The sequence below is a fragment of the Ictalurus furcatus genome, chromosome 6 (genome assembly GCF_023375685.1).
Source record: "Ictalurus furcatus strain D&B chromosome 6, Billie_1.0, whole genome shotgun sequence".
Taxonomy (NCBI): Eukaryota; Metazoa; Chordata; class Actinopteri; order Siluriformes; family Ictaluridae; genus Ictalurus; species Ictalurus furcatus.
The window spans coordinates 6,285,531-6,357,619 of NC_071260.1; the positions used below are offsets into that span (position 1 = coordinate 6,285,531).

Here is a 72,089-nt window from a genome sequence, read left to right on the forward strand (position 1 = left end):
TCAACTAATATTTCTGCTTATTAGTTTTATAAATGTGAATTTAAGATTATAAAGCCTATGTCTACATTTTTATGAAAACTTATTTCAAGCTTTTAAAATGTTTATTCTATTGGCAGATAATTTGCTTATTTCATATACAGTCCCCTCTGAAATTATTGAAATGGCCAGGCCAATTCTTTTTGCTTTGAAGATATATTGGTTTGAGATCAGAAGATGAATATGAGACAATATATCATAAATATTGATTAAAAAAATATTGGAACATGTGACTGACAGGTTTTTCTTGTTGCCCAGGTATGCCCTGTAAGAGATTTTTTTTTTTGTACACTTAATAGCTCCGAAGGTATACGCTTGGTTTGAGCCTTGGGTTGTGCCTGTGAATACAACATTTGTTGTTAAAAAGGATAAACCAACATGAAGACCAGAGAGCTGTCTATGGAATAAAAGCAAGCCATTTTGAACATAGCAAATACAACAATTTGGAATGTCCTGAAAAATAAAGAAACCACTGGTGTACTAACAACCAGACATCAAACAGGTCGGCCAATGACAACAACAGCAGTTGATGACAGGAACAATATGAGAACTGTGAAAAAAAATTCCAAAACAACAGTCCACAGAGCAGGGATGTAGGTCTCACAATCCACTGCTCAAAGTAGGCTTATAATATAGAGGCCATACCACAAGATGCAAACCACTCGTCAGCAGTAAGAATTAGAAGGACCACTCATCAGATTGGAATTTGCAAATAAATACAGAGATGAGCCACAAATGTTCTGGAACCAAGATTAACCTTTACCAAGGTGATGGAAAGGCCACAGTGTGGAGAAAGAAAGGATCTGTTTATGATCAAAAACATATGAGCTCATCGGTCAAGCACGTTGCAGGTAGTGTCATGGTTTGGGCTTGCATGGCTGCTTCTGGAACAGGCTCACTAATCTTTATTGATGATGTAACTCATGATGGTAGCAGCAGAATGAATTCAGAAGTCTACATAAATATTCTGTCTGACAATTTACAGAGAAATGAATCCAATCTAATTGGGAGTTATTACCCAAAACATACTGCCAACACAGGAAAGGGCTTCATCATGGGGGAAATAGTGGAAGGTTTTAGACCGGCCAAGTCAATCATTAACCAGACATTAATCCAATTGAACATGCATTTCAGCTACTGAAGAGGAGACAAGGGATAACCCCACCCTTGCAATAGAATGCAATAGTTTGTGGATGTAATTGGATCACTGGCTTGATGCAGTTATTGCAAGCAAAGGGATATGTAACCAAATATTAAGTGTTATTTACTTTAATTTGCTTTAAGAGTATCTGTTCCTTTACTTTTGCTCACCAGAAAATTAGATGGCCTTCTACCAAAGGTTTCATGTTGTTTAATGCATCTAGATATGTAAATATCAGGAAATGAGAGCTGAAATTATGCTCTATGGTCTCATATTCATCTTTTGATCTCAAAGCCAAATGTTTTCACTGTATAGCAAAAACAACAGAATTAGCCCTTTGTTTCAGTACTTTTGGAGGGGAATATTTAATTTATTTCTAGAAGGAAACAAAATTCTGCCAATAGAATAAGACCATTTTAAGCTTGAAGTTATTAAATATGTATAGAAATAGGCTTAATTGTGTGGCCCCCTAATAATCTCCATCCTTGAATTGGCTACATCACTCCTCTCTCTGCTCCACCAATAGCCGGTGTGTGGTGGGCCGTTCTGGTGCACTATGGCTGTCGTTGCTTCATCCAGGTGGATGCTGCACACTGATGGTGCTTGAGGAGACCCAGCCCCCCCCCCCCCCCCCATTCAATGTAAAGCACTTTGAGTGCCTAGACAAGCAATATATGAATCTAAGGAATTATTATTAATTGTGTTATATTTGTTATATAATAATCTCATAATGAGAAATATTAGATAACCTTTCCTTTATTTAAGATAAAATGAATTTAATCTTCACTTGCTAAGATATAATTTTTTGTCAAAATCAGTAATGGGTAATATGACCCGTTAATGTAAAAAAAAAAAAAGTAATCACTTGGTATAAACAGAAACACAAATGAACTAAGTCCTGGGCCTATTTCAATAAAGCAACCTTCCATTTTGTGAAGCTCAATAACCTTTTGCCGCACATCACAGCTATATTTATTGGTCTTTGCCATTGTTATGAATGTCTAAGGAAATTTGACCTATGTTTTACCTCATATTTATACCCCTGTGAAACAGGAAGTCATGGTTGAACAATTTCCTGTTCCTAGTCACCCAAGTGTACTAAAAAAAATGTAAAACATCAATGGGAATAGGGAATCAATGGGAATAACTTCAATTATAATTTTCTCATACGAATTCATAGGGGTGTCAATAATTGTTGCACACCTATATTTAACAAAGATATTTTTAATAAACCTGTGTTTTGTTTGCAATTATTTGCTGTCCATGAGAGCAGAGTATTTTTGTGAATTTTTTTTTTAACAAAAGATCAAAAGGTTAAACAATAGAGAGTCAATTTTTCAGAGCCTTTCTCATATTTACCAAGGGTGTAAATATTAGTAGATGACACTGTATATTAATTCATTCCATGTCTGTGGACTTCTTCAGGTCACACCAATAAAGCTAACATCAGTGGTAAACATTTGCACCTACATAGGAATTGGTAAGACATTAGCGATAAGACATATTAACTAATTTATATCTATTAGCAACTGTAAGGTTGTTTGCTTTCAGAGCAGTTGGATTAAATTATGATGATCTGACAACTCTAGTAGAAATGCATGCTTTTAATCACTAATTTGGGATCTGGTGCAGCGCCACAGTTTTCGCTTTCAGAAAATCAATTTAATGACTATTTACCAAGATATCCAATAATTTTTTTTTATCAACTTTACTACTAAGCAAATTAAACTCAGGAAAGAAATACGCTCTTAATTGAAAGTACATTTGACAATTTTGTCACCATTCCTCACCAGAATGCAAATAACACAGGAATAAACTAAACATAGTCATTCTTCTTATAGCCTTTAACCCTGCTGGTGTGCCCAGACGTCTTGCTTTCAATCTGAGGACGAAATGAAGATGGATGTTTGGTTGCTTGTTTGTTTGGCACTGTTACTTCAGAAGAACGTGTGTCATATGCTGAATATGTTAGTCGCTCTTTAGTGGTTGAGCTGAAACAACAAAAATGCATGTAGAAATTTCATAAATTCATAACAACAACATGTTTATCTGAATATGCTGTAGAGGCACAAACACAATAAATTGTTAAATTATGGACAAGATATTATATAATGGACAGCATAATTTTGCTGACCCAAACATTTTACTTAGTTCCTTAGGTTTGATATTAACTTGATCTAGATAACGAAAATATAATATTTATTAAAAAAAAATAAGAAGAAGAAAGGGAGAAAGGCAATGGGATAATCTAATGATGCCATTATATTAATAATGAACTACTGAAACCAAGTAACTTTATGGCAAATAGCCTAATACACTGGGTGAAATAAGTATTGAACGTGTCGAAAAAAATTTCAGTAAATATATTTCCAATGAGGCTATTCACATGAGATTTCCACCAGACATCAGTATTAACTCAAGAAATCCACACATATAAAGAAATCCAAACATTAAAGTCCATAAATGAAGTTATGTGTAATAAAGCGGAATTAAATCTACTGAAAAAAAATGTTGATGCGTTCAGTACTTATTTCCCCCACTGTAATAATGCTCTATATGCGGTATAAGCTTCTATACAGATCCCACTATAATTTATTATAATTAACATTATCATGTTTATATAATTCTACTTTACACTCAAAAACAATGCTGGGCTGTTTCTGTAAACACATTTTTGGGTTGATTATGCTGGTGTCATGGAAAAACCATAGAAGGATTAGAGACAACGATTCCTCACTGCACCTCACCTGATCACATCACGACTGTCTGCACCTCATTCACGTTTGGGGTTAATGAGCACTTCTATATAAGTCACATTTTGTGCTGCATACATTGTCTTGTGTTTGTCTTATTTTGCCATTGTTTTCTCTCGTTATGATCCGTGGATCATGTTTATGTTTACTAGTTGTTGTGTTTTTGTCTGCATTATCTGCATTTTTAAATAATCTGCATTATCTGCATTTGTATCAGTCTCAACTTGCATTACCTGACAGCTGGGTCATAATTCTGGGTTGTTTGGTGTACTGTAAACACACTGATTGATTGCTCATGCTGGGTCAAATGGGTTGTAAGGGGTTCTTTCACAGCTGAACAGCAGCTTGGATTATTTTGATCCAGCTACTGGTTTATTCATTTTTCATTCTTTGTTGAATTTTCTTGATTCTTCACTTGCCTTCAGACTCTCACACAACTCACAGTGGGAAGGATTTTATGGTAGGTTAATATGAATATTTACCTATAATATTTTAATAAATTGTGGTGACAGCAAGCTCATTTCACTATTAAAAATACAGTCTTTGATATAGGGCTGTGGGGGGTTAGTGTTTTTTATTCTTGATATTCGGTTCAAGGCTTTCTCTGTGTTTGATATTAATTACACTAAGCAATGTCTGTCTTCCTACCTGGGAATTTCTCCAGCATGAGGTCCATCATATTGATGGACATGAGTCCTCATCTAAGATTTTGAGGATAACAGTTTTTTCAGCCCACATTTAACATGTTTTTTTGGGACATATGTTGAAGGGCCATCTGTTTCAGGACTCCTTCTTCTTCTTGTGGCTGAAGATAGTTCTTAACGACTCTAAATGTTTGGACTGTATGTCATGTGGCATGAATGAATTTGAGTGATCAGGTGCCACCCTGATGGTATAGAGTGATGGATAAGACTCTGCAGTGCCTAAAAGTTTTGTACAGATCTGAATGTTTTTAAAGAGGTTGTTCTTTAAAAACTGGTTTTATTAATGGGGGAGGTTAGTGTGGGAGGTGGGTGTTGGATGTCAAGTGTGCGTTCAGACGTTTGCATCCATTCATAAATTGTTTTGGGAAAAAATGTGAAAACTTATTAGTCACATTTACAGTTAATTTCACCCACTAGGTTGGGTCAAATGAACAACCCAGAATTCTGGGTTAAATGGTCAAACCCAGCACTTGGGTCAAACAAACCCAGCATGTGTTCTGTCTCAAAGTTACCCAGCGGTGGGGTTAAGGTTGGGTTATTTTTTAACCAAGCAGTTTTTAGAGTGTAGTATTATGCAACAGACATATGCACTTAGGTGTGACATGACTTTATAGATCTAAGACTAATACATTTATAAAGGAAGTTTATTTTCAGTGAGTTGCCAGTGTTAAGGAGGCTCAATGGTTAAGGTTTTGAAATTTCAACTGCTTGGATTGTATCCTCTGTCATAAGTTAGAGAAAAATGTTATGGTAAAAAGTAGCATTTCTACTTTGCTGTCTGTATTATTTTGAGAGGTTTAAGACTCTCAGAAATAATAATTCAGTTGTGACATTTTATGTAGACTCATAAACCTTGTATCCTAAGGTCAAAAACAATGTTGTATACATTTAAAGGAGTTATACCTTAAATGGAAGCCCTCCTTTCCTCCAAAGATGCTGTAAATCAGTCCCCCAATTATGAGAAGGACAGACCCACTCCACCCAAAATAGAGTGCTGCTCCAAGCTCAAACCTTTAAAGATGGAAAATAAATTATAACAGAATTATTTACCTTGAGTTATATTTAAAGTAGCTTTGAGAACATGTTAAGCTCAAACAGACTAAATATAAACATAGAAATAAAATGTTTTTTTTTTTGGGGGGGTGGGGGGGGGGGTTGAATTGGCTAATATTAAACACACACAGTTGTAGTTATACACAAGTTAATATTTAAGGATAGGGATGCCACTGAAATGTCAGCCAGTCAGAAATCTTACTTTCTGGCAAAAGTAAGTAAATAACTAAAAATTAAAAAGATTAAGGCCTCCAGTGAAATGTGAAATCTGACACTCACTCATTTTTACTTTCAGTTACCATCCCATACCACAGGGTAAACTGCATCCCAAAAACACTGAGTATGAAGAAGGGATACCCCCTGGATGAGATGCCATTCCATTGCAGGGCACAATACAAATTCACACGCACTAGTTGCAATTTATATTGGTTCTTGTGTCCCCCCTTCTCTTCTCTCTCTCTCTCTCTCTCTCACACACACACACACACACACACACACTCTCTCTCTCGGTACACATGTCAAAATATCACTCTTACTGTCTGAAATGCCTGTGATCCTGATTCTATCCGCCCACCTAGACCTGCCTGATCCACCCACTATTTCTGTTTGGAGCCTGTTTGAAAATCACTCTCTGCTGCTGAGGATAGCCCCACATGGGTAGCCTAAAGATTGCTGTGAGATTGCTGTGGATGATACAACACGGCTATCCTAAAGAAGGCTGTGGATGTTCTCATTTGTATAGCCTAAAGTTTGCACTTGTTAAAAACACTTTATGCCCAAATCCTATTCACTATTCAGTAGATAACTTCACTTGGATACTATAGACTTAAAGCTATAATGTTAATCTGATGCTTGTAAGTAAGTAAATTTTATTTATAAAGCACATTTAACACAGCAAAGCTGACCAAAGTGCTGAACAGAGTAAAGAAAAGTAAAATAGAAAACAGAATAAAACCAAATGAAGACAGACAATAGACAATAGAAAAAAAAATGGATTTAAATGTCTGGGAGAAGAGATATGCTTTCTTTTTAAAAATGGTATTTCAGGGTACAAGGCGGAAATCCAGTGGCAATTGATTCCCTAAATGAGGGGCAACGACTGAAAAAGCTCTATCCTCCTTAGTTTTTAAACGGGATTGAGGGACATACAGAAGAACCCTATCAAAAGATTTTTAAGATCTGCTAGTTGAATGTGGTGTAAGAAGATCTTTGAGATAAAAAGGAGCTTGATAATTAAGAGTTTTAAAGATAAACAACAGAATCTTAAACTCGATCCTAATATGGACTGGGAGCTAGTGGAGTGATGCTTGTACAGAGGATCCTTTCGACAAACTTAATAATGTTCGACATACAGTTGTAGAAGAATAATGAATAATCACACTATACAGTGTCAACCAGAATAGGATAAGTTCCCTTTTGAGTCTGGGTTCTCTGAATGTTTCTTCCTCATGCTTTCTCAAGGAGTTTTTCCTTTCCACTGTTACCCATGGCTTGCTCATTAGGCATCTAAATCTATATCCAGATTTCTGTAAAGTTGCTTTGTGACAAAGTCCATTCATAAAAGCGTTATATAAATAAAATGTAATTAAATTGAACCTGGTACCCTGGAGCTATGAGACTACAATGCTACCCACTGCATTGCTGTACTACCGCACCACCCTGAAATCAAACATTTCACAAATCGTTCTAATGTTAATGATAATTAGAAAATGGCTAAAAATGCTGCTTGCTCTTCTGAACATTGTACAGCCACATTCAAACAGCATGGTGCAGTTTCTGTCCCTGTAATATCAAGGACTGTATAATCACTAGGGCTACTCTATCCTTGCATTTAATGTGACATACATTGTAAAATCACTGTCTTTTAATGACAAAATAGGAGGCTGGCTACACCAAAGTTGTTGTCTGTGCCTAATTAAGATGATGTTTTCATTTCATGATTTTCATTTATAACATAATATTTACATCTACATACATCTTCAATAAACAGCAGTGCAGCAGATCCTCCCTGTTATGCTGCCTCATAGCTATCTTACCTAGCTAGCCAACTTATGGGACAACTGTGATGTTTATTTCAGCAGCAAGTATTGCTAGCATTAGCCAAAGTTAATCTACTAATATCCACTTACCCTCCCTATAATGACATGTAATGAGTTTTTTCTCTTCCTGATGAAACACGTTAGGATAGTTTATGCACCCGGACTTGAAGAGCCAGTAGGCTTCTGTGCTATAAAACACTCTAAAGAATAGGGAGAGTGGTTTTGTATGAGATTTGGTATCTTGTAGTTAAACTGTTGATACAACTATTGGTTCACATGGTAAAAAACATAAAATGCAAAATAATAGTACAGTGGTGCTTGAAAGTTTGTGAACCCTTTAGAAATTTATATATATCTGCAAAAATTTGACCTAAAACATCAGCTTTTTACACAAATCATAACAGTAGACAAAGACAACCCAGTTAAACAAATGAGACAAAATATTATACTTGGTCATCTATTTATTGAGGAAAATGATCCAATATTACATATCTGTGAGTGGCAAACGTATGTGAACCTGGAGGATTAGCAGTTAATTTGAAGGTGAAATTAGAGTCAGGTGATTTCAATCGGTGGGATGACGATCAAGTGTGAGTGAGCAGCCTGTTTTATTTAAAGAAAAGGGATCTTTCAAAGTCTGATCATCACAACACCTGTCTGTGAAAGTGTATCATGGCATGAACAAAGGATATTTCTGAGGACCTCAGAAAAAGAATTGTTGATGCTCATCAGGCTGGAAAAGGTTACAAAACCATCTCTAATGTGTTTGGACTCCATCAATCCACAGTCAGACAGATTGTGTACAAATGGAGGAAATTCAAGACCATTGGTCAACCAATAAAGATCACTCCAAGAGCAAGACATGTAATAGTCCATTAGGTCACAAAGGAACCCAGGGTAAATTCTAAGCAACTAAAGTAATCTTTCACATTGGCTAATGTTAATGTTCATGAGTCCACCATCAGTAGAACACTGAACAACAGTGGCATGGCAGGGTTGCAAGGAGAAAATCGCTGCTCTCTGAAAAGAACATTGCTGCCCATCTGCAATTCAAAGATCATGTGGACAAGCCAGAAGGCTATTAGAAAAATGTTTTATGGATGGTTGAGAACCCCAATTCTGAAAAGTTGGGACAGTATGGAAAATGCTAATAAAAACAAAGCAGAGTCAATTTGTAGATGTACTTTGACTTGTATTTAAACAAAAATTGTATAAAGACAAGGTATTTGTTGTTTGACCTAATCTACTGCATAGTTTTTTGAAGGTAAACATTTATGTTGAGATTGATGCATGCAACACGTTCCAAAAAAGTTGGGACGGGGTGATTTAGGACTAATAGCGATGTGACAAGTTGAAATAAGAAGGTGATGTGAAACAGGTGACGCAATCATCTAATCATAGTATTTAAGCCTCCAAAAAAGGCCTGGTCCTTTAAGAGCAAGGATGGGTCGAGGCTCACCAATCTGCCAACAGATGCATCAGCAAATAATCCAACACTTTGAGACCAACATTCCCTGAAAACAAATCGTTGGAAATTTTTGGTATTTCACCTTCTACAGTGCACAATATAATTAAAAGATTCAAGGAAGCCGAAGACCGCTTCTGAATGCGGGTGATCTCCCACCCCTTAGACGTCACTGTCTTAAAAACCATCATGAGATTTTAATGGATATCCTGACATGGGCTTGGAAATACTTGGATAAACCTTTTTCACTCAACACCATTCGCCGCTGCATCCACAGATGCAAGTTAAGGCTTTACTATGGAAAGCAGAAGCCATACATCAACACTGTCCAGAAGTGCCACCGACTTCTCTGGGCTCGGTCTCATCTGAGATGGACTGTAGCACAGTGGAATCGTGTTTTGTGGTCCGACGAGTCAACATTTCAAATAGTTTTTGGATAATACAGTCATCATGTTCTCCGGGCCAAAGAGTAAAAAGGACCATCCAAGCTGTTATCAGCGTCAGGTCCAAAAGCCAGCATCTGTCATGGTATGGGGACGTGTCAGTGCCCATGGCATGGGTAACTTACACTTCTGTGAGGACACCATTAATGCTATGTGCATATTTTGGAGCAACATATGCTGCCATCCAGAGCAGAACAAGGTTCAGAACAATGTGGACATTCAGAAGAATGTCCACATTCTGCGCAGATTACAAGTGTATAGCTGTGTAAGTAGAGAGTGCAGGTGCTAACATGGCCTGCCTACAGTCCTAACCTGTCTCCAATTGAGAATGTGTGTATTATAAAGCACAAAATAAGGCAACGGAGGCCCCGTACAGTTGTGAAGCTGAAGAAAATCATAATAGATGAATGGGGGGAAATTCCACTTGCTTAACTAACTTAAACTTAACTGACTGGTGTCTTCAGTGCCCAAACACTTTATAGGTGTTATTGAAAGAAAAGGTGAAGTTACAGAGAGGTAAACAGTCAACTGTCCCAACTTTTTGTGTGTGTGTTGCAGTCATCAGATTTGAAATGAGTGTATATTTTTGAAAATAAATTTAATTCACAAAGTAAAACATCAAATAATGTGTTACTAATGTTTCAATATAGGACAGGGTGAACTGAATTTTCAAATTACTTTTTTTTTTTGGCATGTTCCATATTATCCCAACTTTTTCAGAATTGGGGTTGTAAATGAGAAAGGTTGTGTTTGGAGAAAGGAAAACACTGCATTCCAGCATAAGAACCTTATCCCACCTGTGAAACATGGTGGAGGGAGTATTGTGATTTGGGCCTGTTTTGTGGCATCTGGACCAGGACGGCTTGCCATCATTAATGGAACAATGAATTCTGAATTATACCAGTAAATTCTAAAATGTCAGGACATCTGTTCCTGAAATGAACCTCAAGAGAAAATGGGTCATGCAGCAAGACAATGACCCTTAGCACACAAGTCGTTCTACCAAAGAATGGTTAAAGAAGGATAAAGTTGATGTTTTAGAATGACCAAATGAAATTAATCCAATAGAAATGTTGTGGCAGAACCGGAAGCAAGCAGTTCATGTGAGGAAACCCACCAACATCCCGGAGCTGAAGCTGTTCTGTACTGAGGAATGGCCTAATATTCCTCCAAGCCAATGTGCAGGACTGATTAACAGTTACTAGAAACATTTAGTTGCAGTTATTGCTGCACAAGGGGGTCACACCAGATACTGTAAGCAAAGGTTCACATACAGTGCCCTCCACTAATATTGGCAAATTGGTAAATATGAGCAAAGAAGGCTGTGAAAAACTGTCTTTATTGTTTAACCTTTTGATCTTTTGTTTAAAAAAAATTAATACAAATACTGTGCTCTCATGGATATCAAACAACTGCAAACAAAACATAGGTTTATCCAAAAATAATATTTGTTAAATATAGCTGTGCCACAATTATTGGCACCCTTTTAGTCAATACTTTGTGCTACCTCCCTTTGCCATGACAACAGCTCTGAGCCTTCTCCTATAATGCCTGATGAGATTGGAGAATACATGGCAAGGGATCTGAGATAAACACAGGTTTTCTATGGGTTTCAAGTCAGAGTACCGGGATGTCTATAGCAGGACCTTAATTTTGTGGTCAGTAAATTTTTGTGTTGATTTTGATGTATTTGGATCATTGTCCTGTTGGAAGATCCAACTATGACCCATTTTAAGCTTTCTGGCAGAGGCAGTCTGGCAGAGGCAGTCATTTCATCCACTGTTGAAATTAGATAGAGTCCATGATGCCATGTATCCATAATGTCCAGGTCCTCTGGCAGAAAAACAGCCCCAAAACATTAAAGAGCCACCACCATATTTAACCATGGGCATGAGGTACTTTTCCTTATGGAAAAGTGTGCGGCAAAACTACATCTGGTGTTTATTGCCAAAAAGCTCTATTTTGGTTTTATCTGACTATAGAACCCGATCCCATTTGAAGTTCCAGTAGTGTCTGGCAAACTGAAGATGCGTGAGTTTGTTTTTGAATGAGAATCGAGGCGCTTTTTTTTCAAACCCTTCCAAACAACTTGTGGTGATGTAGGTGAATTCAGATTGTAGTTTTGGAGAGTTTCTAACCCCAAGACACAACTAACTTCTGCAATTGTCCAGCTGTGATCCTTGGAGATTTTTTGGCCACTCAAATCATCCTCTTCAAAGTATGTTGAGACAATATAGAAACACATCCAATTCCAGGTTGATTAATACATTTTCCATTTGACTGGAACTTCTTAGTTACTGCCCTCATGGTGCAAATGGGCATTTTCAATGCTTTTGCTATTTTCTTATAGTCACTTCACATTTGGTGAAGCTCAGCAACCTTTTGTGACACATCACAGCTATATTCCTTGGTCTTACCCATTGTTATGAATGATTAAGAAAATTTGGCCTATGTGTTACCTCATATTTATAACCCTGTGAAACAGGAAGTTTCTGTTCCTTGTCACCCAGGTGTACTAAAAAAAATTTAAATATCAATGGGAATATACTTCAAATATATTTTTCTCATATGAATTCTTAGGGGTGCCAATAATTGTTGCAGACCTATATTTAACAAATATGTTTTTTTGGATGAACCTGTGTTTTGTTTGATATCCATGAGTATTTTTGTGATTTTTCTTAACAAAAGATCAAAAGGTTAAACAATAAAAACAATTATTCACAGCCTTCTTTGCTCATATTCACCAAGTGTGCCAATATTAGTGGAGGGCACTGTTCTTTTGCTACTTACAGATAAGTAATATTGGATAATTTTCTTCAATACATAAATGACCAAGTATAATTTAGTTTGGTCTCAATTGTTTAATTATGTTCTCTTTATCTACTTTTAGGACTTCTCATGAAAATCTCATGACATTTTAGGTCATATTTATGCAGAAATATAGAAAATTCTAAAGGGTTCACAAACTTTCAAGCACCACTGTATGTGCTAGATCAAGTGCTATTTTCTAAGCTGCTCATTAATGAAAAAGTGAACATGAATTGTTAAAACAAATTTGAAATTATTAACATGATCATTCCAACTGCAATTATTCATGTAGCAATATACTGGCAATATTCTAGACTCCTATTAGATTTTTATTTGAATACTTGTCATCATCTCAATCATATATCCCTATATTAGTATTTATTTAAATTGTGCTTTGCCTGTATTACATTTGAGAGGTTTATATATACATACATATATATATATATATATATATATATATATATATATATATATATATATATATATATATATATATATATATATATATATAGTTTGCGCTTATGTCTATACATATTTATACATCTTGTATATATTCTTTTTTCACCTGTCTTGCTGCTGGTGTGATGCCATCATTCCTCCATCTGGGGATTAATAGAGGTTTATCTTATCTTATCTTATCTTATCTTATCTTATAAAAACAGTGCTATTATATCATGATGGTGGGGAAGACACTATTGAAAATCCCCATCTCAGACATTTCTACACAAATTAATCTGGCAACCTTGGAGACATTTACACACAAATTACACACAGGTAATAATTTAAATGAGCCACCCAGAAAATAAAATTTTAAGCAGCTCCTAAACATGACTCTAAATTCAAGGAACTTTCTCCATATAAATATTGATGTAACTTTTGAAATGAAGTCATAAATTTTAATGTCAGGGTCTTCATGTGCTCCTTTGGAGGATTGACTGCAGACAGCAAGTGTTGAACCACATGAAATTCTCTCATTCGTCCACAGTTGAAGAGATACCAGTCAAATTATAAAACCCTGTGCTATGGCACCATCATCAGGCTCATTTGGTATACCTCCTTTATCTTAGTAGTATGCCTGACGATCTATATTTTGGTATGTATGATCCATTTTAGTGGTGAAGAAGAGGAAGAAGAAGAAGAAATATGCTACCAAAAAAAAGAGGGTTCCCATAATAATAATAATAACAATAATAATAATAATAATAATAATAATAATAATAATAATAATAATAATAACAACAACAACAACAACAACAAAACAATAATAATAATAATAATAATAACAATAATAATAATAATAATAATTATTATTATTATTATTATTATTATTCAATAAAAAAAGACATCTTAGTAAATAGAACCATCCTGAATATAATCAAATGTATCTAGTATTTCCTGTTCTAAGATAACAAACCAAATACAAAAACCAAATATATGATTACTACTTCTATATCTAAACATTTTTACTTGGTTCAAGCTTGAAATAGTTTTGTTCTATTGGCAGATAATTGTGATAATTTTAAGCATTTTTTCTAGAAAAGAAAGAAGAGAATTTTAAATTGAAAAGCTAAAAATATCTGCCAATAGAATAAGAAAATGTAAAGCTTGAAATTAGGGAAAATGTCTAGACATATGTTTATTAATCTTATATTTGGTTTACTATCATCTTATAATAGGAGACACCACATCACTGTCACTATATTCAAGATTGTTTCACTTGAATTGCACAGTTTATTGCCTTTTGGTCCATTTTAGTAAGTTTACTAAAATGCCGGAAAATGCATTTTTGCACAGAATACACACAGAATAGCCAAAGTGACTTACTTTTGTGCATAATAGTTGGGATCAAAAAACTCCACAACAATCTTATATCCATATAAGCTGTAAGCAAAAATAGAACAAAGACCTAAAGAGGAGAGAGAATAATCTGATATCAGCACAGAGAAATAAACATCAAGGTTTCACTATGGTTATTACTGAAACTACAGCAAAATTTACCTGATGTGAGATAATTAATTCCTGCCACAAAGGTAACTCTTGCATTGGCAACTTCTGACCCTCCAAGTTTGGTGCACTTCATCCCTACCAGGGCTAGAATGGCTCCAAATAGTCCCAGTAATATAGAGATGATAATTAGAACTCGACACAGATGGATATAAGCTGTTTGACAGTAGAAAGAACAAGTACACAATTAAATTACAGTAGAATACACATGACAGTTAAACTTTGTTGAAGAACTCTTTGGATCTGTAAGCTTATATATTGGATTTCATGTGGATTTTTTGTTTATTCTACACAGTGCATGCTTCTAATGTTACATTAAAGATCTGAAATTAAAATCACTTTTTTAGTACCAATCCCTGCTCCCACTGTGGTATCATTGCTTGATGTGAGGGTTACAGATGTTCCACACTTTTAAGAAGCATTTTGACTAATTTAGGCACTCTCTACAAAAAGACATTTATCTTTTCCCTTGTGGCCAGAATGGAGCTATAAGCAACATTTGTTGCATCGTCTGTTAAATGTGACACAGTGTCATTTATAAGCCATACAGCCATCTACTTGCTACCATCTACATGCCCAGTTGTGAACTAATGCCCATGCTGTGCACCATCCTGGCCCAAAGCCTCTGTCTCTCCCTGTCCATGGACCACACTGGGCAGAGTGATTGTCAGATTGACTTCCTCATTGAAAAATAAATATATGAATATATATAAATATGCTCCAAATGAACTGATCCACCTTCTTGTGGATTTGCCAATCTGGGTTTAGGCTCGCTGTGAGACTGAAAATGTTGCACTACTAGCCACACAGACTTCATTTCGAGGATGAGGATGCATGCTGATTCAGAGTCTCATTTTTCCATCATCCTTTCATTTCTAGGTTTTTCCACACACTATCCCAGCTTTTCAGGGAGGCTAAAGGCTTACATTGAAGGAGAAAAAAATGTGTGAATGCTGTTGTCACAAGTACTTACTCTGTGTGTGTCTTTTAACTTGTCATGAGCACACCATCTACGTCACTTTCATAGCTAAATATGGGCAGCTATTGAATGGTGTGCCATCCTTTATTTATACTATGCTTTCATTTGCTCACTGGTTATGTTCAGATGTATAGTTAAGTTGTTCCTACCCCACACAAACCCTGAGCCCAGAACCGACAACAAACAAAACATCACACTGGGCATTGCACACCACTTGAGATGGCCTGGCAATCATATTTTATTAGCAAGTCAATTTACCCAATTTGGCAGGAATCTATAAATCTACAGATACTTCCTCTAAAATATACATTATATGGCCAAAAGTAAATGGACATCTGTCCATCACATCCTTATGTAGGCTTTCCCCAAACTGTTGCCACAAAGTTTTAAGCTCAGAATTGTATAGGATGTCTTTGCTATGCTGTAGCTTTATGATTTCCCAAAGGGAGCTCCATGAAGACGTGATTTGACAAGTGCGCAGAGCCCTTACTTCAACCCCACTAAACACCCTTAGGATGTATTGGAATGCCAACTGTGTGCCAGGCCTCCTTGCCTGACCTCACTAATGCTCTTGTGAATGGACAAATTCCCAAAGCAACATTCAAAAATATAGGGGAAAGCCCTCCCAGAAGAGTCTAGGCTATTTTAACAGCAAAGTGGGACTAAATCTTCAATCGGATGGTTAGGTGTGCACAACCTTTCTGCCAAATAGTGTACACAGTAAAATCCCTAGTGTTGAATTAACACCCAGAGTGTTTATATGAGTCCAATGGACTCATATAAACACTGTAGGGTGTGAATTCAACACTGTGGGTGTTCAATCAACACTGGTGATTTTGCTGTGTATGTTCAATATGAGTAATGTTTTTGTATTAAATTCAAATATACGTATTGTACATAGAATATATATATATATATATATATATATATATATATATATATATATATATATATATATATATATATATGTGTGTGTGTGTGTGTGTGTGTTTGTGTGTGTGTGTGTGTGTGTAGAACTTCTGCCCCAATTTCCCCCATTTTGAATGTTTAAAGAAATTATGAGAAATCACTAAATACATAACAGCCAAATAAGCAGACTTACGTTGCAAACCAAGTAATGTTGGAAACTCCTTGCAGTCAACCATTCCAGTTGAATCAGTAGTACAATCTTTCCACAGGTTGGAATGGAAGTGATCGGTAGTGATGACTGTAGATGCGACCTCTGAGAATGTCCAGTATTCCATTGGCAGGGTGGAACAAACCAAAATCCATCCAACCACACAGGTCACAAAGGAACCAATCTCAGTGTACATTACAACTGTCCTGTAATTCATAGTTTTAATGTGCTGAATACCAAAATAGCAGGTGGAAGACAGTTAATTCTGGGCCTTGTCTTGAGGCAAAAGAGAGACAACCTACAACTTCAACTGAAAAACTCCCTTATGTTGAGATGATTGTCTAAAGCTGTCACACCTAGTCTTCTTGTCAAGAGAAGGAGGAGGTGTTATAGTTTCCATTGTCTCAGATTTCAAGGACAGTATGACAATCAACATTGTTTATAATGGACATATTTTTATAAACCTTTAGTGTGCCATTATTAGCTGTACCCATATGCTGGTGAAGTCAGTACAGGACCCTAGATAAATAAGTCTTTCAAGATGACTCTTAAGAGTTACATATTTGTATTTAACAGTCTATATTGCTTAAAGAATACAACACCAATTAATCAAGAAAACATTATTTCCAAAAAGTGGAAATCAGTTTTACACTGACAGGCCTGCTGTATTGGAAGGCAGTGAAGCATATGGGGTGAAATGTATCATTGCAATAATTTCAGCATTTTTGTTCTTGTAAAAGAAATAAAAATAAATAAATAAATTCGGTATTTATAAAACAACATCCAACTAAGGGTTTATGTATCAGCTTCCCAACATTGGGTTATTTTGAACTTGCACTGGGCATGTTTCTCTACCTTAGGCTATTGTGTTTCAAATGAGTTAATTTTAACTGTGATCTTGTGTATTATTACTACTGTTATTGTTATTGTTGTTGTTGTTGTTATTATTATTATTATTATTATTATTATAGGCATATAAATATATTTTAAAAATATGTTTTGTTTTGCTGTGATTTTCAGGTGATGAGAACTCCAAACAGTTGACACAACAAAAATGTTTTATTTTCTCTTATGAACTATGCCAAAGTGAACACCACCTCCATTATCAACATTATATAAATAATGGTAACATTAACAATCTAGCTAACTTATTCAAATGCTGTTGAGATTTCAGTAGCTTACTAGGTTTGTCAGCTAGCTAGCTAGCTCATGTTAATTCATACATGTTTCTAGCTACATAGTTTGCTATAACATTTTGTAAATGTATTCCTTACATATCCTAAACATTACCTACAGAATAGGCTGTGGCAGCCCACCCCAAAGTCACTTTAATACATTTTAAAACAGAAATTTTCATACTTAAAAACATCAAAAGATCTCAGTAGCAAGTCTTCAGTAGCTCACTCATCTAGGCTACCTGTTTATGTTTCTGCAGGTTGGATGTGGAGCTGTGAAATTATTATAATTATCCCCAAAAAGTTCTACCTTGGTCTCATCAGACCATACCACATTTAGCCACATGGTTTGGAGTGATTGTATGTTTATTTTGGCAAAATTTAGGTGAACTTGGATTTTTTGTTTGTCAGAAAACCAATCTAGCACCCTACCCCATAGCCCAGACATGTGAAGATTGTTGTCTTGTCCTTTTGTCAATTTTGGAGGTTCTTGGTGATGTCACTGTGGTGTTCCATTTTCTCCGCTTGTTGATAATGGCCTTCATGGTGTTCCACGGTACATCTAATGTTTTTGTACCCCTCTCCTGTGTGATACCTTTCAACAATGAGATTCCATACATTGCAAACTCTTTGTGGATCATGGCTTCAGCAGTCAGATGAAACCAAGATGTTGTCAAGAAAATCCTACTGAAATCTTTATTTGGGGAATCAGAATCAATTAATTGATGGCAGGTGTATATTTCTATTTGATTTTTACTTGAATTGTGTTGGCTGGAATATGACATATGACATAATCTAACGATTTAATTTTGGTTTAATTTTTACATAATAAAAAACTTGAAATTTTAACAGGGGTGAAGACTTTTTATATAATAACCTTTTTACATAAGTACTGTAACAAGAGTATTTATAGGTTGTTACTTTCCACCTCTAATGACAAAAAAACATTATATTTGCAGTGTTGAAAATATTGTCCATGCTTCAACATTCAAACAAAAGAATCTCTGTCAGCTAGAATTAAAGAAGTTCTCGACACTTGGCTACTCGATTTGCTGGAGGACCTAGATGCATCGTCTCTGTTGTGTGATGTTCGACCTTTCTTCTGTGCCTTGTATATCTTAGGAGCCATGTATTTTCTTGAAGCATAAACATCTGTCTTTCTACAAGAAAAGATAGGGAAAAAATGAGTGAGCAACTCTGTATCTCAACAAAATGTACACTTGAAAAACCATGAACTGTATTACTTTTATCATTTATCTAACACTAAAAAGACTGATTGTCTTTATTGTTTAACCTTTCACAAAAATTCACAAAAATACTCTGCTCTCGTGGATATCAAACAATTGCAAGCACAGCACAGGTTTATAGAAAAATATCTTTGTTAAATATAGCTTTGCAACAATTATTGGCACCCCTATGAATTCATATGAGAAAAATATATTTGAAAAATATATTTGTATATTCCCTTTAAAAATTAAAATAAAAATTTATATTTTACATTTTTTTAGTACACCTGGGTGACTAGGAACAGGAAATTGTTCAACAATGAATTCTTGTTTCACATGGATATAAATATGAGGTAATACATAGGCCAAATTCCCTTGGTCATTTGTAATAATGGGTAAGGCGAAGGAATATAGCTGTGATGTGCGGCAAAAGGTTGTTGAGCTTGAGCATGGGAAGTGACTATAAGAAAATAGCACAAGCATTGAAAATGCCCATTTCCACCATCAGGGCAATAATTAAGAAGTTCCAGTCAACTGGAAATGTTATGAATCAACCTGGAATTGGATGTTTGTCTATATTGTCTCAACGCACTGTGAAGAGGATGGCTCAAGTGGCCAAAAAATCTCCAAGCATCACAGCTGGAGAATTGCAGAAGTAAGTTGTGTCTTAGGGTCAGAAAGTCTCCAAAACTACAATCTGAAGTCACCTACAAGTTGTTTGGAAGAGTTTCAAGAAAAAAGCCTCTACTCTCTTCAAGAAACAATCTCAAGCGTCTTCAGTTTGCCAGACACTACTGGAACTTCAAATGGCACCGGGTTCTATGGTCAGGTGAAACCAAAATAGAGATTTTTGGCAATAAACACCAGAGGTGGTTTTGGTGCACACAGAGGTAGCCATATGGAAAAGTATCTCATGCCCACAGTTAAATATAGTGGTGGCTCTTTAATGTTTTGGGGCTGTTTTTCTGCCAGAGGACCTGGACAATTTGTTAGGATACATGGCATCATGGACTCTATCAAATATAAACATATATTAAATGAAAACCTGACTGCCTCTGTCAGAAAGCTTAAAATGGGTCATGGCTGGATCTTCCAGCAGCACAGTGATCAAAATCAACACAAAAATGGTTTACTGTCCACAAAATCAAGGTCCTGCCATGGCCATCCCAGTCCTCTGATTTGAAACCCATAGAAAACCTGTGGGGTGAACTGAAGAGGAGAGTCCACCAGTGTGGACCTCGAAATTTGAAGGATCTGGAGAGACTCTGTATGGAGGAATGGTCTCAGATCCCTTGCCATGTATTCTCCAACCACATCAGGCATTATAGGAGAAGACTCAGAGCTGTTATCTTGGCCAAGGGAGGTATCAAAAAGTACTGACTAGGGTATTGACTAAGGTGCCAATAATTGTTGCACACCTATATTTAACAAAGATTTTTTTTTTTTTTTTTGATGAACCTGTGTTTTGTTTGCAATTGTTTGATATCCATGAGAGCAGAGTATTTTTCGCTCATATTTACCAAGCGTGCCAATATTAGTGGAGGGCACTGTGTGTGTGCGTATATATATATATATATATATATATATATATATATATATATATATATATATATATATATATATATATATATATATATATATATATATATAAAATTTCTTTAAGATGTAATAAGTTTTTAAAAATTTAATTGTGTAAAAAATCCACTTAGTCTTGGATTCAGAATGCACTCGAGGTTTATAAATGTTGAAAATAAATGAGATTCTTATGAAGGCCTAAACCTTTACTCTGTATACTTTATTTGTAGGGATTTCATTAGAATTTTTTTTAATATAGTTACACTACTTCCAGTTCATCCCAAAGGTGTTGAGGTGGGGTTGAGGTCAGGGTTCTGTGCAGGACACTCAAATTCTTCCACTTCAACCTTTGTAAACAACAAAGCTCCCTTTGTACACAGGGACATTGTCATGCTGGAACAGGTTTGGGCCTCTTAGTTCCAGTCAAATGAAAGTTTAATGCTACAGCATACAAAGACATTCTATTCTATGTGTGTTTCCACCTTTCTGGCAAAGATGCACATATGGATGTTATGGTTAAGTGTCCACATCTTATAGTGTGTATGACCCAAAGTCGAATGCTTAGTCCCTGAGTTGTTAAGCGATCTTCAGTGTAGCAAGTAAAATAACCTGTGTACTGGCTACTCTCAGTGACTAGCAAGGACCTGCTTGTAAAGCTGGTTTTGCAGGTTAAGATGAGTTTAACACTGGACTGTTATTGTCATACTGTAGATGCACATCTGATATTTTATAGTAACACAGGATGTAACTAGAAAAATTATGAAATAATGTATGTAAATTTTACCTATTTGCTGTGAGGACGCTGTAGAGAGTCACAGCATACAGAACAGAGCCCAGGATTATGCAAGGACTGCCTACCAAACCAAAGAATACTGGAAGACCTATGTAATACCTGTAGAGAAGCAAGTAAAATTATTACTTGGAGTAATATCATTAATTAGAAACAAAAGAGTCTGATACAAAAAAAAATAAATTCACCTAATTCTTTACTGTTGAAATTGTTTTAAAATGGCCTAATATTAAAACAGAGGTGAATACCTTAGGAGGCGTGCATCATGCATGCGTGTAAATACTACTGTGCCCAGTCTGCTTGTGTATAAGCAATAAGCAGCAAGGCAAGTCACACCTTGGGGAGAAAATACAGCATCATGATAGGCATTAAAAAAACATATTGAGAAATTATTTTGATATTATGACTTTCATACCTCCAGCAAAATGAAGAACAGTTCCTAGTATTAATATTTTGTACTTGGATTTCTCCCGTCCACCAATATATGTGCAGTCCATCCCAATAAAGCTAAATATGGCGGCGAAAAGTCCCAGAAACATCCCAACAATTAACAAAGCCCGCACGGCCTGTATTGGTCCTGTTCATAAGAAAGGGGGGGGGGGGGGGGGGTGTTTACACTGGTCCCACCTAATTGAGTTAAGTGTTTGAATCATGATCCTTTTTTCCCTTACATGTGTGTATTGTACAGCATTTTTGTATGACAGAAGTCTCTTATATAATGATAAATCCATTATCTATTATTATTATATTTATGCCACTGAATGTTTTTCCTTTATCAATAAATAGCTGAATTATGGACAGACTTGTGGAAGGTCATTAAAGAGTTCACTGAAAAAGGTTTTTAAAAAATCAAATAAACCTGGGGAATGTGAATATAAACTGAAATTCATTTGGTTGCTGATCAGTCTTGTCTTCAGTACTTGAAATGCAGCTGTTTACTCATCTAGTTAAGGACATTTATTTTTTCCAGGAGATGAAGGAATTGAGTTGCTTTAATAGGATGTGCTGTTCTACTACAAGCTGACGTACTATCTAATGAGAAATTTCAATGTGCAGAAGTATAAAACCAAAACAATGAAAACATTATTTAATTACTTTTTTGACTGTAATGTATAAAGTACCATGCAACATGTAGGAAAATGGTTTTTACCTGATTCCTGTTTGTGATATTTTATAAAAGGAATTGTAAGAATGATTGAGTCAGGTTTTTTATATATATTTAAAAATATTACTCTTACTATTACTAAAATGATTAATATTAATATTGCCATGTGGATAGAAAAAAAACTTTCTTTGCTGGGTATCACTGCCTTTCTTAGCCAAAACACATTATTAAGAAAAATTATCACTCACTTCTGCATTATCTCAATTACATGTTAGTTTTACATTGATGTGGCTCATATGGCCCATAAACTTGACTTACCCTGTTCTGTCCTAGATGCAGGCCTCACAACCCACATGGTGTCATAATCCCTGCAGTTGGCCACATTGCTGGAATCTATATAGCATTCTCTCCAAAGGGTGGACCAGTACCATGCAGCCTTAATGATCCAGGAGCCTCCTTGTCCACCTATGTAGCTAATTCTCCAATAGTCCATTCCCACCGTGCAGGACACTAAAAACCAACCAATAGTGGATATCAAGAAGCCAAACACTTGTATAAGCATTTTCTTCATTGTAATATCTTCTTCTTTATTCTGATCCTTGTAGCAATATTATGTGAATGCTTAAATGATGTCTTGTACTGTGGAGAATAACAGGTTTAAACCTGAGAAGATACAGCTTGTGGGTGTGTGTATGTGTGTTTACTAAACTCGTCTAAGGAAAGAAAAAGTATGAGTGCAGCATGAGGTTTGTTGTCATGATAATCACAAGGCATATTTACTGTAAATTCTAAGGAGCATCCATCCAACATAAAATGAGGGTAGTCTTACAATTGTCCTTCTCCTCTGAAATATGATGAAGCCAGTAATGAGAGACACACATTACTCCTGTGCTAAAAGTGCAGTGCCTAAATAAAAATAATCAATATTAAAGATATTAATGTATTTTTATTTTTGTTTATTTTCAGTAAGATATTAACAGGAATACACCCTGGATGGGATGCCATAACCGAGCAGCATGCACATACATTTCACACACTTATTCATACTTAAGTAAAATTCAGTGTAGCCAATCCACATAGCATTGTTTTTGGGAGTTGAGAGGAAACCAGAGGACCCAGAAGGAATGCATGCAGACCTGAGGAAAACATGTGTGTCATGTCTATGCCGGAATCTGTGTCAAACTCCATATCCCAGAATGCACAACGAACTACAAACGTGGACTCCTTGGACTACAATACCCACACATCATGCTCAATGTCCACATACTTTTGGCCATATCGTTTATGTAGCGAGGTACCAACTTTTCCTGATGGGAAATGTATCATAAAGCTTTGGTGTAGGGTAATACAATTGCTTGAAGAATGCATGATGTTCATATAGCAAATACTTTAGATAGATAGTCTGGCCTTCTGTAAGATAAGAGAAAACACTATATTGACTATGTTTAGTAACAATAATAGCAAATACCAGTTTAGATTTCCTGAAGGGACTAGATGACCAAAAAAAAACAAAGGAACATTCCAAACAAGATACAATGTTTGCATAGAATTTAGTCCTATGCTGTTCCTAGAAGACTCTACACTCAGTTTTCTTCTCCAGGCACCTGTATTCAAAGGAATAGATTCTGAACAGATCATATTTTGAAATAACATTTAACAGATAGTCAAAGAACAGCTTAGATATTCTTCTATACAGATATTCTTCTATTACCACATATTCTTCTATTACCACCTTGTTTAAACAGCTGATCATGAAAATACTGTATGTTCAGAGTCTTTTGCTTTAAAATTCATGTTAGTATCCAGTACCGTTTGCAGCGAAAGTTCCACATCATTTAGGCATGCTCTCTGTCTGTTCTCTCTGTTCCTGCTCCCTCTCTCTCTCTCTTTCTCTCTCTCTCTCTCTCTCTTTGTCTCTCTCTCTCTCTCTCTGATAGTCTGTACATCTTCTTATCTGAGAACCCAGAAGTCCCTGTCCCTGTTCTGACACAATAAGCTCTCTGTTCCTAGTTAAGTCAAGCAATGATCTAACTCCTCCTCCTTTTCTGTATATATACTCTGATAATTTCAGCATTAAACTAAGAAGGTTTCACTGAACTCTGTGTCTGTGTGACTTCTTCCTGAGCTCAGTACTGAGAAGGTAACAGCAGCATGGGTCCAAGAATTTAATTCTGAAGCCGGTATCAGCGAAATCCTAACAGTGTCCTGGTGTCAGGAGCTGGGACATCTGGTGTAATCTTTTATTTTCTGCCGCCATGTAGATGTCCTTGTATTCTTGAAATGTGGGTTAAAAATATCCCATCGATTTTCCCATAGTGCACAGTGTTTTCCGTGAATGCAGGCATCGTAGAGACTCTGTTACTACATGATTCAACATAGTAAAACCTGATACATTTTATTAATTGGACAGTAAGACTGTGAAATAACTGTGAAATAAACCATGGGTGGAAGTGGTTAGTCGAGAATTATGCCAAATCAATGGATATATGATCCATGGGAAGGGTGTATTTATGCAATCTTTTGTAGATAATCTGGCAGGATGGCTAGAGGGTCAACCCCAATTCCGCGATTATATGCTTTCAATTTACTAGGTCGAGATTTAATGTTTAAACTGAAGTGTTCACAAACAATGCATAACGGACCGTTTACACTGCTCACTCCATCTAACCTCTGTTTCTCTTCTGTTTGTCATGTTGTTGATGACAAGCATGTGCCTTGGATCCATCTTCCTCAGGGTTTTATTGACTTTTCTCCTGTGTTCTCACCCAAGATTATGGGTGGGGGGATCAGGTGCAATGATAGTCATACTGACTCCATATTGCTCCTGGGGGATTTCAGTGCTCATGTTCAATGTTGAAATGATGAATTTACAAATATAAAAATAAAAGGAATTACCTCCCAGATATAAATCCAAGTGGTAAGATGTTATAAGACTTCTGATGAAAGCCATAGATTGTCAATAACAAGCACTGTGTTTGAACACATGGTTTTTTATAAGTGTACTTGATACTTGGCAAAGCATCTTCAGCCAAAGGTCAGTGATCAATTTTGTGATTGTACATACTGACTTGAGACCATATGATTTGGACACTTGGGAAAAGAGAGGGGCAGAGGGGCCCAAAATTGGCTAAAACTGAAACAAGTTAGCCATGTGTGCAACAGTCCAAGAACCACTGAAACACATAACCAGTAAAAACAATCAGTAATATGTAGCGATAGAGAGAGAGAGAGAGAGAGAGAGAGAGAGAGACAGAATACAGATCCTGTTTTGTAAACAACTTTGCATAAAATTCAGTTGTCCAAGTCACTGACTGATTGAATTTTTTTTTTTTTTTTTACTTTTTTTATTCATAAATATCCAATGTGTATGTTTAGTGTACACATTTAAGGCTTAGCAAATGTAGGAAAAGGAATATTGAAAGGTGGATTCAGTTATATATCAAATCTTGCAGAGCAAATAAACATTCTAAATTAAACAAAAAAGCAAATACAGTGTATGTGCATTTCCCTGAAATTAGTTTGCTTAAGCTATCTGTACAGCAAATATATTAGTTTTCCTGTTATACTGTCTGAGAATTTGAAAACAAACCTAAATTACAATAGTAAGGCAAGTGAAGCTGTTTAAATGTCAGACCGTTCTATTTTAAATAAAGTGTTATGAATGGACTTAATGGGTAGCTTTTCCAAGTAAGGCCAGATATCTTCGGTTGCTGATCATTAACTAGAGTAAGCATATTGTCAGACTCACTGTTGCTAAAGTTGGAAAATGACCCTGGATCATTTCCTTCGATTGACATTGACATCCAAATTTAAACATATTGTGTTGCCTTGAAAACTCATAACCTTTTTTAAAATAATTTTTTAACCTTTATTGTTTAATTATACATCATTATTTTTAAAATGTGCCATCAAATTGCATATTGCAATCGCAAACTGACATTATGGAGATTTGTGCAAATCATATAATTAATAGTCTAATATATGTTGTTATACATGCATAATGTATAACACATTATCATTAAATGCATTTCAGTTGTTTATATTTTTATATACTGAACTTGAAATAAGTATCAATTACTGACACACTATATTTGGTGTACAATATATTGGTTAAAAATATAAATATATAAACTTTTCATTTTTGTATTAAAATTGTTAGATGTGGTAATAAATATATACAATATCACATGGTTAGGGAAAAATATATTTTTCTTTGGGTGAATAAATCTCCAATAACTTATGAAAAGAAAGTTTTGTAACTTTTGTTTATTTTCACAATGTATGCCAATGACTCCAAACTGGCACTGTAGAATGCATATTTAAGTTACTTTATGGAGCTTAAGAAAAGTTAATAAAAAAAACAGATGGAAAATGAATGAACTGAATAAATCAGCGCAGAGTTTAAGGTCTACTGGTCATGGGTTTTTGAAGAAAGCAGTTCACAAATCATTCACAGGCCAGACAAGCTTGAGAGACTTTTTGATTTGTTATACAGATGTTGGCACTCTGACAGTGTGGTGTTGTTTTAGGTTCTACTCATACCAAAAGAATATGATGACGGCTTTGTTGGATGTTTAGATTTTATTGCAAATAACACCATATACAGTATCATTAGGAAAAAACAAAATTTCATCAATAATTCTTTAATTCATTAATTCATTAATAATAAAATGCAACACTATAGTAGTACTGTGCTAAATTGTTCCGCGCACAGTGAAGTATGGCTTTTACACGTGCACATGATTTCACATAGTTTCAATTATGTTGAGAGCATGGCTTTACCTGCATAATTGGTTAAATTGCATCCTCTGTCATAACAAAGCTACCACCAGCTGTGTTGTTGGACCTTCTGGTACTTGTAAGAATGAAAAATCATAAATTTGGACTCTTCATTCTATAAGACTTTCTTGCCCCTGGTTGTCTTCTCAGTTTGTTTTGTTTTTATCTCTTTGTTTTATGTTTATTCTAATGATGTAAAGGTTTGTCATACTTTGATAGTCTGCTAAAATACTAAACCTAAAATTACAGTTACTTAATAACTCATGACAAATGCTTAATCTTCTACTAAGTAATAATTAAGTTTGATGAATAGTTGACCAAATATAATAATTACTGATAATTGGTTAGTTATTAAGAACATAACATATTATTAAAATAGCGCCTTTCATGTAAAGTGTTACTACAATTTTAAATGTAAAATAAAATGACATTAATAATGTAATAACAATGGAAACAACTGTGGGGTACAACTTGAAGATGAAGAGAAAAAAACAACAATAAACTATAAACAGGAAAATCACAACTGCACTCTTTGTCAGACCAACATGACCTTCTACTCAAAGGCTTCCCAAAAGAATTTTACTCAACAGCCACAGAAGCCACTTCTGGCAGGATATTTGACAATGCAAACTGATGAATCTGAAATTACAGCAAAGCAGGAAGTACATGTTTTCTATAAAAGCTCCTCAGCTGTGGAATTAAGGGATCACTTCAAAATACTCTTGTAGTCTTTAAAGTGTTTTAGCTAGTTTCTTCAGATAACTGTGCAGGTTCATGGACAAGGAATAAGTCTGGGCTTAAATCTGTGATGCAGCTCCATAGATAAGTAGAGTACATTCTGCGAATTTAACCTATGCTTTGCAAAAATTAATAAATATTACCAGCAGTAAATTACTAAGCAGTTTATTTTTTTTAAAGCATTTTGTTTTCAATATCTTGAAAGCCTGCCTTAAATATTCCAAATAATAACTTACCTTTAAAGTAACTATTTTTTAATATCAATATCTATAAATCATATAATGCATGGTTTCCCATAGATTTGACTCTATAGTAGAGACCCAGTAGTATATAAATTGAGGTTTAGAAAATTCTAGGGAGAAAACAGAATGTTTGAACATTTAATATTTGATATTTGAACTCTTGTAACTTGTAAACATGTCAAATATCCAAGCTATTTTATTTATTTATTTATTTTTACCACGTATGTTGTTGTAATTTATTCATGTTTATAATGTAATGTTATAAATTTCTTTGCTGTATTCTATTGTGATACCTATTAGGATGATGTGACATTGAAGAATGTTTTCTATTGGATAGCAAAAACCTAAAGTGGGTTTTGAGGATAATGTCCCATAACCTGTTTTCCTGTTATATTACATCAACTATCCACCAGAATGATTGTGACAATGGAAATGTGGCTGTTTTTCTTTCTTTTGTGTATCATACATAGGCATTTTTATCAAAATTTTTTGAGGTGCTACTGTATTCTGTCGGAGGCCTTCTGGAATTGGTTGAATGGTTTTGTGCCTTCTCAGGATTAGAAACATAAGTGGATGCACTATAGACATATCGTTTCCTGTCAGCATTACTTGAGCTGTGGAAGAAAGCAACACTTTAGCAAACCTTGAGGATTATTTAGAAATTAAAACTAATAACTAATATAACTAATAATAACTAGTAATATAACTAATAAATAGAACAAATAAATATAACTAAGAATAAGTATAACGGATATGAATATTATATTGCTATCAATTTAGTAAAGCTGTTATTATTCACAGAGCCTTTTTGTAGTCATCATACAATCCCTTCTGAAATTATTGGAACAGCAAGGCCAATTCTGTTTTTCCTATACACTGAAAACATTTGGTTTTGAGATCAAAAGGTGAGGTGATAGAATTTCAGCTTTCATCATTGGGGCAGTAGTGGCTTAGCGGTTAAATTTCTGGGTAACTGATTGGAAGGTTGGGGGTTCAAGCCCCAGCACTGCCAAGCTGCCACTATTGGGCCCTTGGACAAGGCCCTTAACCCTCTCTGCTCCAGGGGTGCCATATCATGGTTGACCCTGCACTCTGACCCCAGCTTCCTGACAGGCTGGGGTATGAGAAGAAAACAATTTCAGTGTGCTCTACTGTATATGTGCCCAATAAAGACTCATAATTTCCTGAAATTAACATTTAGTTAAACAACATTTTTTCAAGAGATCAAAAATATTGGAACATGTAACTTATTGGTTTCTTGTTGCCCAGGTGAATGTTCTGTATTGAATATTTAAACAATGAATAACTCTGAATGTCTACTCTTGGTTTTAGCCCTTGGTTTTGCCTGTGAAGACTGCATTTGTTGTTTACATTTACTTTTATGGCATTTGGCAGATGTGTTGAGTGTTAAGGGCCTTGCTCATGGGCCCAGCAGTGGCAGCTTGGCTGTGCTGGGATTTTAACTCACGACTGTCTGATCAGAAGTCCAATGTCCTAACCACTGAGCCAGAACTTCCCTGGATAATGAGACATTATCCTCAAAACACAGATTAGGTTTTTGCTATCCAATAGAAAACATTCTCAAATGTCACATAATTCTGGTAGGCATCACAATCGAATACAGCAATGAAATTTATAATATTACATTATAAACATTAATAAATTACATGTTTGTTAAAAAGGATAAACCAACATGAAGCCAACAGAGAGTTGTCTATGTGAGAAAATCAAGCGATTTTAAAACTGAGAAAAGAGGGAAATCTATCTGAGGCATTGCACACATATTGCGTATAGCCAATACAATAATTTGGAATGTCCTGAAAAAGAGAGAAACCACTGGTGTACTAACAACCAGATATTGAACAGGACAGCCAAGGAAAACAACTGCAGTTGATGACAGTATCTTTGCAAAAGCTGTGAAATAAACCTCAAAAATCAACAGACAGTGACATCACCAACAGCCTTCTGTCACGTAATGGAGGTTTAGGACGGAAAAAACAGGCAATGGGTCAGCCGATCTACAAACAGGCATGAATAGGGCAAGGCTAGAATCAGAATCGAAAACTGAGAAACAAGGTCAAAAACATGAAACAAAACGAGAAACCAGGAACAACTGTTTCGTAAGGAGAATACATTCAGTACTATGTGCAAAGAGACACGAGGGGTTTAAATGACAAACGTAATCAGAGGTGAAACACAGGACAGCTGAAACCAATGGTGACACACATTCAGAAAACAACCAATGAAAGAACACGGGAGGAGACAGAACATAATCATAACAAAAGCATGTGTCCAACGTAAACAAAGTCAATGTCATTGAAGACCGAAAAGCATGCGTTCGCTAAGGGCTTGCGCACCTGGCTTGTGCACGAGGATGCGGTTCGGTTTTCCAAGCACACTGCAATACTGCAGCACTGAGTCAAGGGGAAATCGTGATAGAATACCCCCCCCCCCCCCCCCCAAAGGGCTCTCCTCCCGGAGCACCAGAATACACTCCCCTCCCCTGAAGGTCCTGGTGCTTTGGGCAAAATGTCTTTAGGTGAACCAGGAGACTGAGCGGCGTCCTCAGCGGAGCAGGAAGGCAGTGCAACGTCTTCAGTGGCATGGGAAAATGGAGCGACATCCATATAGACCCTTGGCGTAGTGGCATCCTCAGCTGTATAGGGATGCTGAGCGTCATGCAGAGAGTCTGAGTGTCGTTTTCCATCGACTTTGCAGGCTGAACTTGGATTGCTGTGTCAACAGACTAAGGCGTGAGCAGAATGTTGTTTGTTGTGTCAGCAGACTTGGCATGAGCAGAACTTGGTTGTCCGGGTCAGCAGACTCGGGAGTGAGCAGAACTTGGTTGTCCATGTCAGCAGACCCAAGCATGAGCATAACTTGGTTATCCGTGTCAACAGACATGGGCATGAGCAGAAATTGATTATCCATGTCAGCAGACTCTGGCATGAGCAGAACTTGGTTGTTCATGTCAGCAGACTCAGGCATGAGCAGAACTTGGTTGTCCATGTCAGTAGACTCGGGCGTGAGCAGAACTGGGCTGTCCGAGTCAGCAGATTCGGGCATGAGTAAACTTGGGTGTCCGTGTCAGCAGACTTGAGCGTGAGCATAACTTGGTTGTCCGTGTCAACAGACACGGGCGCGGGCAGAACATGGTTATCCATGTCAGCCGACTCGGGCGTGAGCAGAACTTGGTTGGTCGTGACGTCATTTTCAGGCATGAGGAAATCTTGGTTGTTCGTGTCAACAGACTCTGGCAGGAGCATAACTTGGTTGGTCGTGACGTCGACTTCAGGCGTGAGCAGAACCTGGTTGGTCGGGACGTTGGTTTCAGGCATGAGGAGAACTTGGTTGGTCGTGACGTCGGTTTTAGGCGTGAGCAGAGCCTGGTTGGTTGTGACGTGGGTTACAGTCTGGAACTTGGTGTGGAAGGTCACATCGTTGATCTCAGACTGGAACTTGGCGTGGAAGGTCACATCGTCGATCTCAGACTGGAACTGGGGGTGGGAGGTCACCTCGTCGACCTCAGACAGGAACGTGTCTTGGGAGGCCGTCTCTTTGACCTCGGACATGAACTTGGCTTGGGAGGTCTTCTCTTCGACCTCCAACAGGAATTTGGCTTGAGTGGTCATCTCTTTGACCTGGGACAGGAACTTGGCTTGAGAGGCCATCTCTTTGACCTCTGACAGGAACTTGGCTTGAGAGGTCGTCTCTTCCACCTTGTACAGGAACTAAAACATATGAACTCATCGGTCAAACATGGTGGAGGTCGTGGCATGGCTTGGGCTTGCATAGCTGCTTCTGGAACAGGCCTACTAATCTTCATTGATGATGTGGCTCATGATGGTAGCAGCAATTTGAATTCAGAAGTCTACAGAAACTTTTTTTCAGGCAATTTACAGAGAAATGCATCAAATCTAATAGGGAGGAACTTTATCATCCAGCAAGACAATGACCCAAAACACACTGCCAACACAACAAAGGAGGGAAAGATGGAAGGTTTTAGACTGGCCAAGTCAGTCACCAGCACTAGCTTAATCCAATTAAGCAGCATTTAATCTCCTGAAGAGGACAATGAAGGGAGAAAACCCCCCACCCCACAAACAAGGAATATGCAACCAAATATTAAGTGTTGTCTATATTAACTTACTTTAAGACTGTTCCAATACTTTTGCTCACCTAAGAATTGGGTGGTCTGCCACCAAAGGTGCCATGTTCTAAGTTGTTTAACACATTTAGATGTAAATATCAGGAAATGAAAGCTAAAATTCTGATTGATCGTCGCATATTCATCTTTCGATCTCAAAACCAAATGTGTTCAGTGTATAGCAGAAAAAAAGCATTGGCCTTGCCGTTCCAATACCTTCAGAGAGGACTGTAACTTAAACACATGTAATCTTTTTCTCAACTGTAATGGCAATTTTTTTAATTTATTTATAGGTCATATATAAAATCTGATAAATCATCATTTGCAATAAGAATGCTTAAGATATTGTAATATTCTGTCTGCTGAGTTCATTTGAAAACAGATAACAGATGATAGATGATAAAACAGATGATTAAGATATTGTTGTTTCAGAGGTAATACTGTGAACCAAAAGATATATGAGTTGCTTTGTGTGCAACAAAAATATGTTTACAGGAACAGTTAGCCTGCCAAATTTATGATTGTCATATGTAATACACACAAAAAAGCGACACTGGTTTGTTTCCTCCATATTACCTTTTGCTGAAGCCATCAAACAGTGATGAAAAGAACACAATCCCTCCCAGAATGCACAGGGCCGATCCCGCCCAACCAATGAACAGGGCTGCCCCCAATTCATACCTAAGAAGAGGCAAACTAGTTATTTTCAAGCCTTCTGTGTCACCTCAAATGATCTCATGTCACAACATCTCTTTGGTTTCAAGTCAAATGATGAGGAACATACTTTTGTTCCACAAACAAGGGATCAAAAAATTCAGACATGATCCTGTGGGCATACAGCGAGCAGGCCGTCAAAGAGCAGAGACCTGCAATTACAGAAGTTTGGTTTATCTGAGAAGAGTTTCAACTCATCAAACCAGCACAGCACAGACACAGGAGACTCAAAGAAAAGATTACACACCAGCGATAAAATACTGAACTCCAGAAAAGCATGCAAGCCGGGCTTTGAGTTGATCACTTCCTCCGATTTTGGTACACTTCATTCCCACCAGAGCGCAGGCAGTTGCAAAGAAACCAAGACACACAGCTGAAATCATCAGTCCCCTGCACACCTGGATATAACCTTTAAAAAAATTAAACATATTTAAATAAAACTATTTTGAAAATAGTACATTAATATAGGTAATGTGGTCAAAATCAAATTATAAATGAATCAAAGCAAAGCACCATAATGTCAGCACAGTGGTGAGCATTCAGAGTTTGAGGTTCACACCTGAGCTTGAGTTACTATCTGTAACTTAGGGATGGGTCCTGAAACCCAGTATTAAACTGGCCCTGGTGCTAAATTATGAAAGACCGTAGTATCGATAAGCTCTGATGCTATCGGTTCTGCTTTCAGTTCTAGAAAAATTTAGAAAATAGAATTCCTATTTATTATTGCTAAATAAATGCTCCATCCATCCATCCATCCATCTTCTATACCACTTTATCCTTTTCAGGGTCACAGGGAAACCTGGAGCATATCCCAGGGAGCATGGGGCACAAGGTGGGGTACACCCTGGACAGGGTGCCAGTCCATCACAGAGCACAATCACATACACATTCATATACTACAGACACTTTGGACATGCCAATCAGCCTACCATGCATGTCTTTCAACTGGGGGAGGAAACCCCCACAGCACAGGGAGAACACGCAAAGTCCACACACAGAGGGACACGGTGGGAACCGAACCCCCAACCCTGGAGGTGTGAGGCAAACGTGCAAACCACTAAGCCACCGTGCGCCCACTAAATAAATGTTATCTTGCACATTTTATCTCACCAACCATTTATAATTTGCGATAATATTGAGACATTTGTCTGCATTTTCGTTATTCACAATCCAGAACTGAGTGAGATCTCTCATGCGCGGAGGCTGTCTGTAACATGCAACAGTGAGCACACGCACATAACATGAAAGCTCCTGCTTAATACATAGAGTGACGATAGGGGAGAGAACCAAACGTTCAAAAGTGGGGTTACAGAAACACAAGCAATCTGTCAAACCATCTTCCAAAGGTGAATTATGTGCAGACAGAGAAATGCAAAGTTTTCGACTGCCCAGCTAGCTCATCTCTGCTTGCCCCATCTATGTCACGTGTGTATGCTAGCAGTCTTCCCAAATAACAATGACACATAATCATTGCATAATCAAGGTCTCTCACGGCATAGAAACGATGTTCATCTCCAACACTGATCCAACATTTTTTTTGCTCATTACAGTCATGTTGAATCAATGTTCACGCTATTTAAAATAAATGTAAAATCGTCCAAATTGGTTTGCTTACCTTACATTGAAATTATGTTGATTTCATATGGGTGAAAGGACATTACGCATTCAACATATTTTCTGCTTCTTTTTAAAATCCCAAAATAAAGAAATAAATCAGTATGTAAACATTTAGGCTATTAAATGCACATCACTTTCAGTTACTTTATAAATAGCCTACATATAAATCTTTAGAGTATTTTTTTCTGCAGTATATAAATCTTAAACACTAAAAAATGCCTTCACACTGGTGCATTTAAAAATAGATGTATAATAATAAACTTATTTTGATAAAAAATAAAGCAATGTTTGTTCTGTTCTCAATTTGTTTCTTATTTCATAAAAAAAAAAAACCACAAAGTACCAATAAGAATACCGTTAAAGTACCGGATCAATAAGCAGTATCGGTAAGAGTAGTAATACCATTAAAGCCTTAACAATACCCATCCCTAGTTGGCTTATATTCTAAATTCCCCTAGGTGTTTGAATGTGTGTGTGGATGTAGCCCTGTGATGTAGATCTTAGCCTCGTGCTCACTGTTCCGGACTTATCATAACCCTGACCAGGATAAAGCTATTAATGAATGAAAGCATGAGAATAGTTTCTGCCATTTCAATAAATTGCTGCCAGTATGGTCAAGATACTCACAACAATTGTACATTAGTTTCCTTTGGTTTATAACCAGTCCTTTGGCTTTTTGGCTTTGGTTTTCTGGCTTTCAATTTTGTTATATATAGCACTGTGCTCATAGTTTTGTGCTGTATGCCGTTTTCTGTGTACTGTGATTGTAATAATGTAATAATAGTGTGGTTAGCATGTTTGCCTCACACCTCCAGGGTTGACAGATCGATTTCTGCCACTTCCCTGTGTGTGCAGAGTTTGCATGTTCTCCCCGTGCTGTGGGGGTTTCCTCCAGGTACTCCAGTTTCATCCCCCAATCCAAAGTCATGCATGGTAGGCTGACTGGAATGTCCAAAGTGTCCATAGTGTATGAATGGGTGTGTGAATGTGTATCTGAGTGTGCTTTGCAATGGATTGGCACCCTGATGGATGGATGGATGGACAAGTCATATGAAGTATATTTATATAGAGATTTAGTATTTGTACCTTTTTATGACTTAATTTGTATAAAATCAAATTAAACCCAACAATAACATCCTTTTTTTAATTTTTATTTATTTATTTATTTATTTTAGAATTTGTACAAATTTCTCATAGAATGTCCCAGGTTGGAGTATCATGGGGTGTCATGTAAGTTATATGTAAGTTTGGTAGCATGTAAGTTATATTTAAGTTTGTTCACATTCATCCAAAACACAAATGGAAGGTGTTTCCAATATTGTGCTGTGTCATGTATGAAATGCATTATTGATGTTATCACTGATAGTGATAAGGCTGCTCTGTTTTATGAAACCCATTACAGTTTAAATTGAATATGTCACTGTAAACCTTGATATTTTCTTGTTGTAATGGCAGCCAAGGATGCACTTCTTGCAGTTCTTCCACAGTAGCCTTAACGGGTTATTACGGTATCTAGCTAGCCTTTACTGGGCAGTTTATTCCACAGTTAGGTGGCTGCCAGGCAGCAACGGCTCATGACCATAGATTTTGGTGGGACAACATTAATAATGCCAAGTCATAAAAATATTAAGTTGAGAGAGTATCACACTTGACTTATGTTATAGGCTGCTATCTTTTTAGAGTAACTCTGTAATAGACAGTTGAGAGTTTACAACATACAGTCATCCTGTGTAGTCTAGCAGCTCCTTTTGAGCAGGTTTGACCCTGTTGGATCACTTCCAAAATATAGCCAATTCATCTGCTTGTTAAAATGATAATTCCATATAAGTCCTACAAACATTCACCTACTCATTCTTGAGATATCACATTAATGAGAAACTCAAACAGATTCTGAAGGGTTCTCCCTTCAGTGTCCTCTTCAGGAGGTGAAATGCTGATCAACTGGGTTAAGGTCTGGTGATTGATTTGGTCAGTCTAAAACCTTCCACTGAATTCATTCTGCTGCTACCATCATGAGTTACATCATCAATAAAGATTAGTGAGCCTGTTCCAAAAGCAGCCATGCAAGCACAAGCCAATGACACTATCTCCACCATGATTCACAGATGAGCTTGTAAGTTTTGAATCATGAGCAGCAGTTGTTGGTGATGTCACTGGTGGTTGTTTTTCGGTTTTTCTTCACAGCTCTCACAGTGTTTCTGTCATCAGCTGCTGTTTCCTTGGCTGACCCATTAAGTGTCTGTTGATCAATACATCAGTGGTTTCTTTCTTTTACATGACATTCCAAATTGTTGTATTGGCTATGCCCAATGTTTGTGCAATGCCTCTGTTTGATTTTCCCTCTTTTCTCAGCTTCAAAATGGCTTGTGTTTCTCCCATAGACATCTCTCTGATCTTCATGTTGGCTCATCCTTTTTAACAAAAACTACAGTCTTCACAGGTGAAACTGAAGACTAAAAGAGAGTAGATGTTCTGAACTATTTTTTATTTTTATTATATTTATTGTTTAAACAATCAATCTAACAGGACACACCTGGGTAACAAGACACACCTGTCAGTCACGTGTTCCAATATTTTTGCTCACCTACAAATTGGGTGGTCTGATACAAAATGTGCTATGTTCTATTTCGTTTAATAGATCTACATATATATACCAGGAAATAAAAGCTGAAATTCTAAACTCTCTTCTCATATTCTTCTTTTGATCTCAAACCCATATATCTTCAGTCTACAGCAAGAACAACAAAATGAATTGGCTTTGCCCTTCCAATAGTTTCAGAGGGGACTGCCTTCACCTGGCGGTGAAATCATAAAAAATTCTTGTTAAAAAATATTAACCAACAGTAATGGAGAAACTTGAAAGTCATGTATTCACACTGGTGTGCATCAGTTATAATGTTTCCAAATATTATGAGGTACAGTATCAGCTGCTATACTATTTCTCACTGACCATTTGGGAACCCATTTTGTTATCTTGAGCTTTGTTAAACATAAACTTTTTAAATTCTTGAATATCAATTTAGTTAAAGAAGTAAGCATGGGGCGTGCCATAAGCACCAGTATTTCAATGGCACTTTACTGACACGTGACTTGCAATGTATTTGGATATAGGGCTTATTAACAGGCCTTTTTACATTTGTCCGTAGTCTTATTAAAGCATAGACAATACACCAAGTTTGAATGTGAAGCCTGTCTCCTCTAAAATCTGACCATTGTTCACTAAAGTAAAGTACATCCGTTCTTACATTTTTACCTGATATCTAACAATCTTTATAGTCTCAAGATACAACACAGTTTTTTTTTATTATTAAAAAAATAATACACATACCACAGTAGTGACATGTAATGTAATGTTGAGCAAATTATGTCTAATTAAACATGGTTCTTAACTATTACTTAAAAATTGACAGCTTGAAATTAGCTATAAGCAATTAAAGCTTGAAAATTGACAAGCCTTTTTTTGAGCTCAAACAAAGCCACATATGTTTTGGGCAACTACATTTTACACCCTTTGTTTTTCCACATCTACTTCACATATCTGGATTTCCTAGATGGTTACCTATTGGAACTGCTATATACAGTATTCTGTAGGCTCCTGGTGATTAGGTATAATTCAGAAACCTGCTTCAGGAACAGCTATTTCAACCTCTACATGTTAATAAGTAGGTTCATTTCTCTGGAGTGGAAATTGAATCAGATTTTTCCAGAAGGTCTGTGCTGAGTGTTCATTAATGGACAGTTATCACAGCTGACCTTGAAAAATGCTAAAGTGAGCAATACAATGACAAAATGACTGATAAATGAATCCTGTTCTTAACTACATGCCCTTTCTTGTTAATTTGTATCTTAATTTAGTCATTTTTAAGCATTGAAATGTTTTGGTTAAATGTCAGTTATGTTTCTGAGTCATTCTAGACAAATAATATTTTCTACATTAGTCTTTTGTTAACACACACACACACACACACACACATTCTCTCTTTGTCTTTCACTCATATAAGAGAGTATTTTGGGGGAAAAAATCAGGCTGACCGTCTAAGGCGAGCATGGAAGGAAAGTCTTTGCAGTTGGAAACGCCAGTAGAATCAGTCACACAAATCTTCCAGAGGTTGCACCAGAAGGTGGCTGTAGTAATTACTGTGCCATCATTTGAAGACACCTTCCAGTAGTCTGTTGGTAAAGTGGAAGACACCAGCACCCAGCCTGCTGTAGCTACAAGAAATGCTGATATTTCTGTTATCATTTTACCCATTGTTTCTTTATGATTGTTGTTCAGCCAAAGTCTGTGTGTTTAGAGAAGTACTGCAAAGGGTCCTCACACAGGTAGTCCAGGATAACCCATGTTAAATAGGTAAGGGAACATGAGTCATTCATTGGCTACACTTTAGGGAGGGTTTTGGCCTCACTCGTCACAGTCTTTCAACAAATGACTCCTCTGCCCTCTTAGGACATTACAGTGGTGCTTGAAGGTTTGTGAACCCTTTCGAATTTTCTATATTTCTGCATAAAAGTAGATTAAGAGAACCCAATTAAATAAATGAGACAAAAATAATATACTTGGTCATTTATTTATTGAAGAAAATGATCCAATATTAGACATCTGTGATACACTTACTGGCAGCAGATTTTGCCAGATTTAAATCACTGTTAAAAAAACCAAACATGTACATTAAGGTACTGCAGTATCTTACACAGCATAATCCACACATAAACCAGTACATTTAAGGCTGATACCCTTTTTAAAAAAAATACCTACAATTAAGCAAGGATACAACTGAGCACAAGGTCTTGCTTATAGACCCAACCATGGCAGTGCTGAGATTTAAACCCACACCCTTTTGATCTGTAAATCAAAGTCTTAACCACTGAGCCACCACTAGTTTGCATTGAAGCAGCCACCTCCACCACTCAATTAACTCGCACTTAAATAAGCATTTCAGTGTTTTATTAAAGGTTTTCATTAGCATATAAAGTTAAACTCAAGCAGGGTTTGTATTCACCTAAAATAGTCACTAAAACAAAGGGCATAAAAATTATCCAATAATTTGAGATGTCAACACAAAAAGATTTTTTTTATTATTCTTACTCCTTCAAAAATTTTTTAGATATCCTTCTATGCATTGCATTTTCTCTCATTTTACTGTAAACCAGTGCCCTGCTCTAATTGCTGAATTGTTTACAGTACAATCCTGTAAAATAATAAACCAGCATTTTGGTCCATTAAACTCTTCCCGCTGTCCTTTTAATAATCACCCTTTGATAAGATTGGGCTGAGAGGGAAATAATTGAAAAAATAAAACTCATTAACACACACAGTTGAATTGACTGGCCTGAACTTATGCCCTAGTAATGTAAGCACTAACTTTGCTCCCTAACTTTGGATTGGATAAAGTGCAATAATTATATAGTCATGTATAACAGTCTTTTATCACACACTGTGTACTGCCCACCTCTTTGATGTTTTAAGAGGCATTAGATAACTAGGATTATTCTGTGCTTTAGTTGGCTGTAATAATTGGCAATAGTTTCTTATACAGCTCTACACCACACTGGGTTGCTTTTTGCTGCTCTGCCAAAGTGCTGCTCAGCACTCTGCTCTTCAACGCCATGAAGCAACAACCCCAAATACAAGAATGTTTTTCTTGCTGACTTCATCAGTACGCTTTTTTGTCTTCCTTAAAAAGACAAAACTCTTTACTACACAAATCAAAACAAATGATGTTCTGATGTATATAGTAGTCCTGAATAGGGATGTCACGAGAACCAATACTTCAGTACCAAGTCAGTACCAACATTCTTAAAATGCAACGGTACTTGTTTTTCTGCAGTAGCATAGGTACCGTTATTAATTACCTATTACCTATTACCGAGGTTGCAATTCTTCCAGAACTGAAGGGGGCAGCAAATACGCGCAAGTGTTTTAGTAGGTCCACAAGTGGTAAAGAAGAAGAAAAACGTCTACAAGCACATGTAAAAAAAAACTACAGAAGTTTAGCTCCGCCCCGACTCGTTAAGAGGCAGAGAGAGAAAAGCTCGTCGACAGGAAAGGTAGCATTGGTTGCCGGTGTGAAACCGAGGCTATTGGTCATTTCAAACAAAGCGAGGAAACACCTGGAATTTGGCGAAGCACCTGAAAGACGGCCCTATATTATGTTTGTTTGAGGCAGCTGGCATTATGGCCGTGAAACCAGCTAACGTTATGCTCCATGTAATGTTTGTGATAGCCAGTTATTTGTTAACAATGCTAATGCATTGCAATGTTATAAACTACCTCCTAATGGGCCACCATGCATCGCCATTCAATCTGTGTCCTGTCAGCTAAATGTAGCCTAATGTCACTAATAATTATTCACGTTAATGATTTTAATGAATCTTTTTGGCCTGCCATCATATCAGTGAATTTAAACTAATGCTTGCATTCAGAGTATAAGGGGTGTGTGTGCGTGTGCGCGCATTTAGGACTTGTTATTAGCACTTAGCAATGCTTTATTAGTCATTGTCAGACAGTGTTTGATAACTAAAATCTCTCTCTCTCTCTCTCTCTCTCTCTCTCTCTCTCTCTCTCTCTCTCTCTCTCTCTCTCTCTCTCTCTCTCTCTCTCTCTCTCTCTCTCTCTCTCTCTCTCTCTCTCTCTCTCTCTCTCTCTCTCTCTCTCTCTCTCTCTCTCTCTCTCTCTCTCTCTCGTATTAGCCAGAGCAGGATGTCCTCCAGGAGTTTTTAATTTTATTTTAAATTTTAATATTTTTTAAAACCACACCATGGTATCGACTTTGGTATCAAGTATCGTGTACTTTTGGTGGTATCAGTACCGACTACTAGATTTTTGGTATCGTGACATCCCTAGTCCTGAAAAGTCTAGCTCAGTTGATAACTGCCCTAGGGGATACAGTTAGAAATACAAAGGCTCAAGGACACAACAACCAAGATGTCCAAGATTCCAGAAAGAGTTATGTGTGCGGAACACCCAAGCAGTGACAAAGATGATCCACAAACCTTTGCCAGTTAATAGGTACGGAAGACCAATTGGGACAGTCCCCATTGAAACTGAAGGCATTTAGGAAAATGTAACCTCTCCAAACATACCAAAAGAGGGAAATATCATGAAAAACTTTTGCACATTTTCACCACATTCAATGTAACAACTGCAAACATTTAGCATCGCTTCTGCAAAATAGTCTATGTATCACAGGAATCTAAACACACAGCAATCACAGAGGCACCAATTGCTTGTAAGCACCAATTACTGAGGCATCAAGGCATTACTCAGGGCTACAGATACAGAAAACCAGCCTAGTAATAGAACTAGGGCCTACTCGTCTGTCACAGGATGGACCTGGTTCACTTCTGATAGGAATACAAAGACATCAGCACAAGTCTTAGGACTATTTCAAAGGTGCAGTGCTTGCAACCCACAAGAAATCACTGCCTTGTAGACAAATAGCACAATGTTAATGATTAATATAACATTAAAGCATAATTCTCACACCATACTTCAATATTACATTCACACATTACATTGCACCTAGACTAGATCAGAGTAGACTTTATTATTTTTGATTTAGGCAACACCATTAAGCACAGTATTTGTTTCAATCTACTAACACAGTGCCTGATTTATCAAGCTAGATACAAACAGATTTATTTGTATTTTAGTATTTACACAAGCGATTTGGTATTCATAAAAATCTCATAATATTGGAACAACATCTGTATCCTGCTTGTGCTCCTGTGTGTGTGTGTGTGTGTGTGTGTAAATTTACGCATAAGAAGGCTAAGTATTGTATAGTATTGTACTTGACTGGTCAGCTACAAAACATATGAACTGTGATGGGTTACTACAGTGTTATATATGGATTATGCTGTCAGGTACACTGGTTTAGCCCAGACATTTCACAAGTAATATGTTGAGGTCACTCATCCTCTGCAACACCATTCTGCAACACTACAGTTGAAGGCCAGTTGTGGAAGAGGGAATGTCTGTTTCAGTAATGAGAATATAGTTATAATATACATTTTAAATATCATTGTGATAAGCACATGTGTTATTTTCTAACCTTACCTGCCTGCAAAGATTATGTTGTTTAAGGAGCAAGTTTAACAAACACAGTGGTAAAACTATCAGTCTACCTGATGTAAAACATCACTAACTAAGTGCGATTTTCCCATTTCACAGTTTTTGAACCGTTACTTGCATAGTAAAATGAACATACATTTAGCCTAAACAATTTAGTTTGTAATCAGATAGTAGTAGTCAAAATGTCTGTGATGATCCTGTGCATCATCATCTGTATACTGAGATGACAGTGGGCAAAGTTATAAAATGTTTAAATGATATAGTAAGAAGACATTTAAAAAAATGAAATGTAGTCAGCAGAACAGAAGTGAATGAATCAGGAGATAGCATTGTGTAGTATGGAGATCAAAATTTCCACCCATACTGACAGGATTTATGCAAGTTTGCAAATTTAAACACACTCACAAGCTGTCTCTCTTTTCACCAACAAAATGATTGGTGTCATGTGCTGTGTCTCAAATCTTACATAGATGGACGGGGAAGTTTTCATTTTATTCTTGAACTATGCTAATATAGCATGTCATGTGACTATGTAAATTATGGGTGGATGTCATAACAGGGATTCATAAGTGAATGCAAAATGTCTATGAGGCCCTCTAGTGTGTCAGTGCTGTACTGCAGTACAATTTTAAACCCTGCCCTATCCCATGTTAGTCAATTGAAAAGGACCCAAACTTAAACTTTTTTGGGACTAGTGCTCTGTTGTTTGCCTGTTGTTTACCCATCTATATACTGTCATCAGTCCATCACGAATATGGGAGGGTGGGAACCCACTGTCCGATCAGCATTGTCTTTTGTGCATACTCAGGCTCCACTGTCTCTACTGCACAGACTCTGCCTCCAATTTTTACAAGATGGCAACATTGCGACAAAAAAGGCTTCAGACTAGATAATGGGAGTAAACGGCATCATGTTGTCCATTCACATTCATTGGTCAGGATACACAGCAAAATCCCCAGTGCTGAAGTAACACCTTCAGTGGTATGTACAGTTGAAGACCAATGAACTCTACACTCTTGACTTTAATTAATCACTGGGGATTTTTCTGTGTAGAGAAAAAAGCTCAAATAACATGCACCCTATTAATTTAAACTGTGGCATGTCTGAATGTGACTCCCAGTAACATTTCAAAATGTTATCACATTATTTTCTAATATCAATTTGCAAAATAAATGAAAAGAAAAATATATGTAAAATGAATTAAACAAAAGAAGGGATTTTGCATTTCTTTCATGACCCCATTTGCAAACCAAGCAACACCTAGTTTGGGAACCCCTGCTGTAGTCATGGAATAATATATTAATAATACCTTACTGATTAATTCCTTAATTAATTGTTAACTAATTACTACCTAATAATAAGCCAGGAATTTAATGGGTTAAATAATTTGTGATAGCCTTGAATAATGTATGTACTTATTTTTATTTATTAATTTTTAATTCAGACAGCTTAGTTTTTCCTTTCATTGAGCTTTTTTTCCCAACCCAATCTATCTAACAAGGTTTCCTCAGTCTGACCACAAAGTACCCATATTTTCCCAACATTTTTCACAACTTGATGAAGGATTACAGCAGTAGCTGTTACGACATGGGACTGAGCATACGCAGGTGCAGGTCAAAGTCTTTATTAACAAACTCAAAACCACACAAACTCAGGGAGCACGGTCTATACTGACTATACTTAAACACTGGTTCCGTAGCTACGACCGCTAGCATGCTAAACATACATGCTACCACGTTCAAACATAAACAGAAAATCAGGAGACCTTAGATTAATACTGCGCACAGTGCGTAGCCACCGAGGGGTTTAAATAGCCAACATAATCAAACTAAAGCATGGACACCTGGGGCAAATTAAAGACATCCTCAAAAACATAAGTCAATGTCTCAAGCAGGAAGCGAACGAACCAAAAAAGTCACGTGTCCACTTAGACACCATGCCGCAGCGCCATATGCCGGCGGTGACGTAACAGAACCCCCCTCCGAAGGCGCTCCTCCGGAAAACGAGGCGGCCTCCGCCGGGCAGCAGACTGGCGGAGCACCACCCCCAGCGGCACTGGAACACTGGGCGCCACCCCTGGTGGCACTGGAAGGCTGGGCAGCGTCCCCAGCAGCACTGGAACTCGGAGGGACCTCCTCAGGTTGGGCAGGGCAGCGGGGTGGCCTCCTCGGGCTGGGAAGGGCAGCTGGGCGGCCTCCGCGGGCTGGGCAGGCGCTCCACAGCTGAGACCTCCCCGTAGGCCTCAAGCTGTAGCTCTGAGGTCACCATGTTGACCTCAGGCGGGAGCTCCACAGCTGAAACCTCCCTGTAGGCCTCAGGCTGGAGCTCTGCTGTCGTCGTTGCCCCCCCCAAAAAAAAACGTTTTGGGCCAGCCTTCAGTTCCGGACTGGGCAGCATGGTGTAATTCACCTGCAGAGGGAAGCTCCAGGAATTTGGGTGGCTCTGCTGGATGCATGGCGTTGTATAATTCCCCTGCAGTGGGAAGCTCCAGGAGTTCGGGTAGCTCTGCTGGCCGCGTTGCGCGACGTAGTTCTCCGGCAGCAGGGACGGGGTAAATTGCACGGGGGGCGACGTGGTGCGTAGCCCGGTTTGCTGCAGCGGCTTTAGAAGGCGGTGGAGCTGAGCAATTTTTTCGGTGAGCTGTTTCTTCTGTTCCTCGAACGAACGGCGCCACGCCTCAAACTTGGCCACTTCGGCGGCGCTCATTGTGACCTGCTGCTTACGCATTTTGGCGCAGTATTTTTGTTACGACATGGGACTGAGCGGACACAGGTGCAGGTCAAAGTCTTTATTAACAAACTCAAAACCACACAAACTCAGGGAGCACGGTCTATACTGACTATACTTAAACACTGGTTCCCTAGCTACGACCGCTAGCATGCTAAACATACATGCTACCACGTTCAAACATAAACGGAAACTCAGGAAACCTCAGATTAATACTGCGCGCAGTGCGCAGCCACCGAGGGGTTTAAATAGCCAACATAATCAAACTAAAGCATGGACGCCTGGGGCAAATTAAAGACATCCTCAAAAACATAAGTCAGTAATGTCTCAAGCAGGAAGCCAATGAACCAAAACAACGTCACGTGTCCACTTAGACGCCGTGCCGCAGCGCCATATGCCGGCGGTGATGTAACAGTAGCTAGGTAATAGCTGTAAGATTTAAATACAAAGAACCTACATATCTGCAATAAATTCTAAAATAATAAAATCTGTTTTGTATATAGTCAAAGAAACATCAAAGTAATAGTCTGAGCAACATTTTAAGCTGGCATTGTCAAACCGTTAGATTATTATCATCATTACCACTCTTCTTTTTCTACTTCTTCTTCCTCTTATTATTATTATTATTATTATTATTATTATTATTATTACAACCTCAATTCCAAAAAAAATTGGGATGCAGTGTTAAATGTAAATAAAAACAGAATGCAATGATTTGCAAATCTCATAAACCCATATGTTATTCACAATAGAACATAGAAAACATATCAAATGTTTAAACTAAGTAAATGTACCATTTTAAGAAATAAATAGGGTAATTTTTAACTTGATGGCCGCATCACGTCTCAAAGAAATTGGGACGGGGCAACAAAAGGCTGGAAAAGTAAGTGAAACAGCTGGAGGTTAATTGGCAACAGGTCAGTAACATGATTGGGTATAAAAAGAGTATCTTAGAGAGTCTTTCTGAAGTAAAGATGGGCAGAGGTTCACCAATCTGCGAATAATTGTGTCTACAATTTGTGGAACAATTTCAGAAATAATGTTAATCAACGGAAAAATGCAAAGACTCTCTCATCATCTACAGTACATGATATCATCAAAAGATTCAGAGAATCTAAAGAAATCTCTGTGTGCAAGGAACAAGAGCGAAAATTAATATTGCATGCCCATGATTTTCGGGCCCTCAGGAGGCACTGCATTAAAACCAGGCATGTAATGGAAATAACTGCATGGGCTCAGAAACACCTCAAGAACTCATTGTCTGTGAACACAGTTCACCGTGCCATCCACAAATGCTGGTTAAAGCACTACCATGCAAAGAAGAAGCCATATGTGAGCATGATCCAGAAAGCCGCCGTATTCTTTGGGCTAAAGCTCCTTTAAAATGGACTGAGGCAAAGTGGAAAACTGGTCAGATGAATCAAAATTTTTTATTATTTTTGGAAACCCTGGACGCCACATCTTCTAAACTAAAGAGGACTGAAGAGGAGAGGGATCATCCAACTTTTTATCAGCACTCAGTTCAAAAGTCTGCATCTCTGATGGTATGGGGTGCATTAGTGCCTATGGAATGGGCAGAATTCACATCTGGAAAGGCACCATCAATGCTGAAAGGTATATACAGGTTTTGGAGCAACATATGCTTCCATCCAGATTCCATCCCATCTTTACTTCTGAGAGACTCTGCCTCTCTAAGATACTCTTTTTATACCCAATCATGTTACTGACCTGTTGCCAAGTAACCTAATTAGTTTGAAAATGTTCCTCCAACTGTTTCTTTTTAGTAACACTTACTTTTCCAGCCTTTTGTTGCCCCATCCTAACTTTTTTGAGACGTGTTTCGGCCATCAAATTCAAAATTACCTTATTTTTTCATTAAAATGGTACATTTACTCAGTTTAAACATTTGATGTTTTTATGAGATTTTATGTTTTTATGAGATTTGCAAATCATTCCATTCTGTTTTTTATTTACATTTTACACAGTGTCCCAACTTTTTTGCAAGTGGGGTTGTATTATTATTATTATTATTATTATTATTATTATTATTATTTACACATTTTAATTTGTTTTATAATTATATTTAAGTAATATATGACAACTAAGTCATCCCCTGCATTCTGTTAAATCAGTTTTCTTAAAGATTATAATTAATGTACATGTACAACAGGTTTAAACTTACTCTCTAGTTTGAAGATGGTGTGGTGCTGCCTGCAATGCACAGATCCAATGGCATTTCCAGCACAGTTCATCCAAAGTCCCTGAAACACCCAGGTGGCTGTAATGACAGATGAAGCCCTACTTGTGGTCTTCCACTCGTTAGACACAGTGGCACCAATGGTCGCACCCAAGCCCACTAATCCAGCCAATAATGCCATAATTTGCTTGCCTGACATTGTGTTGAAGAAATGTCTGGGGAAAGATTCTGAAGTCTTCCGAAATCACAGGTTCCAAAATGTCAATGAGGCAAAGGAATTACAATAGAGACATGTGTTACAAAGTTATAAGTCACCAGGTAGACATCTGGTCTGGCTAAAATTTACTGTAGTAAGCAAAAGAAATAGCTAGACGTGAGTAAAAGTATATGGAAGCTGAACTGGCAGTTAGTCATTAAAAGTACTGTCCTTCAGTTTGAGATACTGCTTTGTCACTTCATTGCTGTATGGTTGACTACAAGATTTGTTCAACATTAACATTTTTCAACAAATTGGTTAGCCTTCAAATGTAAACATGTGACAAAGTTCATTACTAGATGTACTGTTTCTGGTTATACAATAAATTACATAAATTCATTATCCATCATTCAAATTACATGCAATATAATGACAAATAAATCCTAAACAAATGACTGTTTATTTGTGTTGTTTGTCTATTCCTGTTTCAAGTAGGCTTTACTGTTATTCCTTTCATCACAGATAAATGCAACGTTAGGAATTAAATACTCCCCATGAGTCATGGTACTACAATTAACATGAAGCAATAGAAAGTAAGTAACACAGTGACAGACAGTACAAAGTCAATAAATACAGAAAATACACACAATAGCTATTCCATAAACTAGATGGGGTGACAGAGTGAACTGATTTGTTTGAATGGCCATCAGACCAATCTGCTGGGAAGTCTAATGGCCTGTATAAATCAAGTGCTATCATATTAATCTGGTAGACTTGGCCCAGATGGTCTTCTTCCCAAAGTGAGTACTGTGAACAGTCAATAGCAGGGTTGAGAGAGATCCTTTCTGATACTGCAGGCCTTCCTTATACACCATCCAGTGTGGATGTCCTCAATGGCAGGAAAATGTGACCCAGAATGGACTGAGCTGCAGGGCTTTTCTATCTGAGACTGAGCCATAAACGTAGCAGGCATTGATGGTACAGGCCTTGATGCTCTCCAGGATACACCTGTAGATACAATTGAGGATGGGTGTGTACATGCCAGCTGGCTTCAATCTTCTTAAGATTTGCCTTCTTCACTAAAGGCAAGATGCTGAGGGACCATGTGAAATTATTAGTGTGATTTTTACTTCCAGGATCTTGAAGTTGTTCACTGTTTCTACTGTTTCCACTATTTGGAGGAGTATGAGCTACTCAGGTCCTTCTATTCAATTCAATTTTGATTGTCATCATAAAGTAGGGTCCAAAATTCTGAAACAACTGGTAATAGAAATGCTTCTGTTTGGCATTCTTTTTCAATTTAACACAAATGTTATCATTTCAAATGATAGCGTCAGCAATAACTTAAGTGAAAAGTAGAAATATTTACATGAATTACAGAGTATTTGCTATGCCCCCTTTTTGCTTTAATGAAAGTGTGCACTCGAGCTGACATGGACTCCAAAAGTTTGTGTAAAACCTGATAATCCATTTTAGATCAAATCCATCGGTGTGTCATCTGAAAACCAGACTCAAAAGGAAACATATCATCTTCTGTCTGACACTGGATAGTGTGATTATATAGTAAGTTACTCCACTTCTATAACTGTATATGACAGAGTCAAATGGTGCTAATTGTGTTAACCTGAGTATTATGAAAACCTTTAGGTCTATCATATCAAGCCTAAGTTATTAACTGTTCAATGATAGAGACTTGAATGTAACTTTTCTTAGCAGTTGTGGTCTTGGGAGGCTAACTTGGAAGTAGCATTTGTAGTGAGTGAGAGAGGGGGGTGCTTTTGTTTTGTAATGGTTTAAGATGATATAGCATCCATGAACATGCTCCAATGGAGTGTGATTGAAACAGTCCTACAGTGATGAAACTTTCCCCTCTGGTCAGACTTTGGTGGTTTTAGTGGCTGTTGTTCCTGTTTTTGTTTTGTTTTTTTTAACAGTGAATGTGGATTGATTAAAATGATAGATTAATTTTCTCTAACACCCTTGGTAAATATGAGCAAAGAAGGCTGTGAAAATTGTCTTTATTGTTTAAACTTTTGATCTTTTTCAAACAATTGTCAAAATACTGTGCTCTCATCAATATCAAACAATTGCAAACAAAATACAGGTTTAAAAAAATAACTTTGTTAAATATACGTGTGCAACAATTATTGCCACCCTTTTAGTCAAAAATTGTGCTACCTCCCTTTGCCAAGATAACAGCTCGGCCGGATGAGAATACATGGCAAGGGATCTAAGACCATTCCTCCATACAGAATCCGTCCAGATCCTTCAAATGCTGGTAGTCTCTTCTCTTCAGTTCACCCCACAGGTTTTCTATGGGTTTCAAGTCAGGGGACTGGGTTGGTCATGGCAGGACCTTGATTTTGTGGTCAGTAAACCATTTTTGTGTTGATTTTGATGTATATTTTGGATCATTGTCCTGCTGAAAGATCCAACCACGGCCCATTTTAAGCTTGCTGGAAGAGGCAGTCAGGTTTTCATTTAATATCTGTTGATACTTGATAGAGTCAATGATGTCATGTATCCTAACAAAATGTCCAGGTCCCCTGGCAGAAAAACAGCCCCAAAACATTAAAGAGCCACCACAATATCACCAGAGCCATATCAACCTGCAGTTCTTGCCTGGTGTCCTACTGAAGCAAAGCAGGGTTGAGCTGGCCAATACCTGCAGGACTCTACAGTGCGAACATTTCACTCACTGTGAAAAAAATATTTATTCGCACCGGTGTGAGTGACCTCTTCAGAGTTGTATAATAAAATCGGGATAAAAACTACAACTCCAAAATGCATCTACACCGTGCAACAGTTACTTTCACACTGCTTTTCATCACCACATTCAACCGAACAAGTGTGTAAATACTGCAAAGAAGTCATTATGATGACAAGAGTAACAATGTACATCATCTGCTTCTCTCAACTTCCCAATCTCACAAACCGCCATCTTTTATTGTTCACACAAAATGACCTGAACCTGCAACCTGCTCGTTTAGACACAGCGGTAAATTAATAATAATGCTAATGCAACATAGTGGGTTTAATCAAACTTCTTTATTAAATAATTCCTCACCAATCATAATCAAGAGTAGCAACAGTTCCGTCTGTAAGCATACAGTACACTGCCCATCTCCCTTCACTAACTCTAATAGCGCATTCACTTTATTTAAACTCACGGTTGCCAGATATCACTAGAAAAGTCAACTCCAATTTCCATGTTTTGATTTAACACCCCCAAAAACGTCTGGGTTACGCATGTAACCCTGCTCCCTGAGAAGGGAACGGGACATTGCGTTTAGCATAACACTATGGGGAGAGCCTCTCGTCTGCGACCGGCATCTGAAGCTTGTGTAAAATCATGCCTATTTATTGTCTTGCCATGATCAGGTGACGTGGCAATTAAGCCCATCGCGTGATATAAATGTGGGACCTGTGAACCGCGCAATCAGCCTCTATTATCTGAAGCGAAGACGCAATTCACAGGCCTGCCCTGGTATGACAAAGCTACGCAACGTCTCGTTCCCTTCTCAGGGAACAGGGTTACATGTGTAACCCAGACGTTCCCTTTCAAAGGGAACTTGAACGTTGCGTTTAGCATAACACTGTGGGAACGAGAATACCCACTCCGTCATACCGAGGGTACGGCCTGTTCAAAGGTTTCTGGATCGTGCTAGAATTAACCAGTAATCCAGGTAGTTTAGTACACGGATGCCCTGGAGTCACAATGGAGCCAGAATGACACCCAGGTACTTTGTGAAGGTGCGAGGGGATAAAGCTAGCAATATTTCTATGTGGAAATATGCACCTTTTAGATCTATCGTCACAAACCAGTCCTCAAACTGAATCTGTGGAACGATAAGTTTGGGCATCAGCATCTGAACCTGTATGCCCGATGAGTACAGTTCAGATGACGCAGATCTAAAATTGGCCGCATACTCCTATTTTTTGCGCACCAGGGAATAACGGCTGTAAAAACCTCCCTCCCTCAGGGAACAGAGTACATGTTCTATGGCCCCTTTGTCCAAGAGGGATCTTACTTCCTGAGCTAACATCGGGCTCTGGTCTGTGCTGACTACTGTGGTGAGCACACCTCTGAACCTGGCGGGGTCGAGCTATAAACTGGACCCGGTAACCCTTTTCTACGGTAGACAGAACCCATGGAGACACATTTGGCAGTAGTTTCCACGCTGCCAGATGGTCTTTTAGTGACATTAACTATTCAACATTCTATTGGAGGGAAAGCATCAGATTTTCGTTGCCCTGTAACAGCTCGCTGACCAGAGAACACTGAAAACTTGGGACCGCCTTGGCTAGGGGAGGCCCTACAGTAGCACTGGGGGCTAACTGCCCTAACAACCTCATGTCCCCTGATACATCCCTCCACAGCCCCTCAGGACCACTCTTCTTTGCCTGCTTGGCCTTTATGACCATTCTCAGATCAGGCCTAGTAGCAGGCCGTGACTGTGGCCACCCCACTCCCCTGGCTGTCCGCGGGGGTTGGCGGGCTGCCATACTCATCTTCTGGGTCTCCCTCGCACTAGTGCTGTCCCGGGCTCCACAGGGAAGAAACTGGCTGAATGCCGCCATATGTCGAGCTCACTCAGCAGGTCTTCTTGGTAGGTCTGCAACACTGCCATTGTCTGCAGTGACCCACAAGCAAGACTAGTACCGCATAGGCCTTGCCCACCAATGCCACGGTTGCCTTACACGGTGGCTTGGATGGTAAAGCCGGCCCCCCTAATTACCTGCCGTCGATGGAGAGAGAGAGGTAGCTCGCAAACGCCTCCTCCACCTTCAGCATAGCTAAATAGCCATACCGTTCATTCCCCACAATGGCCGAATAATCCAACATCGTGGGGTTATAAAAACGGCTTATGCATGGTTCTCCCCCAGAAGCCTGATATTTTGTCATGCACTTTTGAAAGAAAGGGGAGTTTCTGCAGTGTGAGAAAAAGGCTCATCCAGCCTTAGTAATCACTTCAAGCAGCTCTTTATATGCTGCTGTCAGTTTTTAGTACACCCTTCTGGCTCCTCGGAGTCAGAGAGGAATTATTACTATTATTTTTGTGTGTGTGTTTTTTTCCCCCTTTTGGCTTTCCATAGCGGAAGGAGGAGTCGCGACGCGAGCTCCAAAATCCAGCGGAGAGCCGAACCTGGAAGACAGAGCAAGAGACAGAGTAGCGCTCGTCTCCGGTTCCTCTTCCGGATCCATAAGAGATCCCCCGAACCTGAGATGGCTAGCTGCCTCGGCAGCGGCCGGCCCAGATCCACGAGGCTCTGAAACCCAACTCACTTCCGAGGAGAGCGCGAGTCACGAGCCGAGCTACTTCAATTCAATTCAATTTTATTTGTATAGCGCTTTTTACAATAGACATTGTCTCAAAGCAGCTTTACAGAAATATCAACATGGTATACAGATATTAAAGGTGTGAATTTATCCCAACTGAGCAAGCCACTGAGTGGCGACGCTGGCAAGGAAAAACTCCCTAAGATGTATTAAGAGGAAGAAACCTTGAGAGGAACCCGACTCAGAAGGGAACCTATCCTCATCTGGGTAACAACAGATAGTGTGAAAAAGTTCATTATGGATTTATATGAAGTCGGTATGGCCTTAGGAGCAGCCGTAGTCTCAGCAGTCTGGAATTAGAAAAGATTTGAGCTCCATCCAGAGGCAGAAAGGATCTGGATCTCTAGTATCTCCATAAATTCGTGTGGGGCTCGGCGAAAGGAGAGATTGAGAAAAAAGATTATGATGACTGCGAAGTAGTAGAACAGAATCTAGTCAGGGTAGGCTTGAGTAAACAAATATGTTTTTAGCCTAGACTTAAACACTGAGACTGTGTCTGAGTCCCGAACACTAATAGGAAGACTGTTCCATAACTGTGGGGCTCTATAAGCGAAGGCTCTTCCCCCTGCTGTAGCCTTCACTATTCGAGGTACCGTCAAATAGCCTGCATCTTTTGATCTAAGTAGGCGTGGCGGATCATATAAAACCAAAAGGTCACTTAGATATTGTGGCGCGAGACCGTTTAGTGCTTTATAGGTTAATAAAAGTATTTTATAGTTAATGCGAGATTTTACTGGGAGCCAATGCAGTACTGATAATATTGGTATATATATAATATAATATAGAACTGATAAGTTCTAGTTAGGACTCTAGCAGCTGCATTCTGGACTAACTGGAGCTTATTGATATTCCTACTGGAACATCCAGACAGTAATGCATTACAGTAATCTAATCTAGAGGTGACGAATGCATGAACTAGTATTTCCGCATCATGTAGTGACAATATGTTTCTTATCTTAGAAATATTTCTGAGATGAAACAAAGCTATCCTAGTAATATTATCTACATGAGCATCAAATGATAGGCTGGAGTCAATAATCACTCCAAAGTCTTTAACTGCTGTACATGATGAAACAGAAAGACCATCCAGAGTAACCATGTGATCAGAAAGATTACTTCTAGCTACACATGGGCCTAATAAAAGTATTTCTGTTTTATCAGAATTAAGTAAAAGGAAGTTAGTTAACATCCAACGTCTAATGTCCTTTACACAATCCTCAACTTTACTAAGCTTCTGTCTGTCCTCTGGCTTCGCTGAAACATACAACTGTGTATCATCAGCATAACAGTGGAAGCTAATTCCATGTTTACGAATAATTTGTGCTAGGGGTAGCATATATAAAGTAAAGAGCAGTGGGCCTAAAACAGAACCCTGTGGAACTCCAAAAGTAACCTCAGTACGCATGGAGAAATCACCATTTACATCTACGAACTGATAACGATCGGTCAGATAAGACCTGAGCCAAGAGAGGACTGTTCCCTTAATACCAACAACATTTTCTAATCTATCAAGGAGAATAGTGTGATCTATAGTTTCAAAAGCTGCACTAATGTCGAGTACTACAAGCAGCGAGACACAACCCTGATCAGAGGTCAGTAGAAGGTCATTTACTACTTTAACTAACGCTGTCTCTGTGCTATGATGAGGTCTAAATCCTGACTGATACATTTCATGAATGTTATTCCTATCTAAGTACGAGCATAACTGCTTTGCTACAACCTTTTCTAAAATCTTAGAGATGAAGGGGAGATTTGATATTGGTCTATAGCTGGACAATTGAGACGGGTCAAGGTCAGGTTTTTTAATCAAGGGTTTAATAACTGCTAATTTAAGTGATTTGGGTACATAGCCAGTGCTTAGGGAAGAATTGATTATATTTAAAAGTGGTTCAATTACTCCTGGACAAATCTGTTTAAACAAACATGTAGGTACGGGATCTAGTATGCAAGTTGATGAATTGGCTGAAGAGATTAATGTAGCTAGTTCGGTCTCTCTAAGCGGAGCAAAACACTCTAAACATTGATCTGATATTGCTACATTGTCATGTAATGGGTTTGTTACAGTACTGTCCGGTTTTAATTTAATGGCCTGTATTTCACGTCTAATATTTTCAACCTTATCAATGAAAAATTTCATGAAATCTTCACTGCTATGTAATGATTGAGTGTTTCTCTCTGTAGTGATTTTATTCCTAGTTAATTTTGCTACTGTGTTGAAAAGGAATCTAGAATTGTTTTTGTTATCTCCTATTAAGGTGGAGAAATAGATTTTTCTAGCATCGCCAAGAGATTTCCTATATTTCAGTAGGCTCTCCTTCCATGCTGTTTGAAATATCACCAGTTTGGCTTGACGCCATTTACGTTCTAATTGTCGAGATGTCTGTTTTAACGTTCGCGTTTGATCGTTATACCAGGGTGCTAATTTTTTCTCTCTGATTATTTTTCTTTTGAGTGGAGCCACTCTATCTAGCGTGTAGCGGAGTGTTGACTCCAAGCTTTCAGTCTCCTGATCGAGTTCTATGGGATCTGACGGTGATCCAAATCTAATTGATGTTTCTGCGAGGTTATTTATGAAGCTCGGTGCAGTAGCTGATGTGTAGGTACGTTTTACGCGGTAGCGAGGCGAGGTGGAAATATTATGATCAATATGTATTATGAACGAGATAAGATAATGGTCTGAGACAACTTCATACTGCGGAAAAAATATAATATTTTCTATACTTAGTCTGTATGTTAGTATGAGGTCAAGAGTGTGACCACCATTATGCGTAGGCCCGATTACGTTCTGATTAATCCCTACTGAATCTAAGATGGACAAAACCGCTAATCTTAGAGGTCTTCCAGGTTATCAAAATGAATATTAAAGTCTCCGACAATTAATGCTTTATCTACAGACACAACCAGGTTTGAGACAAAGTCTGCAAATTCACTAAGAAATTCAGTATCTGGCCCTGGGGGTCTGTAAATAATAATTAGAGGAATTGACTTATTTTTTGTGGCTACATAACTTATACTGGTATAAACAATTTCAAAAGAATTAAATTTATGCTTAGATTTTTGTGTGACGACTAGATTTTTACTATGGATGAGACCAACACCTCCTCCTCTACCAGTTGAACGAGGCTGATGTACATAACTGTATCCAAGAGGACTGGCTTCATTTAATGCTATGTACTCGTTTGGTTTAATCCAAGTTTCTGTTAAACACATTAAATTACATTCCTGATCAGTAATGATGTCGTTAACAATAAGAGCCTTAGACGCAAGAGATCTAATGTTTATAGTCCTAGCTTCAGATCAAAAGTGCTGGCTGTGCATTCAATATGATTTAATTTTATGTTAATTAGGTTATGAAGACAGACTTTCCGAGATTTTCTATATATTTGTATAGCTCGGGGAACACACACAGTCTCTATAGTATGTATTACTGGTGCCAGATTTTTAATTGAACATTGATTATACTGAATGTTGTTATTATCGGAAGATGTACTTACGGTAGGCAGTCACTTGGAGTGTAGCGCCTTGGAGATGTTGTCAGACAGCAGTTCCGCTCCAAGGCTGCTGGGGTGCAGGCCATCAGGACGAAACAACCTAGGACGCTCCCAGAACAGATTCCAGTTATTGACAAACACCAGATTCTGCTCATTACACCAAGAGACTAACCAATCATTTAAAGCTAGAAGTCTACTGAACTTTTCTGCTCCACGTCTGTATGTGGGAAGAGGTCCAGAGACGATGATCTTCGCAGTGGGTGATCTGCCTCGTACCGTCTCGATCAGGCTGGAGAAGTCCCTCTTCAGAACCTCCGTCTGCCGCAGCCTGGTGTCGTTCGTCCCCGCGTGCAGCACAACCGCTCCAATGTGCTCGTCCTTCTTCAGGATCCCAGATACCTGCGCAGCGACATCAAGGACACAAGCACCAGAAAAACAGTGTGTGCGCACCTTACCTTTAGATGAGGCTACATGGACGTTCCGCACAATGGAGTCCCCGACGATCACAGCGTTAGGTCTGGTCTGACGGAGAGGGGCGAAGCGGTTCCTGGTCGGAATCTCGAACACCGGAGGTGGAGAGCTCCTCACCTGGGGTCCAGCCTGCGCCTTCCGCCGCTGGTTCACCCAAGGCCCGAGGTGTGTTGGCGCCGGCGTGACGGAGACCACGGCTGGGAAAGTCCTAGGTGCACGGTCCCTGCACAGAGAAACATACGGCGTAGAGGGCCTGGGAGTGGAAATACCACGCTGTGTGCTTACCTTGGATATGTGGGCAGAGGCACAAGATGTTTCCAGCGCAGTTTGTCGCTCCAGCAGCTGGGCCTGCTTGTCGAGTAGGCCGCGGATCTGCTTCTCCACATCCTCCAGTTCCAGCCGCACCATGTGAAGCTCGAGCGAGTCCTCATCCGCACTCAAAACCGGAGAGACAGCAGACATATTTGTTTTTTAAACAAAACAGCGGTAAATGAGAAATAAGGAACGTAAACAAGGCTAGCGGTAGGTGATGCTAGCGGGCTACGAGCTACAAGCTAGTCGCAAGCTAGTCGCGGATGTTTGTAAAAAAAAAAACAGATCAAATTTAGCGACAGCGCAACGTTACGATTGTTTTATCTAAAGTAGTGTCAGTTATATTTGTATAACGTAAGGTAAATAATTTTAAAGTATAGAAATTAATGTAATAGCATTAGCTCGAAGGACGCTGCTTCCTGCTTGACGCTGCTTCCTGCTTGACCAGAACCAAGGTCACTGGAGAACTTTGCTCCTAGCGGCTTCTAAACTTACCTACTTAATGTAGGCATTACCATGCGCAGCCTCTCGAGGCTGTCATCGCATGCTACATCCATAGACACTTCACCCAGAAAGTGTGCACTATTCCCCCTGATGAAACGGGAGCAAGCCGTAACACACTTCCTGCATTCTCGCACTCATATTTTTCTCTCTTGCTCATTCCTTTTTTTCTTCTCTTTTTTTTTAAAGGGATAGAAAATTTCTGAGATTTTGAGAAAAGATAGCGAGGAAATGAAGCATCTTTTTGTTTCTTTACACAAACAACTGACATGCAGTCTTTTGCGGAAACTAATAAAGGCTGATGGCGCGGTTCACAGGTGCCATATTTACATCACGCGATGTGCTTAATTGCCATGTCACCTGATCAGGGCAGGCCTATAAATAGGCATGATTTTACACAAGCTTCAGATGCCAGTAGCGCGCGAGAGGTGCTCCCCATAGTGTTGTGCTAAACACAACGTTGAAGTTCCCTTTGAAAGGGAACGCAATATTATCAGCAGACATGGCAACGCTGTACTGGGGAACCCATCTAAAACTTAGAAACAAACAAACAAAACTAATAAAATGTAAAGACAGAAAATGTGCTTAGATATAAATAAATCATTAATATAAAAAATAGATATTATAAAAACTTCATAAAATATAAATAAAATGAGAAATTAAATGGTGTTTAATTACTATGGGTTTCATTTAATATCAATTTGACATTAAGCTTAGTAAGTTATTTCCTTAGAAGGCTATTAGCCTTTTTCCTAATATGGATCATGCTTGTGTTAGTCTACTTTTAATTAGGACTCTTTATTGTTTAAGATATTTAAAAATAAATATTTTATGCTTGTTTATTTATCAATTAACCAATCGTATTTCTCATTGCTATAATTTTAATTCAATTAACAGTGACCATGAGCAGAGAGCTTACATTTAACTGTTTATGACAGACCTCCTGATTAAAGCTTAAACAAAAAAATTGGTATCTGGATCGGTTTCGGTCGTAAAAATCCTGATCAGAGCATCCCTAATGAACACCATTAAAGTAAAGTGCTTTGCATCTGACAGGAACTGAACTCACCCAATCACATCCTACATGAGATTATTCAGGTATATACACAATATACGCAGAGCGGTTCGAGCCCAGAACCACGACAGTGGAAAATGTCTAATAGTGTAGCTTTAAATATATTTAAGAGGAGCCGACTTCAAAGACTGAACATTGAGGTTTATTGTATTTGCTTACAAGGTGGAACAGGTTAACGGTTGTTTTTTTACATAAAGTCTGTAAAATTAACTGAAAATATTAAATTTAGTTTATCAGAAGGTGAATCTGTCATGGCTCACACTATGTTCCTAAATTCTGTCATAATTGACAAGCTCAAGTTTTCTCATGCCTACTTGTGCATTATATTGTGGCACATTAACGTTACCATCTCTAAAAACTAAGCTTCAACTGTGCTCCTAAATTTTTGTAATTAGGAGCACAAGTGCTCCTAAAAGAAATTGTTACTGTAGAGCCTGACCTGGATAGGAGCTCCTGGGGAAAACTAAGTTTGCTGCTCACCCTGTGGTCTGTGTGGGGCCTAATGTCCCAGTATAATGATGGGGACACTATACTGTAAAAACAGTACTGTCTTTTGGATGACACATTAAACCGAGGTCCTGACTCTCTGTGGTCATTAAAAATCCACATTGGCCTTTCTCTATCATGACCCCCAATAATCTCCATCCCTGAATTGGCTACATCCCTCTCCTCTCCTCTCCTCTCCTCTCCACCAATATCTGGTGTGTAATGGGCGTTCTGGTGCACTATGGCTGCTGTCGCATCATCCAGGTGGTGGCTAGACACTGATGGTGTTTGAAGAGACTTTACCCATACAATGTAGAAGCACTTTGAGTGTCTAGAAAAGCGCTATATAAATGTAACTTTAACTAATTAACTAACTACATTTAACCGTGGGCATAAGGTATTTTTCCATATGGCTATCTCTGTGTGCACCAAAACCACCTTGGGGTATTCCAGAAAGCAGGTTGTGTGACTTACCTGGATAAGTTTACTCAGAGTTAACGGATAACCTCAACTTTCGGTTCCAAAAACGAAGGTAACTTTTAGGGTATGTAAGTTGCCATAGCAACTTACTCGCTGAACATAACCTGTTCCGGAGCAGGTTATGTTCCAGAGTTAGTTTGTTTCAGAGAGCTGACGGAGCATGGTGTGCCCTTTTGAAGAAGATCCAGTGGACAAGGAAGCACGGATTATACGTTTTGTTTATTGTTTCTTTATTTCCTGTCATTAAAAAAAAATACATTTGTATTTATTGCTTTATCATTCAATAATAAAGTACATAATAGCCATTAGGCAAATATAGTACCCACCTTTAGTCGGTGCTCCAGCAATTCAATCTCAAGCCTGGCCTTTTTTACAGTCAGCTTTTTCTCCTCTATTTGAAGTTGTATAAGGTCCATCTCTATGTCACTTTTTCTAATTTGCCTTTGAAGATGGACCTTATACAGCTCCTTTGCAGGCAGCTAGGAACATAGAATGACAATGCCAAATGATTGATATCATAAATGTCTGCAATACATACACAGATCATTTCTTTTTAATAAGGAAAACTGCACATAATTTCTTACACTGCCAATATTCTGTGTGGAGGTAGATGGACCCTCCTCTATACAGGAATCCCCATAATCTTTATGGATACAATGACAAAGTTGTAATATCACACAGCATCTTATACACAGCATCTTATGTTGAAAAATGGGTTATTTGTTTTACCTCTGTGGACCTCCTAGCATTTTCTACCTCTTTCACAGCAGAAGTAATCCCTTCATCTTCATCCTACAGTGCAAATTACTAATGAGGTTTAGTCTTGCAAGCAGAAACAATACCTGAACACAATAATCACTCACAAATGTGGCAGCTCAATAAATACAATGTGTCCATCAGAAACGGTAAAAAAAATTAAATCAGATGCTAAATGTACATTATCAAATTAATACAACTAATATACAAAGACATAAGGAACATCTAATAGGGACAGTACAATTAAGGTTACAGTACACACCACATGCAGTAAAATAAAATAAGCTTGCATAATACACAAGTAAAAGAGTGACATAAAATAATTATAGCAAAATACATTTTTCAAATGGTGACAGTGTTGGTCATCTTAACTGTTACAGGATAAATGACTTAAAGCACTGGAAATAAGAACTGAAATAAGTTGCAAGTACTAATATGCTACACCTACATTTTACCAAGCCATGTGTGTAATGGAAGGTAGCTGACTCTGATCAAGTTCCTCCAGGAATGCCATCAACCATACCCTTGATTAAAGGACAGTGCCAGCTCCTCAGCAGGAGTGAGTGAAGGTGGTGGTGGACCCCCACCTGTTTTCCGGGCCGCCGCCTTCTTTCTGTTGGCTATATAGAACAGTGACAAAATTTAATATAGAACACTAGGGCAGTTACAGGTTACAGTTTAGGAAGTTTATGAAATATTACCTTTTTGGAGAATGTTTTTGTGTTTCATTTTCACTTGGTTCCAAATTCTTTTGGATCCAGAAGGATTACACCTGATAAAGTAAGAAGCATATTATTAGTCAATGTACTATGTACAATGTTAAGAAATTGATGGAGGGCAAAAATTTAATCTAAAAGGATCAATGTTCAATTTTGCATCATAATGAAAGGAAACTTTCCATATATTTAAAACTGAAAAACTCACACATTTACATGATCTGTTATTTTGTGCCAAGCCAACTCTCTCTCCTTTGCCGATGCAACAGTGTATTGCTTATTTTAATATAACTGGTGTAAATTGCTCATAAGCATGCATTAAAATGTCCAATTCTGCTTCGCTGAAGTATGCAGCTCACATATGTACAATGTTAAGAAATTTCAGGCGGGCTAAAAGTAAAGGCATATCTATTAAATGTTACGATACAGGTCTTATAGGATTAATATTTAATTTAGCATCATAATGAAAGGAAAATTTTCAGATATTTATGTACTTATAAATTCACGCATTTAATCGATCCGTCACTTTTTTCAAAGGCAAATCTCTGTCCGAAGCAGCAGGTAATTTTTTTTTGTATAAATGGTGTATATTCCTCATAAGTACGCATTAAAACATCTAACCCTGCGTCGCTGAAGTATGCAGCTCGCATTTTTTTTGCCCTGGGTTTCCATATTGGCTCCTGAAATCTGCGATACATTGACAATGTCTTTATGTACTCGCCAGTTGGAGGTTGATTGAACTTACTCCTAACCGGTGTTCTGGAACCGACCGTGGCAGTCGTGGGAGGAGCGATCTTTCTTTCCTGTGCGCCAGCTGCCGGCCTGTTGCCACAGCACCCCCCACTCAGCTCCGAGCCTACTGCCGTCGTTTGTCAGGCCCACAGTACATCCCGTTGGGAGAGGCCATCTGCATTCTCATGGTGGGTCCCCACCCGGTGCTGGACCTGGAACGAGAAATCCTGCAATGAGAGGAACCATCAGGTTACCCTGGCGTTAGCGTCCTTGGCTTTGGCCATCCACTGCAGTGGGGCGTGAACTGTCGCCAGGATGAAGTGCCGACCGGCCAGGTAGTATCACAGCTCCTCGATGGCCCACTTTATCGCCAGGGCCTCTCTTTCCATGGCCACATACTTCCTCTCAGCTGGGGACAACTTTCGACTGATGTAGAGGACCGGGTGTTCCTCTCCAACGAAGGTCTGCGAGAGAACAGCGCCCAGCCCGGTCTCGGATGCATCTGTGTGCATGGTGAATGGAAGGGTAAAGTCTGTGTTGCGTAGCACTGGGGCACTGGTGAGGGCCTCCTTTAGAGCTTGGAACACCTGCTCTGCCTCCGGAGACCACTTTACCTGGTCCGGCTGTCCCTTCTTCGTAAGGTCTGAGAGGGGGGAAGCTACAGAGGAGAAGTTAGGCACGAACCTGCGGTAATACCCCGCCAACCCCAAGAAGGCACACACCTGTTTCTTTGATGTGGGCAGTCCTTCACTGCCTCGACTTTCTTCGCCTGTGGCTTCAACATACCCCGGCCAATACGGTAGCCCAGCTACTGTGCCTCGGTCAGCCCTAGGTGGCATTTCTTGGGGTTGGCTGTCAGCCCGGCCTTCCGGAGTTCCTTCAGAACCTCCCCCAGGTGGAATAAGTGGTGCGACCACGTGGAGGAGTGGATGACCACATCGTCCAGGTAGGCGGCCGCGAACATACGATGGGGTTGCTGGTTGATGTCCATCAGCCGCTGGAACGTTGCGGGCACTCCGTGAAGCCCAAAGGGCAGAACCCAGTACTTCCAGCGCCCGGTGGTCTTTGGTCTCGCGTCAGGTACCAGCGCCACTTGCCAGTAGCCTTTCGTTAGGTTCAGGGCAGATATGAACCGGCCCTTTCCCAGTCACTCCATGAGGTCATCCACTCAGGGGAGGTGATAGCTATTGAATTCAGAGACCTGGTTCAGCTTCCGGAAGTCATTGCAAAGCCGTATACTTCCGTCCGGCTTCAGCACGACGATGATGGGGCTGGACCAGGGGTTGTTGGATTCCTCTATGATGTGGTCCCACAGCATTCGGCCGAAATCCTCCTTGATAGCCTTGCGACGGGCCTCTGGGAAACGGTAGGGCCGCTGTCTTACCACTACTCCCAGACAGGTCTTGATCTCGTGGTGGACCGGCTGCGTCATTCCAGGGGAGGTAGAGAATACATCAGAGAAATGGTCCACCAACTCGGTTAGCTCCTGTCTTTGTGTGGGGGTAAGATCTTCCCCTAATTCTATCAAGGTTGCCTTGCCGTGATCTGTGCCCAGAGCCGCATACGCCGATACTACCGGCGCCGGTTCTATCCACTTCTTCAGCAGATTTATGGGGTAGAGTTTTTCCTCTGCTCACTTACCGGGCTGCTGCAGGCGGTAGTTCATGGTGCCCTTTCGCTAGAAGACTGTGTACAGTCCTTGCCACCAGGCCAGGAACTTGCAGGAGCTACTGGGCACTAGCAGGAGCACCCGATCGCCAGGTTGGAACTCCCGAGGCTGCGTGGAATGGTTGTACACCCTTTTCTGTTCTTCCTTGGTGGCTCGCTTGTGCTCCTGAACTATCGGGGTTACCCAGTCAATCTTCTCCTGCATCTCCTGCACGTAGTCGATGACCGAGCGGAATGGGGACAGTTGTTCCTCCCACGCTTCGCGGGCCACGTCCAGCAGTCCTCGAGGTCGCCGCCTGAAGAGGAGCTCGAAGGGGGTGAGGCCCATGGACGCTTGGGGACACTCCCGAACGGCGAAGAGCACGTAGGGAAGGAGGAGGTCCCAGTTTCTTCCTTCCTTGTCTACCACCCGGCATAACATCTGTTTTAGCGTCTGGTTGAATCTTTTGACCAGTCCATCAGTTTGCGGTGATAGACCGACGTCTTGAGGTGTTTCATCTGCAACAGCCGGCACAGATCAGACATTAGTTTGGACACAAAAGGCGTACCTTGGTCGGTCAGAATGTCCTTTGGGATCCCCACACGACTGAATAGGAGTACCAGTTCTCTGGTGATGTTGTGGGATTTGGCTTTGTGTAGTGTCACTGCCTCGGGGTACCGGGTGGCATAGTCCAGGATGACGAGTATGTACTAGTGGCCCCGGGAGGACTTGGGGAGCGGCCCTACGAGGTCCATGCCGAACCTTTCAAAGGGGACGCTTATGATGGGAAGAGGGATTGGGGCGCCGGCGGGGGCTTCCTGTGGGTGGTACGCTGACACTGAGGGCACTGTTGACAGAAAGCCCAGACCTCTGCATCCATCCCCAGCCAGATGAAGCGATCCTTCAGTTTTCCCCGGTGTTTCAGGCCCCCAGGTGACCCCCGAGCAGATGGGCATGGGCCAGGTGTATCAGCGTTTGGGTTCGGGTCTTGTGGACTACCAGGAAATCCATGGTTTCCCCTCTGCACTGGGTCCAGTGGTATAGCAGGCCTCCCCTGACTAAAAAGTAGGAGGCGGGTAGCCTGTGTTCTTGGTTTTGGTCGACTGCCTCAATCTGACACACCTGGGCCCAGCAATGCTTCAGGCGGTCGTCCTCTTTCTGCTCCCGGCCGAAGTTCCTCTGCTGGCTCACCTGTTGAAATACAGACGAGAATGGGTTAGGGGTGTGTGCGACTTACCTTCGGCTGGGGCGTTCTTCTTGCCCCGGACCATGAAGGCCGGCCGGGCCGGGGCCTCCTTCCTTCACTGGGCTGGTTTTGGCGGGTCCGGAGTGCGGCGGCCCCCTCCGGCTGGCCCGGAGTCTTGACCCAATCCACTTTCATCGGCCTGGTCTCCTCCTGAGGCAGAGCAGGCGGTTTCGGATGACCTCTTTTCCTTCGGCAGTGCTGGTGGTCGGGCCGATGTGGCAGCCCCCTTCCGGGAGGGCTATGGGGTTGCTACCCATCCCTGCCGAACTCCAAGATGGGCAGGGTAAGTTCGAGAGCAGTTAGCAGCTCCTTGGGGTTCCCGGGCGCGCATATTCCCACGGCTCAGCGCTCTGGGGGCGGCAGAGCTTTCAGGAACCAGCCCATGGCCACCTTTTCTGCCACCTTGGTGGCAGTGCACTGGTCAGGGTGGAGCCACCGTTTGGTGAGGCGTAGGAGGGTGTTCATTTGTCCACGGGGCTGGGCCCTCGGCCGGTAGCTCCACCGGTGGAACTTCACTGCCACCTGGTGGGAAGTTCCATACCATGCCAGGATCTCCTTTTTTATCTCTCCGTAGTCCGCCACGTCCTCCGGAGAGAGGGCGTAGTATTCGGTGCTTGCTTCTCAGGAGAGCAAAGGACCGAGGATGTGCGGCCAGGCTTCCATGCCCCAGCCTTCTCGGTGGGCGACCCGTTCAAAGGTCTCGAGGTAGGTCTCGATGTCATCCTCTGGGGTCAGGCGGGGAAGAAGGTGCCGGGCTTCTCGGCCAAGGTCCCAGAGGGCGAGGCCGCTTTCAGGGCCAGCAGCTTCCGGGTAGCAACTTGCAGGCTTTGGGCGAGCTGCTGTGTCGTGGCCTGCTGATGGAGGCTAGTCTCCATGAGATGCTGTAGCGTGGGGTCCATGTTAACTATGTCCCTATATCTATGGTATATATATATGTATATATATACACATATATATATATATATATATATATATATATATATATGTGGTTTTTCTTTTGTGTGTTTAAGTGGGTGTGTCTGTGCTCAATTGCCTGCATCCTCCACCAGTGTTGGGAATTTAGTCAGCGGTGGGCGGAGCACAGACACACAGGAGGCCGTTTTAGAGTTTTCCGTAGTGAAATCTTTATTCTGGACAGTCTGTGAAGGGGGTGTGGGCGCGCATGGGTGCGCGCGTGTGTTGAAGTGCGATCATGCGGGGAGGGTCTCAGCCATCTGCGGTTACATCCAGGCGGCGGAGCCTTCACTCGCATTTGCGTCATCTAAAAAAAACAAACACACAACAGCGATTAGCAGACGTGCACTCCTCGAAAATCGCCTGAAACATACCAGAGACTTGCGCATATACACGGGGAGACCTCTCTCTTTCTTGCGAGTGGAGTATCGCCCTTTAATACTCTCCCCTCACAGGGACATTTATAAAGTTGTGAAAATAGTTGAATGCAGCATTTTATGACTAGATGTCATAATCAAAGGACTCTGAAAACCTTGAAATCTAGTATTATGGTAAATGGTGTTACATTCTCCAATGTATTTCTGTTTGCTCTATGTGCCATTTGTGTGTCTATGCCGGTGGTGGGATGGGTTTCTTTTGTCTCCTCCCCCTTATCTAGGCCCCGCCTACTGCACACGTCACGTTCCGGATCGCTACTGGATGATCACATCTTGTCCACACCTGCGTCCAAATAGGCTCGTTTGTTTGTTCTCTGTTTGTGCTGGTTTTGTCTCCCTCAGGTCTTGTACACGCCTGCTCCAGCCTTGTGCAATAGGATTGGTTGGCTGCATGTTTCCAGAAGTGTACTTAAGCCTCGTCAGTCTTCATCCCACGGCCGATCATTGCCATTGCTTAGTGAGAAGTTCTTTTCGTGTATTGATTTCGCCTGTGTATGACCTTATGCCTGATTTGACTTTGTTTCTGCTCTTCCCCGTTACGATTCGAGTGACACACTTGTGTATATATGTATACATTATTTAGTTAATTAACACACTAATAGTCACCTCTGTAAATAGTGCACTGTTAAGAGTGGTTTGTAGGAAGTCAGCACCATTTATATTGATTCTTCTTTTCTCCTGGTTTTGGGTTAGCTAGGGAATGAGGGAAGATGGTGTATTTTTGTTTTATTTTCTTGTAGACTAGTTAGTTTTCTTTCTGCACAGTTAGAGGGTATTTTTGTTTATTATTTTGGCCTGGTCGGCTTCTGAAGTGAAAACCACAATAGATATATAAAAGGTGTTCCGTTTGGAGAATAAAAAAACAAAGCAAATGCAATCCTAGCCTTGCCAACCCTTTTCTTTTTTTATGTTATTGTATGTTACAGCCTGACCTAGCCGTAGGTCGTAACAAATGGTAAATGTTACACTTTATACTGTGTCTCATTGACACACATACATACACTCACACACCACTGGTAGCAGAGCTGCCTTGCAAGGCACTAACTTGCCATTGGGAGCAACTTGGGGTTCAGTGTCTTGCCCAAGGACACTTTGGCATGTGGAGTCATGTGGGCCAGGAATCGAACCACCAACCCTACGATTTGTAGACAACCCTCTCTACCACCTGAGCCACAGCCTCTATCATATAAGAAACTAAACTTGTGTTTTTTAAATAGAGACTACAAAGCACTTCTGCAAGTCATTCTTAATAAGGGCATCTGCTAAATTCCATAAATGTATATGTACAATATTACTCTGAAATCCTTGATAAACCACATGGAAGAAAGGTACGCAACCAGACACACCTTTTTGTCAAGCAATCAGCATTCGTCTGATGAAGGCACATGACCAGGGCTGGCCCAAGCCTTTATGGAGCTGTAAGCAGATTTGTTTTGTGGGCCCCTCTGTGCTGCCAGTACGACTGACTATTGTCAATGCTTGATTATGTGCACTATAACACACTCATTATCAATTTTATCAGTTGTAGCTGTTTTGCTTACATCATACCAACGTCTGCCTGGCACGTTTTCACCCTTCTACAGTTTTTAATTGTAACAGTGGCAAACACACAAGAGTGGTCAGGTGTTAATTTGCACTTTAATATTCTTTAATATTCAAATACTTAATATTACAGTACTAAGTGGCATACGTAATTACTGAAAAGTAGCAAAATAAACCAGCAGACAATGCATTTACTGTAAACAAGTTAACCACTTTAATCACTTTTGGTGGCACGATGGCTTAGTGGTTAGCATGCTTGCCTCACACTTCCAGGGTTGAGAGTTTGATTCCCACTATGGCCCTGTGTGTGCAGCGTTTGCATGCATCTCCCTGTGCTTTGGTGATTTCCTCCCCCAGTCCAATGACATGCATTGTAGGCAGATTGGCATGTCCATAATGTATGATTGTGCCCTGTCCAGGGTGTCTCCCGCCCTGTGCCCCTTGGGATAGGCTCCCTACAACACAGCAAGAATCAGCAGTACAGAAAATGGATTCTTATGTAAATGGACAATATTAAATTAAATACTTATAATAAATTATATATTAGAACGTAATGCAACTGTCTGTCAAAAAAAAAAAAGGTCTCACAAAAAGCATGGTTTATCCATATAAATTTTGTTCGATTGGGCACTTGGGGCAGATGGCATTGGTTGTTGGTTGTGCCCCACCTCTAAAATACTTCAACAGTGCTCTGAGGTAACTAAAGGAAGTTTCATAAGAGTATATCGTTGCTGGAACAGAATGTTATCTAAACAACATAAATTATTATACACAGCAGCAAGCCATATGTACACCTAAAACAACAACTCTAATATTACAGATATTCACCCAGGTCTGAGAGATTAAGCAGCAGAGAGAACAGGTCCAGCTGAATAAGGGCATTGGTCAGTTGGACAGGATCAGAGAGAAAGAACAAAAATTAGATAAAATAGTAGTGGTAACACTTAATTATATACATGTACAAGCACATGCAAAGAATGTAGGAAACAGGTATAAATACATTGCATGGGAAGAGCACAAAGTTGAAAAACACACACACACTCACAAAATGTTTAAGAAACACACACACACACACACACAAGATGTTTAAGAAGCACCAAAAACGTATAACAAGCTTATAATTAGAGAACAAATATGTGTAACAGTAGCTGCGTTTACATGGACAACAATAATCCACTCTTAATCCGATTAAGACCATACTCTAATTAAGAAACTACCATGTAAACAGCAATTTTTACTTACTTTAATCTAATTAAGGTCACAATTGAAGTAAGCAATAATCTGATTAAGACAGGTGGAGTACTCCTGTTTTAGTCGCATTATGGACGTGTAGTAGTGACATATAAACACCTTAATCACATTATGAAGGTCGTGTGAGAGTTTTCACCGCATTTTGCGACAGGACGCGATCACACACGGCAGTTTCACGTTTTACGGCGAACAAGAGAGTTCGGTGTGTCCCAAATCGCATACTTTCCTACTATAGGCCTGTAGTGGGGAAAAAGTACATGTATCTCGGCTACTATATAGACGGTAACTACGCGATTTGGGACATACCCACCGCTTCAAGCAGTTGTTTATACGGCTTCAAGCAGTCGTCTATTAGCACGTAAAGCATGACAAATAATTAACTGCACTTAAAGCATTCGTAAAAAAAATTTAATAAAAACACCCAAAACTGTATACGGTACCAAAACGAAGACGAACTGTATGCGTGAAATTCTGGAGAGACGTCGGACGGCGTAGCGCAGTGACGTAATGACGCGGGTTGTTGATCTAATTATGTTCTAAAACATGTAAAACGGGAACATGACAGGAGTATTCTAAAAGCGACTCACTCATGTAAACACCTTAATCACATTATTATCTTACTCAGATTAAGGTCAATAATTAGATTACTGCTGTCCATGTAAACGTAGTCAATACTGATCGGATCTCATGTTGTTTTTGAACAATAAACTGGATTTTTGCTTCCCTCATCCAACATGTTCTAGATTTATACTTTCAATTGAGCTTTCGAGTATGATCACTTATGGAAAAAGGTAATTAGCACCGCTAGTCGTTTTTGACACGACACCATTTATACAAAAAAGTAACTGCTGCGTCAGACAGAGTCGGTTTTGAAATTTTTTTACCTTTCATTATGATGCTAAAATAAACATTGATCCTATTAGACCCGTGCCATAACATTTAATAGATATGCACCCCGCACCATTCTGTGTAAACTCTAGAGACTGTTGTGTGTGAAAATCCCAGATCAGCAGTTTCTGAAATACTCAAACCAGCTAATCTGTTCAAAGTCACGGTTAAAGGCACTTTTCCGCAATTTTGATGTTAACTGAAGGTCTTGCTCTGTATGCTCATGATTTTATGCATTGTGCTGATGCTACATATTTAGCTGATTGGATAACTGCATAAATGAGCAGACGTACAAGTGTCCCCATTAAAGTGGACGGTGTATAATACAGTCTATAATACAGTGTAACATCTCTATCTCAATAGGTGGCGGTACTACACCGTAAGAGGGTTTTGTCAACCACCATAAAACACTACAGAAGAAGGAAGGAAACGGAACATGGCGGCCGACAAATCTACTAAAGAAAAGCTGTTGTCTGCTCTGAATGATATAGAAGTGTTATCCAGGTTGGCCTTATGGTTGATTTCTCTTTTTTTTTTTTTTAAATCATTGTTAGTATTATAGTGTTTAACTTTTCCTCTAAGTTCGCGAGTTCAATTTACCACAGCTAACGAATGAAAGTTTATATAATTTGGCTAGCTGTGCTAACAGTTTTACCTGTATTCCGACAAAGGCCAAGATTGGCTAGTAGTTCATACTCCTCCCCGCTGATTGGCCAGTCTGAAATGACAAGCCAATCATAGCGCAGTTTGTCGGCGGGCTGGGAGGAGCCTGATATAATACTAGCACTACTCCTACAGCCTTTATTCACATTAAAAATACTGTATCGTAATTACAATATGTATCAAGTAAGTCAGAATATTAGCTGGCTAGTTTAATTCTGTTTTCACGTTGAGATTGTTTTTGTTTCTCCGGCTGTAAGATGATGTGCGCTGTTGTTTTGTGTCCTCAGAGAACTGGTAGAGATGCTCGCATTGTCGCGAAGCCAGAAACTTCCCCAGCCTGGAGAGGATACTCAGGTACCCTGCCCCCTCCGTCCTCAGACACATTAAGCATGTCCATAATGAAATGTCTGTGATGCCAGTTTCTCGGTTAGTGCTGCATTTTCGTCATTCCTGTGAGAATTTAGCGGTTATATAAGTGCAGTTTCCTTCGGGATCAGTAAAGTTTATACCTGTTATGTGCCGCGCTGACGTCACAGGGTGACATTGCTGATGCGGAGACAGTTGCGTTTAATAACATAAACAAAATTAATCGATTTCAAACATAATGGTCAGGTTTCTCCACAGTTAGCTCCAAAACAAATCAAAAGCTTCTTTTCTCAATTCACCATTTTCCACTGCTGTTTAATGACCCTTTAATGAGAAATACAAGTGGAAGCAACAGATGTTGAATTCAAAGTCCCAGAATGCATTGCAGCTACACAATGTGCCAGATGCTGTGTTAGACTAAATTTCCAATTCGTGATAGTCCCTTTTCACAATGATGTCAGAAAACCTCCGCCTTTCCACAAAGCATTGTATACATACTTCCGTTTTACCTTACACGTGCTGGATACTTCAGGAAAATGCAGGAATGTGCTAACTAACAAAACGAAACACAAAAGGTAAAGTTTAGAATAATAATGTTTATGTATTTACGGTTTCTTATTTTGATTCTTTTCATAATGTTAATGGTCATTTCCAGTTTGCATTTCTTTAATGTGTAACTGCCTTGGGTTGGAAAGTAAGCTAGCACTAACAAGAAAAATATGCATCGCTCTCAGCCTGTCTTGCCACAAGTTACTAACAAGTGTTAAGTGTTTACTTTTTATATTAATGTATAATCGCACAGCATTAACCATGAATACGTTACTGACATTTATCTAACAATACACAATCTATAGCTAAGATCAGAAATATGGAATCACGATTGCAGCAA

General features: G+C 39.1%; 4 protein-coding genes and 1 long non-coding RNA gene across 7 annotated transcripts in view; 1 reads left to right on the plus strand and 4 right to left on the minus strand.

The window, feature by feature from the left end:
* Positions 1-2,383: 2,383 nt before the first annotated feature.
* Positions 2,384-17,198, minus strand: LOC128608539 (claudin-10). Its single transcript, XM_053626328.1, has 5 exons — positions 16,528-17,198; positions 14,441-14,602; positions 14,267-14,348; positions 5,538-5,645; positions 2,384-3,168 (listed from the first exon to the last, which is right to left on the minus strand). The coding sequence occupies exons 1-5, from the start codon at positions 16,757-16,759 to the stop codon at positions 2,994-2,996; spliced, it is 759 nt and encodes a 252-aa protein (XP_053482303.1). The 5' UTR covers positions 16,760-17,198; the 3' UTR covers positions 2,384-2,993.
* Positions 17,199-18,168: 970 nt separating this feature from the next.
* Positions 18,169-48,238, minus strand: LOC128608540 (claudin-10). Of its 2 annotated transcripts, XM_053626331.1 has the most exons (6): positions 47,634-48,238; positions 33,281-33,442; positions 21,724-21,885; positions 21,557-21,644; positions 21,303-21,410; positions 18,169-18,877 (listed from the first exon to the last, which is right to left on the minus strand). In XM_053626331.1, exons 1-6 carry the CDS (start codon positions 47,845-47,847, stop codon positions 18,706-18,708), a joined length of 906 nt encoding a protein of 301 aa, XP_053482306.1. In that variant the 5' UTR covers positions 47,848-48,238; the 3' UTR covers positions 18,169-18,705. The 2 variants fall into 2 exon arrangements, with proteins under 2 accessions (XP_053482306.1, XP_053482305.1); XM_053626330.1 differs by lacking the exons at positions 33,281-33,442; positions 47,634-48,238 and adding an exon at positions 22,732-24,136.
* A 287-nt stretch (positions 48,239-48,525) lies between these two features.
* Positions 48,526-57,573, minus strand: LOC128608541 (uncharacterized). The gene is made up of 2 exons (XM_053626332.1): positions 56,680-57,573; positions 48,526-48,852 (listed from the first exon to the last, which is right to left on the minus strand). Exon 1 carries the CDS (start codon positions 57,553-57,555, stop codon positions 56,689-56,691), a length of 867 nt encoding a protein of 288 aa, XP_053482307.1. The 5' UTR covers positions 57,556-57,573; the 3' UTR covers positions 48,526-48,852; positions 56,680-56,688.
* Positions 57,574-68,109: 10,536 nt separating this feature from the next.
* Positions 68,110-69,781, minus strand: LOC128608543 (uncharacterized). 2 transcript variants are annotated; one of them, XR_008386092.1, is made up of 4 exons: positions 69,724-69,781; positions 68,861-68,900; positions 68,621-68,732; positions 68,110-68,487 (listed from the first exon to the last, which is right to left on the minus strand). It is a non-coding gene; the product is annotated as an uncharacterized LOC128608543 (long non-coding RNA). The 2 variants fall into 2 exon arrangements; XR_008386091.1 differs by lacking the exon at positions 69,724-69,781 and adding an exon at positions 69,275-69,624.
* A 204-nt stretch (positions 69,782-69,985) lies between these two features.
* med4 (mediator complex subunit 4) overlaps positions 69,986-72,089 on the plus strand; it is a 12,598-nt gene continuing 10,494 nt past the window's right edge. The window contains exons 1-3 of the mRNA XM_053626333.1: positions 69,986-70,074; positions 70,535-70,675; positions 71,122-71,188. Of these exons, the coding sequence (XP_053482308.1) occupies positions 70,608-70,675; positions 71,122-71,188 (135 nt within the window). The 5' untranslated portion in view covers positions 69,986-70,074; positions 70,535-70,607. The remainder of the gene's footprint in view (positions 70,075-70,534; positions 70,676-71,121; positions 71,189-72,089) is intronic.

Excerpts from the sequence above, each read along its gene's own strand:
- LOC128608539 (XM_053626328.1), bottom strand. The coding sequence starts at position 16,759 with ATGAATTACAGGACAGTTGTAATGTACACTGAGATTGGTTCCTTTGTG. Across the intron at positions 14,603-16,527 it reads AACATTACTTGGTTTGCAAC|CTTATATCCATCTGTGTCGA; the intron begins GTAAGTCTGCTT and ends ACTGTCAAACAG. Across the intron at positions 14,349-14,440 it reads AATTAATTATCTCACATCAG|GTCTTTGTTCTATTTTTGCT; the intron begins GTAAATTTTGCT and ends TCTCCTCTTTAG.
- LOC128608540 (XM_053626331.1), bottom strand. The coding sequence starts at position 47,847 with ATGTCAGGCAAGCAAATTATGGCATTATTGGCTGGATTAGTGGGCTTG. Across the intron at positions 21,645-21,723 it reads TGTTCTTCATTTTGCTGGAG|GTGTGACTTGCCTTGCTGCT; the intron begins GTATGAAAGTCA and ends TTTCTCCCCAAG. Across the intron at positions 21,411-21,556 it reads CATGATGCACGCCTCCTAAG|GTATTACATAGGTCTTCCAG; the intron begins GTATTCACCTCT and ends GCTTCTCTACAG.
- LOC128608541 (XM_053626332.1), bottom strand. The coding sequence starts at position 57,555 with ATGGTGCGGCTGGAACTGGAGGATGTGGAGAAGCAGATCCGCGGCCTA.